At 36.4% G+C, this 72089-nt stretch overlaps 2 protein-coding genes across 2 annotated transcripts; both read right to left on the reverse strand.

Annotated features, from left to right (window-relative positions):
- Positions 1–29188: 29188 nt before the first annotated feature.
- LOC141628228 (protein FAR-RED IMPAIRED RESPONSE 1-like) lies at positions 29189–30310 on the reverse strand. Its single transcript, XM_074441397.1, has 3 exons — positions 29945–30310; positions 29533–29692; positions 29189–29454 (listed from the first exon to the last, which is right to left on the reverse strand). Exons 1-3 carry the CDS (start codon positions 30308–30310, stop codon positions 29189–29191), a joined length of 792 nt encoding a protein of 263 aa, XP_074297498.1.
- LOC141628229 (protein FAR1-RELATED SEQUENCE 5-like) lies at positions 30310–40464 on the reverse strand. Its single transcript, XM_074441398.1, has 3 exons — positions 40342–40464; positions 39735–40257; positions 30310–30788 (listed from the first exon to the last, which is right to left on the reverse strand). The coding sequence occupies exons 1-3, from the start codon at positions 40462–40464 to the stop codon at positions 30310–30312; spliced, it is 1125 nt and encodes a 374-aa protein (XP_074297499.1).
- Between the last annotated feature and the right edge of the window lie 31625 nt (positions 40465–72089).

The following is a 72089-nucleotide window of genomic DNA, read 5'->3' on the forward strand; positions in this document are numbered from 1 at the left end:
TTCCACGGAGGGCGAAACTAGGGCGTGAAGCCACTCCCCACAAGTGACTCCACTTTCCGAGAACGCATCTCGAGAACCAGAGACAAACAATCACAATCACAATCAGAACCTTCACACCACGAATGCGATAAAATACAACAACCACAATACAACCACAACATCCGACACACTAGACCATCTACAGAAACTGAGTAGGCGAACCTACCTTTAAGCAACTGCAACCAATCCATGCCAACACATGCCACAACCAGCAACCAAGCAAAGCCTATAAGCACAGCACGATCATCTATTACTACCAAGCAAACCCTAATTGCAAAGATGAGGATAGTGATGATGATTATGACATACCTATAAGGAGAAACCCAGCAAAAGACCGCTACCCGACTCAAGTGACGCTCTCCTAAGACACAAGGATCTTTAAAAAGGCTTCCATGGAGGTTTTATGGTGAACGGAAGGGAAAGAGGCGACTGATGGATGGAAAGAATGAGGCGGAAATGAATTGCGGATTTAACAAAACGCGATTAAAAACCCTCGCTGAAAACTCGATACTCGATCGAGTACCCAACATACTCGATTGAGTGACCCTCTACTCGATCGAGTAACCTCGCTACTCGATCGAGTAGCCTCTACTCTATCGAGTACCACTCCTAACACGTAACTCAAGATAGTTTTAGCACGCATTTCTAAGACTATTCCCGCTCCCAAGGTCAGTCAACGCTGGTCAAAGGGTCTCTAAAAGGGCGGATATTACACTCTATCTCGCGATGCCAATTGTCAAGAAGATTTGGCTCCCCAGTCCCTTTATACTCTTTTGGGTTGAACCTCGCTATATAAAGACTGATCTTGGAGTGATAAACCTCTTTATCCTTCCCCACTCCCTTTTGGGTGTCCGTAAGAGCATCTTGATGCTCCAACATCTTAACTATATCATCGATGTTCATGCTCTCAGCTCTCGCATACAAAGCGGTTTTATTTGGTGGCATCTTGAAACTATAAGAAAGGGTAGATATAAACATACGTACTATAACCCAAAACACGAAACCAAACTGCCCAGAACCCACTCGATCGAGTTCCTAAACCTACTCGATCGAGTAGCGGCTACTCGATCGAGTTCCCACCATACTCGATCGAGTGCCCCGACTTCAGACCCAAAACAGACCTTCTGATCTCTAACATACTCGACCGAGTAGCATAGCCACTCGATCGAGTGCCCCCTACTCAATCAAGTGCCCCTATGTACTCGATCGAGTACCCAAAAACACGATTCTGGTTATAAAAACGTCAAAATACCCACTCGATCGAGTCAGACCCACTCGATCGAGTACCTCACCTACTCGATCGAGTGCCCCCTACTCGATCGAGTCATGCTGACTCGTACATACTACCCGCATGTTATCTCTCATAGCCCAACATACTATGCAACTTCATAATCCCAACATTATAATATATCTACGCATGCATTTCTACACGATTCTTCATATAATCAACAAAATAATCAACTTCATGTTATTAAATGCCACATAATAAACAACCATCATGCTTCTTTATTCAAACCAACATATGTACACACTCCACCAAATTTTCAATCACAATTTCAATCTTCTACTCCCAACATTCAACAATTCACAACAAGCATCGTTACGTTCACATAAGCTGACAAACACCACATACGACCTTGACACATACCCCCCCCCCCCATGTGACCGGTTCAAAATTGTAGGGCGAGTTCGCGACTTTAGGACGTCTACCAAGCCTTTGCATTAACTCCTACAACCTTCACCCCGGGTTCATTTTAATTGACTCCCTACGTTCATTATATTCATTAGTTACAGGTTTCAGGATCGTCGCTCTGATACCATTTTGTAACACCCCCATACTCCAAGTGCCTTACCAGGACCACTCAGGTATAAAGATGTTACCATCTCGGTTCTCCGAGCAATGATAATCATAAGACAATAACGAAACGACATTTAAATAGTAATAGTTTAGTGAATAAAATACAATCCAAACCAAATACCCAAAATACGGGTTACAAGTTCTCAAAACAACAATCTCATCAACTAAATCAAATGTCTGACAAACTACTCATGCTACAGCGGAAGACTCTATCATCTGAAGGTGACACATCCCAGCTAGCCCATGTATCTCGACTCATACCTGCTCAACAACTGCTCACCATCCCCGAATGGATCACCACAGTTTTTTTAAAAACAATAAACGGGGTCAATACTAATCACACAATTTATATAATCCAACTACACAATAAACAACACAGCTCAATCGGCATAGATGTACTCCGAACTCCATCACCAACTCCACAATACTGACTACACACTAAAGTGTGTAGCCCTGCCAGAGTACCTATCGCAACAGGTTACTCCTCGCCGCCAATGGGGGACAGCAGCCGTTCCCACCTAAGCCCCGCTCATCTTCGTTGAGCGAATAACCCAAATCCATTAATGTGCACATCCCTTCTGTGGCGGGTTCCACAGAAGGCAAATAATGGGCGTGAAGCCACTCCCGCAAGTGACTCCACTCAGCCAGGGACGCTGTAACACCCCCATACTCCAAGTGCCTTACCAGGACCACTCAGGTATAAGGATGACACCATCTCGGTTACCCGAGGCATGATATTCATAAGACAATAACGAAACAACTTTAAATAATATAAGTTTAGTGAAAGGTTACAACTGATACCAAATACCAAAATACGATACATATTCTCAAAACCAACTGTCTACTGAGTTAATTGAAATGTTAGAAAACTAGTAAAGCTACAGCGGAAGACTTCTATCGTCAGACGGTGGCACATCCCAGCTATCCCAGTACTCAACTCATACCTGCTCAATTACTGCTCACCATCCCCGAATGGATCACCGCAGGTTTTACAAAACAACAACCGGGGTCAGTACTAATCACACAACTTATATATATCAACAATACGATAAATGAGATAGCTTACACCGTCACACACACACAATCACACCGGTCCCAAAGCAATCTCAATCACCGACATCCCTTTGGACCCACCAGCCGATGGGGGACCGCGGCCGTTCCCACCTAAGCCCCGCTCATCATACCGAGCGATAACCCTGTCCATTAATGTGCACATCCCCTTCCGTGGCGGGTTCCACGAAGGGCGAAACTAGGGCGTGAAGCCACTCCCACAAGTGACCCCACTCAGCCGAGAACACATCTCGAGAACCAGAGACAAACAATAACAATCACAGCCGTCACAATACAATTACGATATTAAACAATCAATCTCAACACATCAACAATCATCTAATTATGGGACTAATGCGGTAGGAAATCCTACGGAAAGCACTGTGATCAGACGGTATCAATTTGTATCAAAATGCCTCTTCTACAAAACCTCCTCCTATCATACAAACACATAGACACTACCAAATCACAATCTACACAAAAACCCCTAAATCCCCATATTTGGGTTTAACCAACTTTAAGGAAAAACTATAAAAACGGTACATAGATCTTACCCTCGACACAAGGATCTCAACGGTATAACGAAAGGTGACATCCGACCTTCCAAAATCCGGGATTTGCTAACAATGCGATTAAAGTGATGAACGTACTTTGATTTCTCTCTTGACAGTAATTTAGGTTATGAAAAGTGTTTAAGAATGATGACGGAAGTATTATATACCTTAATCGCATAATTAACAAAACCCGAGAAATAACTCCCCGTAAACCGGCTACTCGATCGAGTAGCTAAGGTACTCGATCGAGTGCCCATTTACTCGATCGAGTATCATAGTTACTCGATCGAGTACCCAACAGGTCAGAAACTATTTTAAAACGCAACTCACCTTTACTCGACAGAGTAAGGCCTACTCGATAGAGTACCCAGAGACTTAGAAGTACGGAGTATTACAGTCTTCCCTCCTTAAAAAGAACTTCGTCCTCGAAGTTCAACCCATACATGAAACAACCATGCTAACTCGACCAAGACACAACAACATAACTAAGAACTCAAGAACTCGACCAAACATAAAACATGAACTCTTAACACCCACTCCACCAACTATGTTTACTTCCTTAACATGACTCACGATATCGTATCCACCACATATATATCTCTCACGACACCAACTCCATACATAACCAACTACCATCCTCTAACGCTGCTAGCTCCATAGTATCATCCACTATCAAATCCAAAATCAAGACACTCATAGACATCAAACGGAATGTTACATTCTACCACCCTTAAAAGGAACTTCGTCCTCGAAGTTTACTAACACTCATAAACATCATCATCCAACTGTCAACACTGGTGAAATATTCTCACACTCTTAAACATCGAACTACTATAAGCACGGTCATGACCTTTAACAAAATTACCCACAACACGAATCAACCTTTTATTCGACATCAAGACTCAAACTTCCAAATATATTACCATATGCACACCCATCAAAATCTCTTTTATCGCATCCTACTCCTCTTAAGATAAATGTTACGTCCTCGTAACTCGCTAATACTAAATCCTAGATATATCTTTTCATTATCCTCATCGCCACCGCATGTCAAAGATAACCACCTATAATCTAAACACTCGCCATGCACATATCCAAGGCTCTCTTACTTAAACAACTCTCATACTTCACTTCACTCGTCACACCACCTAACCTATACCACAAAATCCCTAGCTTAACCCAAAACTTCACTTGTTCCCTATTACCGCAACATGACACACCTCTCTATATAAACTATATAAAACGCTTATCGGCAAAAGCATAACTCACGATCCACACTTGTTACGTACACTCACACTAGATCCTCAAGTTCCTTTCTTTCATTACCGCAAGACTCATACATAACTTAACACGACACTTATTATTCAACACCCTACACTCACTGTCTCAACAAAGGATTCTGAACCGCCTGCATATAGCAGATCATTACCACACATGTTCTACGAATAACTTGCCATGACTATGACTACCGATGTCTCATCTTAAAACAAGAGCAAAATTACTATAACAACTTCTCACAACTGTTTCCCATCAACAGAATGTCACTATACCATGACAACAACGAAAACATGTACAACTCTCTTTCATATCATACTCTACCCTCATTCCAAAACTTAACTGGTAAGAAACATCGATAACAAAACAACTGTCTATCTGTACAAACTGAAACTCACAGGAAGCAACATCAAACAAAACAACAATCTATGTATGACTGGTATGTACTTTCAAAACTCGAATCATAATCATCCCGCCTACTCTACCACAACCGGTGACGGCATCACAACACCGCCACCAACATGCCACACACATGGTGCGAAAATACCCGCATCACAACACTAAATATCGTGCCCGGATCACCACCCGAGGCACCATAACCACATCGATAGTCATCACAATCGCATACAACTCCCATAAATCGACTCGAGAAAAACTTCTCAGACAAGAAAAACTTACTCAAATCCACTTTACTAAATCATAACACAACATATTTTATGAATTAAACAGATAATAACCTCGTGAATATCATCCCCTTACCATATCACAGATTGACATGTATCATGAATACATACAAGTATAGCCAGTCATGCCAGATCACTCAAATTATTACCTTTTTGAATATAATTCAATTAGATTAGCGTACTCAACATGCATTACAGAATATTCAAATAACAACTTTATGAGAATCACACCATACCACGTCTTCTGAGGTCAAAACCTCACACAAACATTTATATATCACGGACCAGTAATCATATCCAACCGATCAATCCACGATCACGTAAGTTACCACGATAAAAGTTACCTCTCACCCGAGCTTAACTCGTATACACCTCATAACATATTCTCCCATTTGCATATCCATCACCCTCTGCCAAATGTAGCCACTCCATTAATACTCAACTACTAACAACCGCCTCATATAACCACATCTTATACTCTTTCATAACCATACTTATCAATCTGGTCCCTACAAAATCAACCTCTTTAGATTTCTTTGCTTTTCTAATATACCGTCACCCTTAACCACTAGTCACAAACCATAACACGACCTTTGTCCAGGGCATCAAACCTCTTACACTCATCTCTAAACATCACGATTTATTTCTTATCTGTGGTTAGCATCCCAAATAACGAACATCAAATCCATCAACAACACTACCTCAACATTCTTCCCAATACTATCCTTAATTGTGTCATCATCTAACTCTCTACTCAAAATCTCATATCATGCAGATATTCTACCAACTTCTTACTCCCTTAATTCCTCGAAACTCATGATTAATCATGTTGTCCTGAAACTTCTGTATAATCATTAACTTACTTACTCTTGATAGTATCATACATCTCGACGATTCCTTACTTTTATGTCACATAACTCCGGTCAACATTTTCCTAGTTTTACTCCCCTTATTCTTTTCTTTTACACTCGACAAAATCAATTAACCATTCAACTCCTTATCCCTTCTACCTAACTCTTTAGTGTTCCGGTTACTTTCTTATTGCTCCAACACCCACATCTCATTATTTCATATCGATATCATCTCACTCTTTCTTACCATAAAATATTCTCTTATTACGCCATTAATCACCCTTGCCACTAATCCATCCATAGAATCAACGTTTACTGTTTGACAATTGCATCTCCTTTGTACATCTCTAGAAATCAAAATTCCTTTCATACCGTTAATTGCCCAAGGAAATCCCACAGTGGTTCCACCTCTTAATAAACCAAATCTCCCCAAACTCACTCACTGTCTACAAATCCACCTCGCGACATGTCTCCACAAAGTTCACTATATACCACTCTTCTCAACCCCTTTAAAACGAACTTTCACTATGTATATTCTTAACCCACACGACTCCTAACCATCCCCCTCCATTATTCTTTACACATCTCAAGCTGCCACCATTTGCGTCCCTCTTTTCAATCTTTTCATTCTCACATTCCATAAACTCACATCATCCCTTACCCACATTCATTTACTTTTACATTACTCAACATACAAACATATCGCTCATCTCATCTCATAAAACATGCTCTATGTCTCAATAAACCATACCAATCTTCCTTTTCTTTTTCCACTATCTATCACAACACATATAACTTATGTCCTCCCATCGAACTCCTACTCACCACAGGTGCCACTCACTTCACCATAAGATTGGGTAACTTACGTATCAAGACCAACATACATGTAAAACAATGCATAAAGAAGTAAAATAACATCTTTGAATTAAACATAATATGCAACGAAGTCAAAAGATAAGCATATGACCCAAAACAGGGGTCACTAGATCAAGTATAGGCCACTCGATCGAGTAAGTGACTTACTCGATTGAGTAGGTGAAGATCAGAAGCACGTAAAACAAATTACCAGGGCCACTCGATCGAGTAACTGACGTACTCAATCGAGTCCCCCTCTACTCGATCGAGTGCCAAGGCTACTCGATCGAGTACCTACGCATTTCTCAGCACTGTCCAGTTTTTGTAAATTAGTCATAACTCACTCATTTCTTGGTCGTTTTGGGCGTGTGACCTATCGTTAGAATCTAAAAGAACAAGCTATCACCTCCAATTGGAATCACATTAAAATCATTTATGCAGCTCGAGTTATAACAGTTTAAAGACAACTTTGCTGTAATCAGACGACATAACTATTTGATTTTTACTTCCAAACAACTTGAACAACAACCAAGCAAACAAAACCAATCCAAAACTCATAACACCAGTATTCCTAATCATATGTTACTATTTTCAAAAGCCAAGCAACAACATTCATCATATACATAGATTGTTTAACTCGTCAATCACGATTTACCCACATGCTTTTATTTTATAACTTTACGTACACAATAACATAATATACGACATAAAATCCCCTATTCACATGTTACTAACATTGCAACATTATGCAATCCATTACCCACATAAACATGCTCCACACATGAATTTCATATTCTTATGCAATTACTTACTTAATCTCTTCCAACCAATTCATCCATTACAGCTACACACTTCTTACCACATATACACATGAACAATAGTGGACAAGTACATAAACTTATCATACAACTTTATGCAAACAAAATATACGCATACGACACAACATTCCTATGCACATGTTATTATTATGCCACATTACGAATCATCCATCCTGCAACATCATCATTCATCACATATTATCACATATGAACTACTTCCCTTTTTTTTAAGTTTTAATGTTAACAATAGGGGAGGGGGAAAGGTTAGAGATAGAGAGAGAAAAAGCTGCGAAAATCCCAAAAAATAGAACCCTAGATTTCAGCAATGACGGCTGCAAAATCTCCTTCGAAATCTACACCAGCAAATTCAAAAAATCACAAAAATTCAGAAACTGTTTGTCATAATAAATTTGATCTTCTTTCTCATAATAGTAATGAAGAATTTCCTACTCTAACCAAAACAAACCAAGGACCTACAAGTGCGGATGTTCTTAAGGAGAAAGCCATTCATGAAGTTGTTGGAATTCCTCCATTGAACCTTGAGGTCTTGGTAGAAGATGTTACAGAGGAGGCAGAGGACGAAACAGAAGAGGCGGAATCTAGTACCAATGTCACGGCTTTACCAGTTATTGAAGAGGAGCCTTCTGGAGTCCTTCAATTTACTGCTGAGGAAGTGAAGGTGGAGCTTGATTACTGGAAGAACTTCGTCTACTGTTTTATTCTAGGAGCTAATCCTCCTTGGGATGTTGTTGAAGGCTACATCAGGAGATTATGGATTAACCATAAGGTAGATAAACTTTCTTTTTTGCCTAATGGTGTTTTCATGGTTCGCTTTCTCTCCAAGGCTGCTAAAGATGTTGTCTTAAGGCAAGGTCACTTCCTTTTTGACAATAAACCCCTCATAGTTAAGCCTTGGACCCCTGATGTAGAACTTGTTAAGCACGAAGTTAAATCTGTACCTGTGTGGGTCAAGTTACATAAACTCCCCCTGAAATTCTGGGGTAAAGGGCTTCCTCGTATCTCTGGACTTATTGGGAAGTTTATTAAGTGTGATTTGGCTACAGAGGATAAAACCAGGATTGGGTATGCGAGAGTTATGATTGAGTTAATGATTGGTGACCTCTCCCTGACAAAGTTAAGTTTTTAGATGAACATGTTGACCTTGTTATTATTGATGTTGAGTTTGAATGGAAACCGGTGGTGTGTGTTGGTTGTAAAGGTATTGGGCATACTGCTGCTGAGTGTAGGAGATCTAAGAAGACACAGGCAGTGGTGCCTAATAATCAGAAACCTGCTACCAAAGTTAGGAAACCTAAGACCAAGTCTACTGAGAATATTCAGAAAGCTAAACCTGTTAAGACTCCTGTCCAATCTCCCTCTGCAGTGGTTGTAGCAGCAGCTACCCCTGTTGAGACACAGCTTCAAACCCCTGTAGTTTGGCATTCCTCTGGGACATATTCTATGGGGCCTGCTCCTGCTCCTGCCAAGGCTACTGCAATTGGGAGACTCAGTAGACAAGATATTAGTGAAGGAGGGTATACTGTTCACAGATTTGGGCAACATACTTTCCTGGAAACCTTGAATACTCCTACACCCAGGGTAGGCATTGGGATAAGTGGTAGTGGTCCTCACCTTGTGGTGAGGAATGCAAAACCTAGGGTTTTGGAATGTTAGGGGCCTAAATAGTCCTCCCAAACAGAAGCATGTTAAATGGTTCATGCATATGAACAAAGTAGGCTTGTTTGGGCTCGTTGAGACAAAGGTTAAGGCCTTGTCTCTAAATATTATAAATGGTTTAATAGTTGATGGTTGGAGTATTGCCACTAATAATAGTTGGCACAAAGGTGGTAGAGTTTGGATACTTTGGAATCCAGCTATTTTTGTTATTGATTTCTATGATTTTTCTGCTCAATGCATCAACATGAAAGTTACTGAAGTTGCCTCTTCCACTCAATTTTATGTTTCTATGGTTTATGCATTTAATGATCTGGTGGATAGAAGAAGTTTATGGAATAAACTTATCAAGTTTGCATCTATTATTAATGAACCTTGGATGGTTGCTGGAGATTTTAATTGTGTTTTATCTCACTCTGAGAGACTTGGTGGGTCTAGCACTGATGCAGAGATTGATGAGTTTCAGAGTTGTTTGGATGCTTGTGGTCTAATTGATAGCCCTGCTCAAGGGGCCTACTATACCTGGAATAACAAACAGGATGCAAGCTCTAGATTTTTCAGTAGACTTGACAGAGTACTTATCAATAGTGAGTGGTGTCAGAAGATGCCTTCCATGTATGCTCATTTCCTTCCTGAAGGAACCTTTGATCACACTCCATGTATAGTTAAGAGTTCTGATCAGTCTGATAGTTTCAAGAGACCTTTTAAATATTACAATATGTGGGGTAAAGATAAGAGTTTTATTCCAAAGTTAACTGCCTGGTGGACTGTGCATTATCAGGGTACTAAGATGTTTCAAGTGGTTAGGAAATTGAAGAATTTGAAGGTTCATCTAAGACAGTTCAACAAAGATCATTTTGCTGATATTGAAAATGCAGCTGCTGTAGCCTTAAGAAATCTTGAGGACATTCAGATCAGTCTCATTGATGATCCTAGTAATCAGCAAATGTTGAATATGGAAGCCCATGCTGTGGAGAAGTACAAGAAATTGCAAGCTGACTATATGTCTTTTCTCAGTCAGAAAGCTAAATTAGCATGGAGTAAAGATGGTGATTTCAACTCTTAGTATTTTCATGGAGCCATAAGGAGTCGTGTTATCAGAAATCAGGTCCTTTGTGTGAAAGATTCTAAGGGTCAGGAGCACTCTGCACCCCAGGCTGTTAAAGATGCTTTCTTAACTTACTACAAGGAGCTCTTGGGGACTGTTGTACCCACTGATAAAGTTAATTTTCAGATCATCAAGAGAGGACAGGTGTGTGATGCTAGTCTTCAGGACATTCTTGTTCTTCCTGTGACCAATCAGGAGATTAAAACAGCCATTTTTTCAATCCCTGATCATAAAGCTCCTGGACCTGATGGTTATTCCAGTGCTTTCTTTAAGGACTCTTGGACTATTATTGGTGATGAAGTATGTGCTGCAGTTCAAGATGTCTTCAATTTTGGTAAACTTCTCAAGCAGCTGAATGCTACCACTGTTACTCTGATACCTAAATGCAAGATGCCTACTTATGTTCATCAATTCAGGCCCATTGCCTGTTGCAATGTTCTCTACAAGTGTATTTCAAAAATTTTGTGCAACAGAATATCTCTTGTCTTACCTGAGTTGATTAGCAAGAATCAGGGAGGTTTTATCAAAGGGAGAAGTATACTAGAAAACATAATGGTGTGCCAAGACCTGGTGAGACTATACAATAGACAGTCTTGCTCTGCTAGATGTATGTTTAAAATGGATTTGATGAAAGCCTATGACTCAGTTAGCTGGGATTTTTTAGCTGATATCCTTGAAGCTTTTAATTTCCCAGATTCTATTAGAAGGCTTATCATGGAATGTGTGAGTAGTGCTACTTATACTCTCAGTCTGAATGGGGATACATTTGGTTTCTTTCTGCAAGAGAGGATCGAGGCAAGGTGACCCCAAGTCTCCACTACTCTTCACTCTATGTATGGAATATTTTACAAGAATCATTGACTGTGCTACTGAGAAGCTGCCATTCCACTTTCATCCCCTTTGCAAACCTATGAGGCTTACTCATCTGATGTTTGCAGATGATTTGTTGCTTTTCTGTAAAGGGGATGCACAGTCTATTATGGTCTTGCTGAGGGCTTATGAATCCTTTTCCAGAGCTTCAGGGCTTAAGATGAACCCACAGAAGTCCTGTGCTTACTTCAATGGCGTGCCATCTGGGCTAAAGAAGGAGATCTTGTCTGTTTCTGGTATTAAAGAAGGCTCCTTGCATTTTAAATACCTTGGTGTCCCTATTACAGCAGGTAGACTAAAAACGAGTGATTGTGGGGTTCTCATTGATAAAATAGTTGAGAGGATTAGGTGTCTTGGAGCTAAGAAGCTTTCTTTTGCAGGGAGACTTGTCCTTGTTAAATCAGTGCTCTCTACCATGTATAACTACTGGGCTTCTTTATTTGTGTTGCCTAAGGGAGTCATGAATAGAGTTGATGCCATTTGCAGGAATTTTTTATGGGAAGGGAGTACTGAGCATAATAAAGCTCCTTTACTTGCCTGGCATAAGGTTTGTGTCCCTCAGAAGGAAGGGGGGCTTGGTCTTAGAGTCAGTTCAATTTGGAATGTTGCTACCATTGGCAAACTGGTCTGGTGGCTTTCAGTGAAGCCTGATAAGCTATGGGTCCAGTGGGTGCATCATGTTTATTTAAAAGGACAGTCCTGACAATCCTATAATCCCTCCTCTGATACCAGTTGGCATTGGAGGAAAGTTTGTCATGTTGGTGATACTATCAAGGAAGGGTTTTCTGATGGAATTTAGAGTATAGGTGTTGGTGACTATTCTGTGAAGTCGTGCTATTCTTGGTTGAGAGATAAAAGACCAGTTGTTGACTGGCGTAGATCTGTTTGGAATGCTGTGTCTCCTCCTAAGCATTGCTTCATTGCCTGGCTTATTTCAAGTCAAGCTTTAATGTTGAAGGAGAAGTTATTCAAATTGTGATTTCTACGATGACGATTCTTTATCTCGTGGCCTTGCTCTTTGAAAGTCATGCCCATTTGTTTCAAGATTGCAGATTCAGTCAAGAACTTTATTGTTATCTAGCTGTGAAGTTGGGTGCTAAGCTAGATGCTACTAATCAATTGCAGAGTATTATGATGAAGAGATGGAGCAGATTGAGGAAACAGGTGACCACTGCTATTCTTTTGGCAGCATGGTACCTTATTTGGAATCAACGCAATGAAGCTAATTTTGTTTTTAAGGTCTCAAGGCTGATTTAATTCTTTGAGCATATTTGGCGTATTATTCATACTAGAATTCGTGTTCTAAGTCCTCAGTTTATCTCTGTTAAGGATAAACTTTGGTTGTCTAGAGTGCACTTGATGTAATATTAGCACTAAAATTTGTGATCCTTGAGTAGTTTGTAATGCGGATATTTGATCATTAATGAGAATTCTTACATTTTAGCAAAAAAAGAACTACTTCCTTTTTCTACCACATCATTCAACATTCTCATATACTTTTCCTACAATTCAAAACAACATTGTAAACCAACTATCATGCTTTCAATCAACAGCTTACGAAATCACATCATCACCATCTTTTCTACACATTCCCCATTCTCCACATTCATACATCCACTGATTCATGCCATACATTACCATATATGTACACAATTCACAAGATAAACACATAGCGATCCCGACTCATATCCCATGGTGACCGGTTCAAAATTGTAGGGCGAGTTCGCGACTTTAGGACGTCTCCCAAGTCTTTGCATTAGCTCCTACAACCTTTACCCCGGGTTCATTTTAATTGACTCCCTATATTCATTGGATTTATTGGTTACAGGTTTCAGGATCGTCGCTCTGATACCATTTGTAACACCCCCATACTCCAAGTGCCTTACCAGGACCACTCAGGTATAAGGATGTCACCATCTCGGTTACCCGAGGCATGATATTCATAGGACAATAACGAAACAATTTTAAATAATATAAGTTTAGTGAAAGGTTACAACTGAAACCAAATACCAAAATACGTTACATATTCTCAAAACCAACTGTCTACTGAGTTAACTGAAATGTTATAAAACTAGTAAAGCTACAACGGAAGACTTCTATCGTCAGACGGTGGCACATCCCAGCTATCCCAGTACTCAACTCAAACCTGCTCAATTACTGCTCACCATCCCCGAATAGATCACCGCAGGTTTTAAAAAACAACAACCGGGGTCAGTACTAATCACACAACTTATATATATCAACAATACAATAAACAGGCAACTTACACCGTCACACACACACAATCACACCAGTCCCATCAATCTCAATCACCGACTGTCCACTAGACCAGCCCTGCCAGTGGGGGACCGCAGTCGTTCCCACCTAAGCCCCGCTCATCATACCGAGCGATAATCCTGTCCATTAATGTGCACATCCCCTTCCGTGGCGGGTTCCACGAAGGGCGAAACTAGGGCGTGAAGCCACTCCCGCAAGTGACCCCACTCAACCGAGAACGCATCTCGAGAACCAGAGACAAACAATCACAATCACAGCCATCACAATACAATTACGATATTAAACAATCAATCTCAACACATCAACAATCATCTCATTATGAGACTAATACTGAGTAGGAAATCCTACCTGGAAAGCACAACAGTCAGACGGTATCAACAGCTGTATCAAAAAGCCTCTTCTACAAAACCTCCTCCTATCATACAAACACATAGACACTACCAAATCACAATCTACACAAAAACCTCCGAATCCCCATATTAGGGTTTAACCAACTTTAAGGAAAAACTATAAAAACGGTACATAGATCTTACCCTCGACGCAAGGATCTCAACGGTATAACGAAAGGTAACATCCGACCTTCCAAACTCCGGGATTTGCTAACAATGCGATTAAAGTGATGAACGTACTTTGCTTTCTCTCTTGACAGTAATTTAGGTTTTGAAAAGTGTTTAAGAATGATGACGGAAGTATTGTATACCTTAATCGCATAATTAACAAAACCCGAGAAATAACTCCCCGTAAACCGGCTACTCGATCGAGTAGCTAAGGTACTCGATCGAGTGCCCTCTTACTCGATCAAGTATCATAGTTACTCGATCGAGTACGCAACAGGTTAGAAACTATTTTAAAACGCAACTCACCCTTACTCGACAGTGTAAGGCCTACTCGATAGAGTACCCAGAGACTTATAAGTATGGAGTATTACAGACGCACCCCGAAGAACACAGACAGATACAAACAATCACAACTACTAATCAACAATCAAAACCAACAACCGTCACAAGACTCGTATGATAACAATCAACAATCACAAATCACCACCAACACATTATGGGACTAATAATGAGTAGGTAAACCCTACCTGGAAAGCAACACAGTCAGACTATAACAACCCGGCCCGCGACGTCGTAGCACAATCTCAATAAGATGAGATGTGTACCTTTGGGCCTATTATTTGTCCTTACTTAAGCCCAAAAGCACAAGGCCTTGTTACTAAGTGGTGGGTGGAAGCCCTTATAAACATATCATAAGCCTCTCAATTTTCCGATGTGGGACAACTATCTCACAATATCTTGGGGTGTTATAAACTCCCCCACTTAAATAACACAACGTCCTCGTTGTGCCCGGAGGCTGACCGCAGCCAAGCCCAGAAACCTCCCCCGATAGGTGGGTGACCCGAGTACTCCTGTCTACAGGCTCACCACACGGTCGCAGGGTTGCTCTGATACCACTTTGTAACACCCCCTCATAACAAGGTGCCTTACCAGGACCACCCTACCATGAAACTGTGTTACCATCTCGGTTGCCCGAGGTTAGTACATATCAAAAGCGTCTGAACTGAGCACATTTATTAAAATACCATAAAGAGTTAAAGTTTACATCAACCCAAAATCCAAAACTGAGTCAACAAAACAACTCCAATGTCTGATAACTAATGAAATCAAAGCTAAGACTCGGACGGTGATGCTATGACTGATGATGACAACGCTCCCATGACTGCCCCAAGCTCACCACTAGCAATACCTGTCAAGCTTGCTCACCATCCCCGAATGGATCACCGCAGATTTCACAAACAACAACGGGGTCAGTATTACTCAATCAATATAAGACAAACAAACGAGGTAACCAGCTGATCATCCTCCAACCCCAGTCTCCCGATCTCACACAGTAACCGACTACACACCAAAGTGTGTAGCCCTGCCAGATTAACCATCGCAACCGGTAATCCTCGCCGCCAGTGGGTGACCGCAGCCGATCCCACGTCGTCCAGCTCATCAACGAGCGACTAACAATCCATGTCCCTTAATGTGCACATCTCCTCCCGTGGCGGGTTCCACGGAGGGCGGACTAGGGTGTGAAGCCACTCCCGCAAGTGACTCCACCACAACCACAAACACACAGTATCACCACTATCACCACATCTCCACACCAACACCGCCGCAACATTGCCCATACTCCGATTATCAGCAGATAACAAGTAATGTAAAACAATCATGTCTTAAACAATGAACAGTAAACTGAATAGGGAAAACCCTACCTTAGCAATCAACAGTAGAACAAAACTCGAACAATCAGAAAGGCTCCTCTACGAAGTCTTCTCCTATACAATAATCACATAACACAATTACACATTGCACAATCCCACGTATCTCCCAATTCCATAAACACAATAACCCCAAAAGAATACAAATAACATGGAAATGAAACTTACCAACAGTAGAATAAGAGATTATACGCAAGGACCGCAACAATTGCACACACAACGAGATTAGAGGATGATTAGGGAGTGATTAGGGTAATCATAAAATGATGAGGTCGGAAAATGTTGTTTTAGAAACTGACGCGGGATATAAAATAACCCTAAACATTCCCTAATCAAACCGTCAAAATAACACTTCGCCAGACCGGATACTCGGTCGAGTAAAGTGTATACTCGGTCGAGTATCCTCTACTCGGTCGAGTATTCACTATACTCGGCCGAGTATTCCCCGGCAGAACCAAAACAGACCATATCAACAGCACTACTCGGCCGAGTAGGCTCTACTCGGGCGAGTAGTCACCAAAGAAAATCTGTAGTATTATACAGACGATCTCAACAGTTGTTATCAAAAAGCCTCTTCTACGAATCCTCCTCGTAACATAACATCACATACATCACTAACCACACTAAACCAACACAAATCCCCAATTCCCAAAATTAGGGTTTAACAAGACTTAATTAAATATAACGAATTTGGTACGTAGATCTTACCCTCGACGCAAGGATCACAAAGATGTAAAGAAAGGTGAATTCCGACCTTCCAAGCTCCGGGATTTGTAAATAATGCGATGAATGCGAAGTACGTAGGTTGAAATCTCTTTTGAAAGTAATTAGGTTTGTAAAAGTGTATTATGAAAGTGACGGAAGTGTTTATATATTAAATCGCATTATTAACAAAACCCGACAAATCATCCCCCCGTAAACCGGCTACTCGATCGAGTAACTAACGTACTCGATCGAGTGCCACCTACTCGAACGAGTTAAAAAGTCAAAGTGACACCGGAATGACATCACTATAACGGCAGAATAATAGTAGAATAACATCACAATAACACGTGGTAAAAAAAAAAGGAAAAAAAATCAAAGTCGTAAAAAAAAAGAAATCAAAGTGACACCGGAATAACATCACAATAACAGCATAATAACACGTGGTAAAAAAAGAAAAAAATCAGAGTCGTAAAAAAAATCAAAGTGGCACCGGAATAACATCACAATAACACCAGAATAACAACACAATAACATGCGGTAAAAAAAGAGTAAAAAAATCAAAGTAGTAAAAAAAATCAAAGTAGTAAAAAAATGAAAGTGACACCGGAATAACATCACAATAACAGCAGAATAACAGTAGAATAACAGCACAATAACATGTGGTAAAAAAAATCAAAGTCGTAAAAAAAATCATAGTAACAGCAGAATAACATCACAACAACAGTGGAGTAACAATAACAGCACAATAACAGCACACTAACATGTGGTAAAAAAAAGAGAAAAAAAATGAAAGTCGTAAAAAAAAAAATCAAAGTAAAAAAAAGCACAATAACAACATAATAACACGAGGTAAAAATAAGAGTAAAAAAAATTCAAGTAAAAAAAATCTGGTAGAAAAAGAAAAAGAAAAAAAAGGTAACATAATGAGAACATTAGAAAAAAACATAAGAGAAAAAAATTTCAAAGTTGTAACAAAAAAAAACATAATAACACAAGGTGAAAAAGGGAGATAAAAAAAATTAAAATAAAAAAAAAAGAGTAGCACTAAAAAAAAAAAAAGTAAATAACAATGATTTTATATGACATGTAAGATTAGATCTTGATCATTCATCTCTAATATAATCTAGTGGTTGACATTTCAAAGCGCAAACACACAACTCACCATAAGAAACCAAACTCACAAGATCCTATATATATATATATATATATATATATATATATATATATATATATATATATATATATATATATATATATATATATATATATATATATGGGCGGGTTCAGTACGAATCGCCTTAACGTACGAACCGTAAGCCGGATACACATTATAATATTTTCGGATACACAAGTTTATACTTAGGATACGCATCATATTAATACCAGGACACATGGTTATATCGCTTGGGATACACATGTATCTTGTATTAATACCGTGTGTATCTAGGGTGGTATTTTGTGTATCCACCCTTCTACCATACTACCACAGCCCACCACCACCTACCGCCAACCCTCCCCCCTCCCCACCGCCATCGGCCTTTCGCCCCTTGCCTCCATCACCACTGCCCCCACCCCCATCACCACCACCACCACCAGCATTATCATGCGTATCTGGTAGTAATACTTCACGTATCCGGTAGTAATAGCGTACGTATCCGGCACTACTACAAATGAGCACTTGGGCCACGGCTAAATTCGTGGCGCAAGTACTAAATTTGCGTGGCTAAATCATTTTGCCACGGGAATACCTTCCATGGCGCAAGTGGCCGTGGCAAAGGGATAGCCACGGGAAAAACAAGAACGTGGATATTATTGAATTTTTGGCCACGGATTCTCTCGTGGCTAATAACTCCCGTGGCCAAAGAAATTTCTCGTGGCGAAAAAATAATTCCCGTGGCAAACAATATATATGAAAATTAAATAAATAAAACGTAAAATAATTTTTTTATTTTTCACAATGGGTATTTTATCATATACGGAACCGTGACAATCTAGGTAATTATTTCGCTAGTTAACTTGATTCATTTGAACGTTATTTCGTTTCACGAGTCATGCATTTGTGAGCATCGGAGAGGCTTCTCAGGATGTCACCCATCCCAACACTACTCTCACCTGAGCACGCTTAACCGTAGAGTTATTTTGATGTGCCACCGAAATTAAATGTTTCCTTTGTTGATATAATTAGCACTTTGAATCCTTTTAAGTTTATTTTTTTCGTTCAAAAGTTACCTTTAGTACTATTTAATTACATAAATGTTAAATGTTTTACAATTTTTGCGGGGAAAACATTATTTTAGCCGAAACAATTAAATTTTCGACATTAACCTCCTGATTAATGATTTTGAGATCATTTTTTTTGCCCAAGTCAGTAAACCATTTTCTCCAAAAAGTAAAATTAATTGTGTTTCCCTAACATTTTTTTATTTCTTTTGTTTATTGACATACTTATTTTCATTTCTCATGTACTCATTTTTTCGTATATTTTTCTTCGCAAATTCTATTGTATAACCGTTGTACCTGCGATATGAAAAATGAGACCATTTTTTGGTAAAATAATGACCGCCTTTTATAATTAAAGGTCTTTTTTCCCCAAAGTGATCACTATTAACCAAAAAATAGTCACATTTTTACCCAAAAACCACGAAAAAGATTATTGTACAAAAGAATCGCTTATTTTCCTAAACTGATTTCTCTTTGTTATGATTTCTCGTTTCTTTTCTTACAATTTTCACATTATTTGCACATGTGACTTTAAATTATTATAATTTATATATTTTTCCGTGTGATGCGCTCATTTTCAATGAAAAAAATTTTCCAAATTTTTTTGTTGCAAGTTAAATTTTACGTAAATTTTCACGGTACTCTCGAATTTTGACAGATTACATATGGTACCCTTTTTTAAAGTTTTTACATATACTACCTCTGTATTTACGTTTTTCAGTCTCAGAATACCCTTTGACAAACTTCCGTCATAACGCCGCTACTCATATACCTTGTGACGCCTTTTTTTGTTATCTAATACACTATCAATTCATCATCTAATAATACCTAAATCCTTATTTTGTCTAATAAACTAACATTTAATACCTAAATAATATAACAATAACAACATAACATGCACAATTACTCATCAAATTACTTATAAGAGTAAACACGTTATGACGAAATTTTCCCAAAGAGTATTCTGGGAATGAAAAAGGAAAACACAAAGGCAACATATGTAGAAACTTAAAATAAGGCGTACCATGCGTAATCTGGCAAAGTTCGAGGGTACCATGGGAAATTTCCGTAAATTTTATATCAAATTCAAATTTTTCTATAAATATCCTATAAATAAAGTTGGAAATAAAATTTTGAATGAAATAGTTTAACAATATATTAATTTTGGATTTTCAAAGATAGATGGTAAATAACTTTTTTATTCAATTTGATATGCTATATCTTTAAATGTGATACGATCATTTAAGATTGTTATTCAAGATTATAAAGTTTAATTTAAAAAAGTAAAAGAAATTCACGACTATAATAAATAGAGTATATATTAAAACAATTTTTTTTAAATTATCAATATTTTGAAAAACCTACAAAACATAAATGTGATCTGTAAAAAATCAAAAAATTAGACGATAAACTTTTCTTTGCTTGCATATAAGTTTATAAAATTTTAAAATTTCTTATTAAATTAAATAAAACAATAAAAAATATTAATTAAATTAATCAAAGTGTTTCTAAATTTTTATATTCAAATGTATTTTCATATTATTATATTTGATTAAATTTCATTTAGATTTAAGTCGGAAAAGATACTGCCATACGGTGTTTGTTGTTCGTGGCTAAAAAAATATTTGCCACGGAACAATTCGTGACTAAATAAAATTTCGCCACGGGTGTGACATAGGCCGTGGTTAAAATGATTATTTACCACGGGTGTAGCCTAATTCGTGGCGGAAGTGACTTTTTGCCACGGGAAAAGTTATCCCGTGGCATAAATTTTTTTCCAAAATAATGAATAAGTTTTTCCCGTGGCTAAGCAAAATTTAGCCACGAATTATGAGTTCCCGTGGCATAATTCGTGGCGCAAGTGATGATTTGTTGTAGTGCGGCCTGGTATTTTGTGTATCCACTTCCACCACCGTCATCACAGCCCCCACCACCGCCACCACTGCCGCCCACCGCTTCCACCACCACCACTGCCAACCTTTCACCGCCTACAACCACACTATTACACCCAGACCAACACCAACCGTTCCCATTGTGTTCTTTGCTGATCTTGATTCTTACTGCTATATTATTTAGTGCTCCAACTTCTCGCGGAGAAAGTCCAGAATTGCTATCAGTGCTCGAAAGCGTAACATCAGAACCACTTGAGCCTCTACGTGTACCATGTAAGGTTGTTGGCTGGAGTGAAGACGCTTTTCTCAAAGGTTCGACCTGCACAAGCAGTAATCATACGATCATTTGCTTCGTTTGAATATCAAATACTAATCAATTAAAAATCCAGAAACAAATTTATCACAATATGATTCATATTTACTGATGAACTTGATAATGCAAATAACCCTTGTGAATATTTACATAGAGAATAGGAATTTCCAAAATCTTACTTGAACGGAAGTCTGGACGCCATCTTCAACATCACCGTTGCTAAAATACCGTCTCAAAGTACGATCATCCTGTTTTTGTTTTAGATCTTCAATATCTTCAAGTTCTCTGAAAACCATATAAAACATGACAGTTAACCTCACAACCACCAAAAAAGAAGAAAATAGGTGAAATGTCGCATACAAAGGCAGATACAGTAAAGACAAAAATAGATATTGACCCTCACCTTTGAATACCATTTTCCGTGGTCTAAGGCATGCTATTCTTTTTGGGGATGAATGCCAGTTGCCAGCTATGGTTAAAAGCAATGTAAGTTAAGTTTGTGGTCATTCTTGTTTTTGTATGAATTTTATCTGCCCAAATATTTATAGAGCGCCTATACCTGCTTAAAAGATCTTTTTGCGGGTTTCAATGTGAGGTCGGTTTTGGAAGAAGTTTGTTCCGGAGACAAAGTTTGTTGGGTTCGGAAAAATACCTATTAAACATGCAGTACAGGATGCATCCTTCAATCAGTGCATTTCCAAATACAGTTAACATCACAACCACGAATCCACAGCCTCCGATCCACACCCACACAACCGGCAGCGTTGTTGGCGAACACGATATCTCCAATCACCATCACGGCAACGGCGATGAACTGGTGTTGTCGTCTTCTCACTCTAACGACCACCTACCACCACCATTTAAGCCACAACTCAGCACAAAAATCACCACCACGACTAGATCGACCGCCACACCAAAGCTTACAACCACTAAAACCTCTGCCCTCACCCCCACCAACCTGTCGAACACCATGTCAGACTCACCCTGACCACAAGCAGCGGGGTCGACCATCGTCAACAACTCAACCATCATTGAAATTTCACAAGGATTATAATTATATGATTATTTTTTCAAAATTACTTATATTTCTTAGTAGATCTAGCATTTGGAAAAAGAAAAACAAGATGAAACATAAAAAAATCGCAAAATCTGGTTTGAGTGATGGCATGCGGAAGAGGAAAGACGTCGGCGAGGGTTGTCGGAGCTCCGACGCCGATATCTCAAATGAAGCAGCGGGGGTAGTTGAATGTGTATTGTGTGTTAACTGGTAAGGAGATGGGAGATATCACGAAAGAGAAGAGTAGTATGACGAGATGGGAAGATTGATGGCGAAGATCATGTTGCCGGAGTCGTCGCTGTCACCGGAGATGTCAGTTGGTTGCAGGGAGATGTGTTTGTGTTTTGGGGAGAAATGAGATATGTTGTGTTTTTGAGGGAGGATAAAATGAAGAGCCACTGACTTAATTTCTTTTTTGAAGGGATAATAGGGAGTTCATACGGTTCGCACCGTAATTTGGTTAAACAGGATCCCGATTCTATATATATATATATATATATATATATATATATATATATATATATATATATATAATCGGGATCTGTCTAACCAAATTACTGATGTGGAACCGCATTTAACTACTAATACCCCCTCACTGTGTACGAACCTTTTTTAAACACAACTGTCACTCACAATTTCCTATTACACTCGCGTACTTCTCATTCTTATCCCAGACGGTGACGACTTCTCTCTCATCACCGACCACCGCCCCCCGACGGCGACATCACCGACGACCGCTTGCAACGGCGACGGTGGCGAGTTGATCTCCCATTGCCTTCCGACGGTGACGTTTCTATCCTGCTGTAACCCTAATTTCTTCATTTTTATGTTGTTTATGTTTCAGCTGATTTATATTTTTCGATTTTTTATCTTTATTAAGCTTCACATGTTGATTATTGAAGCTCAAACGTATATAATTACTGTTTTACTTGCTATGGTTATCTGTTGTGTTATGTTGTCATGTGTTTTGAGGGGATGCGATTGATTTTTCTGGTTGGCGTCCTGGTGTGAGTTCTGTTAAGTGGTATGCTCAGTTGTGCTGTGTTTTATTGGTGTATTTTTAAGTCTAGATACACATCTCTTACATACAGGATACGCATGCTCCTTCTATAGGATCCACACAACTGTTTCCTGTATGCAGTAGCAGTAGCTTGTGCATGTCCCTCCATTTTATTTTCATGTTCGCGATTTTTGTGCTGGGTCATAATTCAGAAGAGTCTCACGGTTTGGGCAAAGTCCACAATTAGGATGCCATCTTAGGTCTTTGTTATTCTGGATACACATTTGTCACTTACGGAATACACATGCTTCTTTTACTGGATACACAAATTGCTTCATGTATCCGGTAGGATTAGCCTATGTATCTTCTAATATTAGTATGTGTTGCTGTGTTCATAGCTGTACCTTAGCTCTAGATATAGATCTCTTACTGGCAGTGACTGACAAAGTGACAATATCTCTTTTAAAAATGGATGGAACTATTTTAATGTTTGCAATTTTTTGTGCTGGGTCATAATTCAGAAGAGTCTCACGTTTTTTGGGCTAAGTCTACAATTAGGATGCCATATTAGGTCTTTTCGTATTCTGGATACACATTTGTCACTTACGGAATACACACGATACTCTTACTGGATGCACAATTTGTTATGAATTGCTTGGTCCGAAACAAGATTCCATCTATACAAGACGTCAAGAATCTGGTGAGAGAGGAGTATATTCCGAAATCAAATATGGGTGATGGAGTTGATCCTGGGATTTATCTCATGCGTTTGTTGGAGAAGTACAGAGGCACTAGAAAGGGTTTCCCTTTGGGTCTAAATGATGTAAGTTATGATTTCATATAGTATACATCTAGCTACCTAGATACAATTCAATCAATTTGCTAGTCTATAATGTTTAAGATATATTCCAATTTGTTTCTAGACACATGTAATGCTTAACATATATTCCAATTTGTTTTGTAGCACAACCAAGTTAAGCTTTTTGCTGCAAGAGTTTGCTCTCAGATTTGTTGTTTCGATGGTAATAAATTGAAGGATAAACTCTTATCAAAAGCTGGATCTTTGAGTTTTGATACGAGGTATCCCTCTATTCCTTTGAGTAAATATAATCATAAATTACTTTCTAATGAAGTTGTAATTTTCTTGATAAATTTAATTTTTTGTTTTGTCCCTTATTTTTTCTAGATTTGAAGCAGTTGACCAAGAGTTCCAAATGAGAAGGCAGTCACAACATCAATGTCAACGTCAACTCACAGACACGGAACTTCTTGCTGTTGTAATGAAAAGGGGTAAAGGCATCGAGTAAGTTGTGAAATCGATAACATATTTGCACAATTAAATTTTGTTGATGCACTTTTATGTTCTAATTATATTCATTTACAGTTTAGACGAGACTCTTGTGAATACTGAGTGGATGGCAGTGTGTCGAAAAGGAATGCAAAGTTTGCAAAATCGGCACTGGATAATGGATTTGGTAAGTTTTCCTACACCTTTATTAGTATTATTATTATTATTTATACTAATCTTTTTGTGATATTTAGAACATGATCATTTATATGTAGGTGCTTGATATGTATGGTGTGATGTGCACATATGATAGGACTGATATCCTCTACTTGCCAACAATAGTCCAGGTAGATAATTAAGATTCAGATTCGAAAATGCAGGTTTTCAGATTCAGAAATGCATTTTTATACATGTTGATTCAGATTTGAAATTGCAGTTTTTCAGATGTATTAGTCCTCAATATCTAACCAATTTTATAATTTTCAGTATGTTAAACCCACATTAAGGCCTCAGAAAGGGAATATTTTCTGGTGCCCTCATCTTAAGATGCACTACAAGCCTGAAAATGGAGCAACTATTGAAAAGGTAAATTTGTTGGGAATCTACCGGAAAAGTTGTTTTGGCATTGGGTGGAATGTCATTGTATGACCTTTGCTGCTATGACATTGGTAGGTGTTTTTCACAATTGGCAAAAATGGTAATCATTGGTTAGCTTGTGTGTCGGACCTCAAGAAACAGGAAAACTATATCTTGGACTCATGCAAGCCAAAGTTAGAAAAAGCAGATGATATTGAGGAGTATAATTCTTATGTGGAGGATATTGTATGGCCCCTACTTTTTTTGTTATATTTTTGCATTTTTATTATCAGTTAGGATGAAATTATTTTATTACTATTTTTGATAAGTTGTTGTCATTCAAAGGTGTTCCATGTTGCAAGTCAGTTTGAGGGCCACAAGGGTTACAATCATCTTAAGGGCATCATCTTGTTTACTCTTTGTTGTTATCAATGTACCTCAAAGAAAAAACACGTAAGTTTTCTAAAAAAACCTTTATTTATTAGTCTGAAAATGGTTGCAGTTTTTTTAGTCTAATAATCTTAACTGTATGTGTAGTTATGATTGCGGACTATTTGTTATGAAGTTTCTGGAGGGTGCAATACACGATAGGAAATTATGGGAGGACCCAAACTATTTCAAAGTAAGCTTGCCAAATTAGCTAAATGTCAGTTTTTCATTTCTTTATTTATCGTATTTTACTGTTGTTATCAATGTTTTTTTAATTTGCAGAATATGATTGCTTATGGTCGACAAATTATGTTGAAACTACTCAAGTGGGAGAAAAATACTGCAAAGGTAATTTTTGAATATGTGGAACTGATATATACATATATGTAGGTGAGATAGAATACATTAGTAGGGGTACACAATCTTGAATTCTTTGGATAGACTTCTTTCGGTGTGTAGATACACACCTCTGCCGTGTGGATACACTTATCCGGTCCACGAGGTTGTGAGGTTACAGTTCTTGGCTGTGCGAGATACATCCCAGTGCTGCTTGGATACACACTGCAGTTTGTCGCATACACACTGCAGTATGTTTTGTCTGTATACACACCGGCAGAATGTGCGGTTACGCATTGTTGGCTGTCTAGATACACATATCAGAATGTGCGGTTACACATCTCTGGCTGCATACACACCTTGAGACGTTTACATTTTTTCCTTTACACAAATTTATTGTAAAACGGAATCTTTAAATCACTTTTGTTTAGCTACTAATAGAGTTTGTGTTTAGATCCGTTTTACAACTATATTAGTGTAAAATCATTTTATACAAGACTAACTCCCACTTGCCATTGATTATAATGTCTACTTTCATCAAGTTGGTAATATTAATATAGATATAGAAAGTAGAAGTTTCTGAAACTCCAAATTTAGACACAACCTCGTGGTTATATTCTGTGGATACACACCTGCAACTAGTGTGGATACACATCTCTGGCTGTTTGGATACACACCCGCTGGTTTGTGAATACACAGCCCCGGCTTCGCAGATACACATCCCTACTGTTTTGTAGGCACTTATGTGCCGGAGATGTTAATTTTATTTTACATATAAAATTATTTTAAACTAACTTAACGTTACTTTTTTCATGTTTTATGACCAGGTGAGTTCGTAGATGGGAGTGTGTTTTGAGGATGTGTTGTGCGTAGTGAAATGTATTTGAATTTAATAGTGTTGTGTTCAAACATTCCAGGAACATTTTTGACTCAATTGTTTTTCTTCATCAAATGTATTTTTGTTTCAATCCTTTTTCAATGTATGGCTACTATTAATACTATTCAGTTATTAAATTCCTATTAAGACATCTTGCGGTTATTGCGTCGGTACACATTACTGGTTGTGTAAATACACACATATGACTTTCTGAGTACAGATACACCCCATTTCTTTGTGTGGACACACCTATGGCTGTGTGGATACATACCGCTTCGTGTGGATACGCATTTGTGGTGCCTGGATACACATCCTGGCTTTGTGGATACACATCCCGGCTTTGTGGATACACATATTCTTTTTGCGTTCGCTTTGTTGTTCTTTCATTTAACAACAATCAATTATTTGATCTTCCAACTTCTACATATATAGCACATCATATATTTGATCTATCCCATTCTTCCTAGGCTAAAATAGCAGGACATATATTTATCAACGAAAATGTATTTAGATCCACAAGTATAAGATAAATCTCAAAGATATAAGACCGTCTTATTCTATAGTTTGTGATATAATTTGGGCTAAATAAAAGTAAGTCACAAAAATTCACATTGGTAAATTTAATAGTCAAACTATAATTGTTTGCGAAACAATGATAATTAGAGTGCTTTCATTTTACTAAAACATTATAAAAAGTAAAATGATCATTATCAACTTCAACCCAATCACCATCTTTGAAGTTAATAAAATATAACCAACATTATAAAAACTACAGTACAAATTAATAATCCGGAAAGTAATTGCGGATTTCAGAACGAATATCACTGAAAACATCATTATCACCTTCAACCCAATCCACCGGGTCGTTTTCCCATGCAAGCGGAATTGTCCCGAACTCAAAGGAAGGCCCCTTCGCATACAAATATGCGACCAGTCCCAAATCATCTCTATTAGCAACCCATAAATATGGTCCTGACGGAGGTTTAACGTTTTCAAACCACCACCTCGAAGCTTCATTATTAGAAAAAGCGCGCTCCAGTTTGCGAGCTTGAAGGAAGCATTTGCGCTCATCTCCCGCTCCAAACTCAATCATTGCATGTCCCTTGAACGACCCATTGTCAGTAATAGTCGGGTGGATAGCTTGAACTAAATTTAATCCAGCACCACGAATAATTTCTACTAATCTGTCAAGATCATATGAGAGAGTTTCCTTTCCAAACCCATCTCTTGTGCTTGGCAAATTATAAAGAATACACATCACAGGTTTGACGTACGATATTTCGGAATGGCGTCCGAAACTTTCTACTGAATCAAACGATTCTCCATCAGATTCATAGGATGCATCAGATTCATATGCATCAGATTCATAGGATGCATCAGATGCAACAGATGAATTATTAGAAGACATAATGGTTGAGAGGGAATTCAGTATGGATTAAGTTTGAAGTTTTTTGAAACAAAGAGATTGTAAAACCTATTTATATATAGAATAATCAGATGCAACAAATGAATTATTAGGAGAAGGATGTGTGAAACGACAGATGCAACTTTGTAAATAGGCAGATGCAATGGATAGAGTTGAACGAATGAATGTCTTGGTGTGAAACGTTGTAAATAACCACATTCATGGCACTTGCCACGATGTCTAGAAATGTCTAGAGAATGTGTAAATGTGTGGTAAATAATTAAGGCAGATGAAATGTCTAGAAATGTGTAAATGACGGTTTAATCCAAAAAGAATTGAAACTCATTCTTCGTTTAATTCCAATTGAATGACGGTTTCAGATGGGTCCTGTGAATGACGGTTTCAGACACGAGAAAAACTACACCAATTCACTATTCCCATTGTTTCATCAATTTTTTAAAATAAAGAACTTAATCTTCAATTTGTATTTATATTTTATTTTTAATTATGTGTGTCACACCTCGACTTTTGAGGGTACACAATAAAAGTTAGTATAATAATAGAGAAGCAAAGTGTTTGAACAGTAAATGTGAGACATTAGACAACCAAATAACACTTCACGACTTGGGCAATTCCTACTATCATGATGCGTTAATTAAACATACTTCTTAGAAGTCTTTACTTACTAGAAAGACCACTATTAAAAGTCAAATACAACATACTTCTTAGAAGTCTTTACTTACTAGAAAGACCACTATTTAAAGTCAAATACAACATACTTCTTAGAAGTCTTTACATACTAGAAAGTTTTTAATTAGAATACTTAATACAACTTAAACTTTTTCTAGCTGAAATCAAACTGGACTCACTTTTGAGTGGCTTGACTTGGGCAATTCTTACTATCATGATGAGTCATTTCACCGCAAGCACGACATTCCTCAAGGGCTTTGCATTTTCTTGTACTGCCTTTTCCTTGTTTGAAGTAATCCGTCTTCCTGATCCCTTATTCTTACACTTTTCTGGTGGTAGAACACTAGCTTCAGACGGTATTTTCGAGCCAATAAGCATCTCAATTTCAGCTTTTTTGTTTTTTGACTTCCCACGCTTAACTGAAATCATCAATTTCTCGTTGAAAGCGCGAAGAAGTTCAAGCAGCTCATCACCAAGTTCCACATTATCTTCAACAAGTTTAAATCAAGTAAATACTTCCGACCACAATTCACTTATCTTACTTTGGTGGTTTTCTATTGACATACAATCAGCTAAGAGGGTTGTCCCAACAACATTAAAAATGGGATGACAAGTTGCATATTTGCCCCATCTGTCTAATAGATACTCTGTAGGGATATCATCAAACCCTCTATCTTTTAACACCCACATAACATGCTTACAAAGTAACCCAATCCTTTCAAACATCTTACATGAACAAGAAAATTTATTACCACTTAAATCAACTGTGTATACCTTGTCTTTCTCGCGGTCCATTATTGAAATATGCTCATTGTTGTCTTCAGTTGTCCTCGGTGAAAGACCACAAGTAAAACACGCACCTTGGAGTTCTTCTTAAAATTGATAAAAAACAGTGGTGGTGTAAAATTCAGAGGTTTTTTTTTCTAGAAGGAGAGGTGTTGATAATTTTGGAGAAGAGTTCTTATCATCGGCAGTCACCTTAGCATATTTCCAACGCTGCGCATCCATAGCCGATTGGAAACGCATCCAAAACTCAACAAGAGTGAGGTGCGGGTTTGTGAAATTTCCAAAGAAGCTATTTTTAGATTCTGACCTTGATGTTGTGCGCATAATCCCACCAAGATATATGTCTCTGAAGTAGGCAGGAATCCAACTTGAACGAATGTCAAACATTGACTTCAGCCACTCATGATCAGAAAGCTCATACGAAGAAAGGATTGATTTCCATCTCAATTCGAATTCTTGTGTATCAATCTCTCCATCCCAAACAATAGAATTTATTTCCTTCAAAAAGTTTGTGTTTTGGCAAATTGTCGGCCCGACTTTGTCTGGCAACTTTTTCATTATATGCCACATGCATAATCGGTGTTGTGTTTTGTCACCAAACACATCGTTCTGACTTGATTGATGCCTTTGCATTGGTCGGTTATAATTGTAGTAGGATAGCAATCACCCATAGCCTTCACAAAATTCTCAAATAACCAGGTAAATGATTCTCCATCTTCCTTTCTTAACAAACCACCCGCAAAAGTGACGCATCTTTTATGGTTGTCCACACCAGTGAACGGACAAAACACCATTTTATACTCATTGAAGTTATAAGTAGCATCAAAAGAGACGGCTTCCCCAAAAAGGGCATAGTTTTTAATTGAGATTGGAACTGCCCAAAAAACCTTACTTAGTCTTTTTTCATCATCCACCTCAAAGTCGAAATAAAATGATGGAGACATAGCCTTTTTTTGCATGAAAGTTTCCAATAACATCTCAGCATCATATTCCTTGATATATTTCTTAACATCCCTTGAAAAGTTTTTGAAATCTTCTAAAGAAGCCCCAACATTTTGTAGGTTAATATCCGTATACTACCCTTCGAATTAAGGATTATAACGTAAAATTTATATGTCGTTTATAGTCATAAAACGAAAACAACAAGGAAACGACAAAGATATAGAAATAACCTTCGGTCCTAGTGCAAAAGGCAATGAGAGATCAAGTTAGACCTCCTCCTAAACGATGCACCCAAGATAGTCCGAGATATGCCCTTGTGCTAGATCAAATCCTCTAATTGCCTTTGCAATATTGAGAGGATAGTTTTTGTGAATTGTGTTGGATGTGAGATCCGAGTTCTGAGAGGCACAATTTCCCAAAACCCTAATTTTGATTAGCAAATGAGATTAGGTTAGACAAGAGGAGGAAACTCCCCTTTTGTCTTTGTGATTCTCGGCCAAACCGAGTGAGTAAGAGGAAATGGGCTTTTCATTTCCTCTTTACTTAAACTCGTGGTCCGGTCCAAAGCTTGCTAAGTGTATACGACGCGGTCTGATTATAAACTGTTATCGGTTATCGGAAATTAAGGCATCAACTAATAATACGGGTTAGTTGAATTATTAATACATGTCCGACAAAACAGTATTGTATAATTATATTCAATATACATTTTAATTAAATATAAAACGCTTATATTTAATTTTACGAATTAACTGGTTAGTTCGCCTTTAGCACATGATATTTAATCCGTATTAAATATAATATCTCAACATCCCATTTTGACTAATTATTAGTCAAATAACTCAGACTAACTGGTTAGTCAAATTTGGCATCTACATGACTGTATTTTCATACCGTCACATCACTCAAACGTATCCTATAGGTGTGACTTTTAGGGACCAGTTGATCACCGCCATCTGTATGACAATAACGTCAAACTTATCTAGCAAGCCAACCGTTATTGATAAACGTGGATCAACTGATTATGATACAAAGTATACCCTTTGATCCTTTTAGAGGTTTATAAGTCCTTGCACTAACTGTTAAGGACACCAACCCCAACAAGCTCCCACTTGTCCGTACAAGTGTATGTGCAATGACGTTATCCGCACTAACTGGAGGACACAAGCTCCAACAAACTCCCACTTGTCCGTACAAGTGTATGTGCGATAACCGATTCTCATATTCATTTAAAATTTCTCCCACTCAATGTAAAACAATTTGCAGATCTGGATCCACAAAGGTCGTATTTTACAATCGATCTGGATCAAGAGTGGTTTCCCCGACTAGAGAGTAACTTAACTGATAAAACGAATCAGATCCGAGCATGGCCATGCATTTCGATTCTGACTCCTCGAGTGGCCCTGAGAAATATCGAGTACCTGATAAAGGCTGAATATTTCCTTCAACTCGAACTCCTTCCGATCTAAGCACAGCATGAAATGACCCAGAAACAATCTACTTGGCCCCCTGTTACGGATGACCGTGAGAAAGAAACCAAAGTCACCCAAAATCTGCCTTAGTCTCTAGAGACAGTCGATAGTCAAAAGAATCGACTCTTAGGATCACCATGGAGGTCCTATCCACGACCGGGCATCGAATGTTATAAAACATTTAGGACTCCACGTCGATGTCACAATTGTGTCCTACGAAATATCCGTATAAATCGCCTCTGTGATTGGTCAGTCAACCTGTTGACTTATGGCTAGTCGAACCCACCATCAACCAACGTCACAAAATAATTGCCAGAGTTATCAGCTCATGAGGGCAATTAAGGACTGAAAAAAAAATATAATGTTCTTGCAGTTCACTTTGTGGTGTTCAAAATTTGTCGTACAAATCCACATGAAAAACAAAATATATATATAAAATATCAAAACGATGATGTTGTATAGAGTACAAAAGCGAATGAATCTAATCCATAAAAGAGTACTACAACTTAGGAACACGTTTAATTCCCATGGAATTAACGTGCCCTTCATGCTTATCTTGTCGTAATGCTTTAGTGAGAGGATCTGCTATGTTATCATCTGTAGCAATCTTTTCTATCACTACTATCTTTTGCTCCACGTAATCCCGGATTAGATGAGCTTTCCGTTGTACATGTCTAGACTTGTTGCTAGATTTTGGCTCCTTAGCTTGGAAGATGGCACCACTATTATCGCAATAGATGGTGATCGGGTCATTCGAACTAGGCACTACAGATAGCCCATGTAAGAATTGACGCATCCATATCGCTTCCTTTGTAGCTTCAGACGCGGCATAGTACTCGGACTCGTCGTAGAATCTCTTTGTAACAGATTTGTTTCGAACTCTTCCGGTGATGCAGCGCCATTAAGAGTAAAAACGAATCAGATCGAGATTTCGAGTCATCACGATCCGTTTGGAAGCTAGCATCTGCGTAACGATTCGCATAGCTTTTGAGAGCCTCCATAAGTCAATGCCCAATCTTTAGTCCTCCGTAGGTACTTAAGAATGTTCTTGACACCCATCCAATGTGATTCACCCGGATCTTTGTTGGAATCGACTTGTCATACTCAATGCATATGCCACGCCCGGACGTGTGCATATCATGGCATACATGATTGATCCTATAGCCGAAGCATAAGGAATCCGGGTCATGCGCTCTTTCTCTTCCGGTGTCTCCGGTGCCTGAGACTTGCTCAAATGCACCCCTGGAGCCATAGGAAGGAACCCTTTCTTGGAGTTAGTCATGCTGAATCTCTCTAGGACTTTGTCTATGTAAGACTCTGACGAGAGATAGCATCCGTCGTGATCTATCTCGATAGATACGGATGCCTAGAATTCTTTGTGCCTCTCCCAGATCTTTCATCTGGAAATGGTTTTTCAACCATACTTTCACCGAAGTTAAGAGAGGTATGTCATTCCCAATCAGGAGTATGTCGTCAACATACAATATTAGGAAGACAATCTTGCTCCCACTCGACTTGATATATAAACATGGTTCCTCGACTGATCGAGTGAATCCATTTTCTTTTATCACTTGGTCGAAGCGATGATTCCAACTCCTTGATGCTTGCTTAAGTCCATAAATGGAACGCTTAAGCTTGCACACTTTCTTAGGATGTTCTGGATCGATGAAACCTTCGGGTTGTACCATGTACAACTCTTCCTCCAAAAAACCGTTTAAGAAGGCGGTTTTCACGTCCATTTGCCAAATTTCATAGTCATGAAAAGCGGCAATCGCTAAGATAATCCGAATGGAACGCAGCATGACTACGGGTGCAAAAATCTCATCGTAGTGCAAACCTGGCACTTGGGTGAAACCTTTAGCAACAAGTCGTGCTTTATAGATATCTTGTTGACCTTCCACAGAATGCTTTATCTTGTAAAGCCATTTGCATTGAAGGGGACGAACCTTAGCAGGTAAGTCAACAAGATCCCATACGTTGTTCTCATGCATAGAGTCCATCTCGGATTACATGGCCTCAAGCCATAGCTTTGAGTCAGAACTAGTCATGGCACCTTTATAGGTTGCGGGTTCACTACTCGTTAAGAGTAGAACGTCATCTATATCATGTTCCTCGACCATACCAATGTATCTGTCTGGAGGAATAGAGACTCTTCCCGACCTCCTAGGTTCCTCAGGAATATTCACCGCAGCTGGGATTGAAGGAATAGGTTCCTCCAATGGTTGCTCGGTGTTTGGTTCTGGAATCTCCGACAGGTCGAAGGTTCTATCACTCTTTGCATTCTCGAGAAATTCCTTCTCTAAGAATGTCGCACTAGCCGCAACAAAAACACGTTGTTCGGTTGGCGAATAGAAGTAATGACCACGTGATCCTTTAGGATAACCTATAAAGTATGTCTTGACCGATCGCGGGCCGAGCTTATCTTCGTGTCTCCACTTGACATAAGCCTCGCAGCCCCAAACCCGTATAAAGGACAAGTTAGGGACCGTTCCTTTCCATAGTTCATATGGAGTCTTGTCAATGACTTTAGACGGACTTCGGTTAAGTATTAGAGCGGTGACAAAGAGCATAACCCCATAATGAATCGGGTAAAACCGTGTGACTCATCATGGATCGAACCATATCAAGTAGTGTTCGATTTCTCCGTTCGGACACACCATTGGTGAGGTGTTCCGGTGGAGTTAAGCGTAGGGCGATCCCACGTCTTTAAGGTGTTGATCAAACTCGTGAGAAAGATACTCGCCACCACGATCTGAACGTAGTGTTTTTATCTTTCTACCAAGTAGGTTCTGTACCCTATTTTGGTATTCTTTGAATTTCTTAAAAGATTCACTTTTGTGCTTCATTAAATAGACATAGCCATATCTACTTAAATCATCCGTGAAAGTGATGAAATACCTATAGCCTTCTCGTGCGGTGATTGACATAGGACCACATACATCCGTGTGTATGAGCCCTAATAGGTCGGCAGCGCGCATTCCAACACCTTTGAAGGAAATACGAGTCATCTTACCGATGAGACATGATTCACACGTGCCAAATGATTGAAAATCAAAGGCCGAGATAGCTCCATTTTTAATGAGCTGTTTTACGCGTTTCTCATTAATGTGTCCCATGCGGCAGTGCCATAGATATGTTTGATCTTTATCACCTACCTTTAACTTTTTATTCATTACGTGTAATATTTTGTCGTCGATCTAAAACATAAATTCCGTTCAAGGAGACTGCCTTGCCATAAATCATATTGTGTAAAGAGAAAATGCAAGCATTATTTTCTATTACAAATGAAAAACCAAGTTTGTCAAGTGCAGAAACTGAAATAATGTTCTTCGAAAGACTAGGAACATAATAGCAATCATATAATGATAACTCAAATCCGCTAGGAAGCTGGATCACATATGTCCCCTTTGAGATGGCAACCACTCTTGCTCCATTCCCAACACGCAGGTCAACCTCACCCTTTACGAGAGGCTCGAGATTTCGGAGGCCCTGCACATGATTACACAGATGAGAACCACAACCAGTATCTAGTACCCAAGTTCCGTAACTTGCATGGTTAATCTCAATCATATGAATAAAAGTAGAAGAAGAAGACATACCAACAGGTTTAACGCGACCCGCTTTTATGTCCTCATGATAAACGGGACATGTCCGCCTCCAATGCCTGATCTTGTGGCGGTGATGGCATTCCATGTTTTCGGTTTTGCTCTTTGTCGCGCCTGATGAGTTGCTCGACTCACCAGGCCCACTCTTACCTGGACCCGACTTCTTAAACTTCGGTTTACCTCTTGCTAGGTTTGCACGAGCTTTGCCCTTACCTTTCCCTTTATTTGACACAACGAGAACATCTTGTTTCATGCTCCCACTGAACTTCATGTCCTTCTCGGTGCATACGAGGAGGAGTGCGGTTCATGGGGAGTTTTCTTCAAATCATTCATATAGTAATTCGCTCTAAATTGCGAATAACCATCGTGGAGTGAGTGAAGAATGCGGTCGATAACAATGTTCTCGCTGATGTTACAATTAAAGGTCTCCAGCTTCTCGACATTCTCAATCATGCTGAGAATGTGTGGGCTAACCGGTTGGCCCTTCTGGAGTCTCGCATCAAAGAAGCGAGTGGTATGCTCATAGGTCACGATTCTCGGTGCTTTCGAGAATTCCTTAGTGAGCGTGGTGAAAATCTTGTTTGCACCATGGGCTATGAAGCGTTTCTGCAAATTGGATTCCATTGCAAAAATGAGTACGTTTTTAATCGCACCCGCTTCCATACAGAAATCATTAAACTTGGTGATTTCAGCAGCTCTAGCCGTGGGACCTGGGTTTGCCGGGAGGGGCTCTAATAGATATTTGAGCTTCCCGTCAGCAGCGGCAGCATTCCGTAATGCCGCCTCCCAGTCTCCGAAGTTGGATCCATCATTCTTCAGTCGAGTAGACTGATTCATCTGATTCATGAAGATCCGAAGCCAGGACTCACGGTCCAATGTGGCACTTGGCATTGGGTTTTCAGTAGAACCAGCCATTTGTTGTTTAGCAGTTTAAAATCGTGATCTACACTGAAAAAGAAAGGAAAAACAAAACGAAATAAGCAACTCATCGAGGTGATTTAAGTCTATTTTAAAATTCATTTTAAACATTTAGACTCTAGCACTTGCATAATTGATCTCCCTCAAGAATGATACAAGTGATCCCAAGACTCAATTTCTGTAAATTGATAAGCCAACTGTTTAGCTAATTCTTCCGGAAGAACTCTTGGTCGATAGATTTCCGTAAATCCTATCTATAGTCCACCATAGTCACAGGATCGTACGAGTGACCATAGTGTTGAGATAAAATAGGTCAATCGGTTCCAATTTACCCGACGTAGAAGGGGTCATAGTATGCCTACCGACGAAGAAGGGAGTCATTGGAGTTTGACCTATAAAGACCGTTCTCAATTTTGGTTTATACGAGGAAGATCCCATCAGCTTAATTATAATTCATTTTAAGTGAACGAATAACTAGCGTTTGCGTGAATGAATTAATTTAGGTGATGGCTTAAAATCGTGTGACATGCGAATGTCAAAGAAAACTAACTCGTGACCTCTATATGTGTCAGTTTTCATGCAATTATTAGGTGGTTTGGTTTTTAGGCGGAATATGATGCATACTATCGTTGCAATAAAATAAATAAATGAATGCAATACGTAAATAAAATTTCCTAGTGTGGCCTATCCTAGTAAAAAGAACAAAATACAACTTTGGAATCCACCGTTGGACCCGAAAAGCTTGTCTTGATGTTCCATCTTTATCCAAGTAGCGGGAGTGAGCATCCGGTCTCCATCTTTAGTCTTCTCAAGAATTACAATTTAAAAATTACAAATATAAACCTATTTACATTCTAAATAAAAACCGTAATTAAAAGAAATAAAATGGAGATTCGAGATCTCAAAATACAACCAAGACCGTGTTCCATCATTACGGTAACACGTTCTACTAAGGCCACACTAAGTTACAACCGTTTGCAAAATAATTAAATGCGTAATTAAAAGGCATTCAAAACATTCAAAATATAAACAAGAACGATAAAATAAAATGCATCAACTAAAAATTAAATTTATTCGTGACATAATTCCGTAATTATGTTAAATTTTTATCCAAACCACCAAAGATAATTAAAATTACATGACAAAACCGCTTTAGTCAAGTTAATTTTAATCCGAGATAATCCGTTACAATAAATCATGTTAAAGTAACTTTATTTTACGTGGGTGAACCGTTTCACTAACAAGCGAGAGCATAAACGCGTTTTATGCATTAAAAGGCGAAAAAAAAAACAAATTTTTTTTTTTTTTTTTTTTTTTCTGTACTGTACGTGAACAGTACCAGGGGCCAAAAAAAAAAATTTTTTTTTTTAAATAGGCAGAAATGCCGAGAGCCTCTAAAGGCAAAAAAAAATTTTACACGGCTCAATTTTTGAGCAATGAAAGATCAAAACAAAACGGTTTGATTAAAACACAATTGCAATTTACTCTAATCCGGATTAAAATAAAAATGCAATTGACATGTTCTTCATATTTTGTTGTAATTATCGATTAAAACAACAAATCGCTAAGAACAACACGAAAACAAGAGATCGAACGATCTAACAAAAATGTGTGGCACGCAAATCAATGCAAAAACAGAAAAAACAGGCCGTGATACATGAAGCACGGTTTTCCAGAATTTTCGAGATAAAAAAATTTTGCCACACGAAATTTGATGCAATCATTTTGACGGATCTTCTTTATATCGCAATGAATATCGATTACAATGCAATATGCAAAGATTAAAATGAAAAACAAGACAAAATCACAACCGTGTAAACTAGACACGGATCCCAACACAAAGGAAAAAAACGCAGCAAATTTTTTTTTTTTTTTTTTTTTTTTAAAAATGCCGAGACAAAAATATAGGCAGCCGAGACCCTTTTTGAACAAAAATTCATCGTTTCAACAATCGTTTGATGAAAAACACATATAAAAAAATACGTGGCCTCGCTCTGATACCACTTGAAGGTTAATATCCGTATACTACCCTTTAATTGTAGGATTATAACGCAAATTTTATATGTAGTTTATAGTCATAAAACGAAAACAACAAGGAAACGACAAAGATATAGAAATAACCTTCGGTCCTAGTGCAAAAGGCAATGAGAGATCAAGTTAGACCTCCTCCTAAACGATGCACCCAAGATAGTCCGAGATATGCCCTTGTGCTAGATCAAATCCTCTAATTGCCTTTGCAATATTGAGAGGATAGTTTTTGTGAATTGTGTTGGATGTGAGATCCGAGTTCTGAGAGGCACAATTTCCCAAAACCCTAATTTTGATTAGCAAATGAGATTAGGTTAGACAAGAGGAGGAAACTCCCCTTTTGTCTTTGTGATTCTCGGCCAAACCGAGTGAGTAAGAGGAAATGGGCTTTTCATTTCCTCTTTACTTAAACTCGTGGTCCGGTCCAAAGCTTGCTAAGTGTATACGATGACGGTCCGATTATAAATGTTATCGGTTATCGGAAATTAAGGCATCAACTAATAATACGGGTTAGTTGAATTATTAATACATGTCCGACAAAACAGTATTGTATAATTATATTCAATATACATTTTAATTAAATATAAAACGCTTATATTTAATTTTCTGAATTAATGGTTAGTTCGCCTTTAGCACATGATATTTAATCCGTATTAAATATAATATCTCAACATCCCATTTTGACTAATTATTAGTCAAATAACTCAGACTAACTGGTTAGTCAAATTTGGCATCTACATGACTGTATTTTCATACCGTCACATCACTCAAACGTATCCTATAGGTGTGACTTTTAGGGACCAGTTGATCACCGCCATCTGTATGACAATAACGTCAAACTTATCTAGCAAGCCAACCGTTATTGATAAACGTGGATCAACTGATTATGATACAAAGTATACCCTTTGATCCTTTTAGAGGTTTATAAGTCCTTGCACTAACTGTTAAGGACACCAACCCCAACAAGCTCCCACTTGTCCGTACAAGTGTATGTGCAATGACGTTATCCGCACTAACTGGAGGACACAAGCTCCAACACATTTTTGTACCCTTTTACATATTCCTTAAACATTCTAAAGGAATCCACTGGACCATGATTTACCCTTGAATTATCCATGATCATTTTCTTGTGAAAGAGATTCAAATTCCTAGATGGTTTCATATGAACCATTGTAGCTGGGGTAACCATTGCGTGTGTGTGTACCTCAACAAAATCATAAATTTGGTATTCACCGGTGTAAATTCTCTTAAAACTAACCTTAGCTTCACATCCTGTTCTCGTAACAGTCCTCTTTCTTTTAGTCCCCTTGTTCCTACTTTTGCCTTCTTTATTACACACACAGCGCTTGTGTGTAATAATCCCATTAACCAATTTTGTTGAATCTAACCTTGGAATAAACCCACAAACTTTTGCGTATTTGTTGTAAAAATCTATTCCATCTTCCAAATTTGAAAACATCATACCGTTGATTGGTTTTAGATCTTCCGGACAGACTTGGGAATCCAAAAATTGTGTTTTGAGAACCAACTTGTGGGGTTTCTACAAGACAATTTAATCAAAAGGTTGTTATTTTTAAGGCAAGTACATTATATTAGTTAAATCAAACCTTGTAAATGAACAAACCACAATTTTTTTACCTGGTGCATTAGTCAATGGAATCATAGGAGGTATATCATTGTTCATTAGAGCATCAACATTAGAAGCAACTATATGTCGCACAGAAATGACACACGAGAGGAAACGCATTATGTTCCAGTACCAAAATCAAGCAAAAATATAGTCCATAGGTATACATTACTATGATATTAGATACATGCTTTCGCTACATTTTTTGCACTGTTGCATCTGTCAAGGGAAGTACAACCAAGATATCCGAGGCATGGACATTAGTAGCGGGTATACTATCCGCACAGTACACATCTCATTCAAATTAGATACAATAATTCATATGTGACTATACATCAACAATTTGTGCAGAGAGAAAGAAGTTTTCGATTTTCAAACTGCTAAACATTCATCCAAAAAATTTCAAATGCTATACTAGCTTAATTTTTGAAAGAGCGCTCTACGGTGCACAAAATCATAATCGATCACAGTATTTATCACATACCGAGCACTGATTTTCCCACCCAAGCCACATTAGGTACACTATTTTAGCTAGCCGGATACACTTTGTTTTAGCTAGGCGAGATACATTTTTTTTTTTTTCAAAATAGCTGGAATGATGTATCTAACATGACCAGAGATGTATCTTTGGCTAAGAATTTTATTCTCGTTAGAGATATATCTTGTGACCCTCATTAAACCACCCAAAAAAAATACAAAAAAAATCAGAAAAATTATCCACTGACTAGAAAAATTATACGAGGTACACATCTTTGTGATCCTAGATACACTACTTGATTTAGTAGATACATGGTATCCGACATTCATAATAAGAAAAAAAAAGATAATGTGTACCTATAACTTCTTCTGTCATTGATTCATCCTCTTTTCCGTTATCACCTACAACACCTAAAGCAATTTCAGAAATGGATCCCAAATTTAATTGAAAAAATAGTTCCCAAAAATGTATTTACAACAATAATTCATACCTGAATGAGTAGAAGATGATGAAATTATAACCATCCTAAAAATAGTATCAAAACACAAACTAAATTACCATCAAAATCTCAAAATACGATTAAAATTGATAAACCCTAATTTTAAGAATTTCAATTTGTTCAAACCCTAATTTACGATTTAAATTTTGTAAACCCTAATCTGAGTAAAACCTTACCTCTTAGATTCGCATGGGACAGGAACAATAATGGCGGAAAGTAGGATGATTTGCAGCAATGGAGATCGCGTTTCTTCGATCAATTTTTTTTTTTGTTGTTGGGATGAGTTTTTAGGTGAGGGTGAGTTTTAAAAACCGCGGTTGAACTTTCCTTTTTAGATGGTTCGTACGGTTCGTACGATAAGCTAGTTCGTACCTGAACCCGCCCCTATATATATATACATATATATACTAAAAGTCTAAAACCCAATTGACATTAACCTTCCTTTTTTATTGGCCTTTTGATCCCTAATTTACGTGCATAGATATTTATTCAATTTTGCTTAATATGTTTGTTTTAATTGCGTATTATGTTTAACTTTATTATAAAAAAAAAACTGGAGAATAACAATTTTGTTCAAGACGGATTGTCGAACTTAGCTAATCATTGGTTTCTTTTGCTTATTGCTTACTACTCTGTCTATGCTTAATACGTTTGTTTTAATTGCTGATTATGTTTAACTTTCAACTTTACAGGAAGCAGATTATCAAAAACTTGAAAAATAGCAATGTTGTTCAAGAAGGAATTTCGAACTTAGCTAATCACTGGTTTGTTTCAAACAACAATGATTTCACAACAGGAATGCCGAACAAATTGTAGACACCGAAATTTTATATTTTGGTAGATATTTATTAGATGGTATATTTATTATTTAGAGATAATTATCATTAAAGATTGTGATAATATCTTAGGATAATAGAGAATATTTCCGTCTTTCTCTATAAGCTAACCAGAACTATAAATACAGTTGTTGGTTTAGGGTTTGGGGAGAGCAGATGGATTAAGTCAAATAAACGACCCCGTCTTCCTACTACCAAATTGTAGGTAGGATGGAATAAGTCACAAAAAGACCCCATCTTTTCTCCCTACGAGATTAAGTCGATAAGACCCTCGTAGAAACTATCAAACCCTAGCCTTAGAGATGGAATCAAGAGAGTTACGGAAATTGTAACCCTTAATCTTTCAATAATAAAACTCTTGTTTTCCGCATAATTTTTGTGCCTCTATTGTTTATTGCAGGTTCAATTTTTTATGGTTTACAAATTGGCACGCCCGGTGGGACGATTTTCGCTCTTCATCTCCATCTTCAAGGATCAAATTTAGTAAAAGAGGTTCGAGACCAAGTTGCAACCGACATCAAAGTCTCTACAACCAGTCTCGAGGGGGCATCTGTAGACACCGAAATTTTATATTTTGGTAGATATTTATTAGATGGTATATTTATTATTTAGAGATAATTATCATTAAAGATTGTGATAATATCTTAGGATAATAGAGAATATTTCCGTCTTGCCCTATAAGCTAACCAGAACTATAAATACAGTTGTTAGTTTAGGGTTTGGGGAGAGCAGATGGATTAAGTCAAATAAACGACCCCGTCTTCCTACTACCAAATTGTAGGTAGGATGGAATAAGTCACAAAAAGACCCCATCTTTTCTCCCTACGAGATTAAGTCGATAAGACCCTCGTAGAAACTATCAAACCCTAGCCTTAGAGATGGAATCAAGAGAGTTACGGAAATTGTAACCCTTAATCTTTCAATAATAAAACTCTTGTTTTCCGCATAATTTTTGTGCCTCTATTGTTTATTGCAGGTTCAATTTTTTATGGTTTACACATATTTTAAGGAGCAAAATTGTATTCATCATAGCATTACTCATCAATAGTTTGAGTCGAACTTTTTTCTATTTCCTATTTTTCATTCAATTCTTGGCATTTTAAAGATGTAGTCTCCTATATTCTATATGACCTATAATGAAATTTATCGAACATTGTTTCAGTTTGCTATAGTCTGATGAAGTCCTAATATTTAGATAATGACTATGACTCAACAAATTCTACATTGTAATTTGTCTCGATGGTTCCAAGAACAAGTGTGCGGACGCCCGCGCAATGACACTCACTGCCGCGGACGTAAAGGAATACCCGAATGCCTACAAGTTAACCGTGGAAGATGAGAATGTGTTGGTGATAAGCGGGGAGTGAAAAAGAGAATAAAAGTAGAAAGATGGTGGGGTTAAGTATTTGAAGATGGAGAGGAGGATTGGGAAGTTTATGAGCAAGTTTGTATTACCAGAGAATGCGAATATGGAAGCTATTATTGTTGTTTGTCAAGATGGTATCTGTGTGTTATTGTTGAGAAGCTTCCTCCTCGTGAACCTAAGAAACCTAAGACTATTGAGGTTAAAGTTGCTTGAATCATGGAGTAATCTTCAACTAATTATGCTAATCTTATGTCATGTACTCTGTTTTTTCTCTTTGTTAGCTTTATGTTTTAATCAGGTTGTTTTAGTGTTTTTTAGGTTGGTAATTTGTTTAATGAGGTGAATGGTATGAGAGGAAGTATTTTGTAATAATGTTACAGTGATGTAATCATGTTTGATATGAAGGTGTTGTTTTTGATAATTTTAGTTTTTGGTTGATCTCCTAAAGTCGAAGTAGTTAGTTTAAGGTCGAGTTTGGAGGTAATTTTACGTGCGGAATTAAACGTCACTGCCATTACCTCCGATCTAGGCATCAATCAATATCAATATCAATTCATCAATATCTATCTAACTATCTATATTATTAAAGAAAGTTTTTTTCGAGGGATTATAATGAGTCCAGCTTTTACAAAATACTAGAAAATAATTTAATATATATTTGACATGTATTTGTAGAGAGAGATTTTGATTAGAACTATAGTAGTTACCAACTTCTAACGTGGTAGTATTTGAGTTGGAGTTGTATACTAAACTCTCTATAAAAGAAAATTTATACCTCTATTCTCAGCACGTATTATAATTGTTACCAAATTTATTAATTTTGTTACTACTGTTGGTAGATTTTTTTTTCCATGGTGATTTCTTATGTCGTTATTATGCGGTAGCATTAATGTTTAAAACATCGCTTTTGTTGTGTAATTATTAGATATAAATTGGTTGTTTCAGCATTTCGTAGGATACAATTTGTTGAGTAATACTAATCTTTTTAACAAATGATTTTTTGTGTTCACATATGCAAATCATATTTTTCAAAGGCTATTACAAGGAGAAGGCTTTAATCATCTCAATAAGAACATTGACGCACGTTAAAATTCGTATCCGTAGTAAATACTGGTACGTAATAACCAACAAGTAATAATTTCAACGGAGTAATAATAATCAACTGACATTAAAATTGTGGGTGCAATTTGTAGTTCTATGATAGGTAGGTCTCGCTAACTTCATGCTGATTTCGATGAGTTATGTACTTATGTTTATATATATATATATATATATATATATATATATATATATATATATATATATATATATATATATAGAGTTAGGATCTTGAGAGTCTAGCTTCTTAGGGTGAGTCCGTCCTACCAATCTGAGCCGTTAGATCTGAATCCATCAATGGCTAAGATTTAATGCGCGTTATTAAGGGTAGATTTGTAATTTTCTACTGCACATAAAAGCTCTTTCTTTTTTTTTCTCGTCTTCCAGTCGTCGTTCATTCGCCATTCACATTATTTCAACTTTTTCCCTCTACTTTCTCTCTCTCCTATTAAACCCTAACTTGCATCTCTCATATCAAAAGAATCGAACAATTTCGTCGCTCGAATCAATGGCAGACTGCTCAAACTTTCAATTTGTCCGTCAGATTCATTCTCAAATAACTAATCTTCGTTGATTTGAAAGTTATGGTAAGTTTTCTCATAATTCCGTTGTAAATATTTTATTTATCATTCGTTTCAATTAGCAATTGTTCGAACCTAACTCGATCGTGTTTTTGAGTTCGTGAGTATTGTGTGCGAGTTTTTTCATTGCGAAGGCAAATTTATCGATCATTGAAATAATTGATGATGTTTACTGTTATTTTTAGATTAGGATTTTCGTTTGGAATCGCACATTCTAATTTGTGAACTGATTTCGTCAACACAATCGCTCGCAGTTTTGTGTGAAATTAGAAGGAAGCGAAACTTCTAGCTACTCTTCGATATGAATTGAATCAGGTAATCGATTGCTATGCTACTTAAATTTATCATATAATCTAGTAAGATTAGTATAATTTTTGAAATTTTATGTTGCTTTGAATTCAATATAATCGATTTGCCAAATTTCTGCAATTTTAGGTTTAACCTGATTAGCTGTGCGAAATTGAAGTAAACCTAAGAACGAGAATGAAAGATTTGCGATATTCGGTATAATTCAGCTATTTACACTTGCAGCAAAGATTCTTGGCTCTATATTTTCAAGAATTAGGTGAATTAGGTATACTACACTAATATGAAATTGAGAAGGTGTTTGGTGCTTGCAATTATAATTCGTTTCTTATGTTGATTATTCCTACTGATTAATGTTTTTCCCTAATTAGCGAAGTATGTAACTAGTGGTCAAGTTTTCGACTTTATTTAATGGTGTTGAATGTTTATGATAATGTCTGTTTCAATAACAATGTATCCATGTTACTGTAATGGTCAACTTATGTTATAACAATGTTGTGTTTGTGTCACGATAACAATGTATCTATGTTACGGTAATGGTCTATTAATGTTATAGCAATGTTGTGTCTATGTTACGATAATATGGCACTAGTCGTTGTTATTCAATTTCAATATGTTTACTTACGCCAAATTTGTCATAGTTTTCCTAACAACACATTGATGATACCCTGATGATGGTTGGCAACTAAAATTTGTCATTATGTCGTTTTCTTATTTCTTGAGCTTTCTTGATCTATTTTTCATGTTTCACTTTCACTATGTCGTTTTCTTAATTGCGACTGTAAAATTGTTTAAAATTGATTTTCACTTGTGACAATAACGGTTTAATTATGTTACAATAATGATGTAACCGAGTATTCTGATTAACGCTTAAACTTTGTTAGTGATAATGAGAATGATAGCCAACAGTTATTAATTAAATTGTTAGTCTGTATCGTTATTTTACTGACTTTATTAGAGTAGACAGTAAAATCTTTGTTATTCGGAATAGTTTTCGATTTTCATTGCTAATAATTCTGCATCTCTAGTGATATTGCGACGTTTACGGAGCTAGGATCGCTGTTTATTGAAAAAAAATTAGGTGGGACATTTAGGTTTTGTAATTGTGCATTTGAGCTTGTATTTATGTCGATGTATTGTTCATATCTTCCCATCCTTTTCATAATCTGTGCTTTAATTTGATTCTAATCAGGATATTTGTGCTAATGTCGGATAAAATAGACATATAAATCGATGACGCATGCGGCGACGAAGCTTCAATGATGATTCGACTATTCTGATGGTACAATCTTTCAATATTAATTGGCGTTTGAATAACCTCATTTAGTGTTTAATTTTTATATCATCTCTTTATCTTGTGATTCAAATTCTAAATCGGCAAATCTTCTTTCAGTTCATTTATATGTGTGTTACAGTAATGGTATGGTTGTGTTCCTCTATTGGTACATGTGTGTTACAGTAATGGTATGGTTGTGTTACTCTATTGGTCCAAACATGTTATTCCATTATAATGGTATTCCATATATGTGTATTATTATAATGGTGTGCTTATGTTATTCTAATGATATATGTATGTTATTATAATGATATTAGTGTGAGTGCACTATAAAGAACTCGTCATTTCCGTAAAAAGAAGGATATGTTAAAGTATTGAGTTTAAATTAGAGTGTTGAACAAACAGATGAATTCAGGGTGTTATAAGTAACATTTAGTGTACGACTGACAGTTTGACATCATGGCATGACCATTGATGTTAGTCGAACCAAAATCATTTCGGGATTTAGCACATTGTTATTGTTTGTAATGTTAGTTTGTAATGTTAGTTTGCTAACTAAAGTTTACTTGTTAAGATGTCTTAAACAGATGAATGCAGATAGATCCTATAAAAGGGCATAATTTTGTGTAGAATATGAATTTTGTACAAAGATTGATGAAAAAAGGTTTTGCAAGTAACACTTGGGCTCCATTTATGATTTGTTTTCTACTATTTCATACTGAGTATGTTTTAAATGATTATGCAAACAACTTTTTGCCCTCAGTTGATCCACTCTTTACACAAGAAATGATAATCATTTTAAAGGCACGTAATGTAGTAGCATCAAGGAACGTAATATATTAAAGGCTATTAGCTCAAATGGCAGAGCAATGTGCAAATTTTGCACAAAGGTATGGGTTCGAATCCCATATAGCCTAGATATTGTAACAATCTAGCGACTAGAACTTTAGCAAATTGTTGACATAAACTAAGTGTAACCTTTGTTTGTAACACAAGCTATTCTTTATTGTAACATTAGTATGTCCTTAGAGTAACACAATTTACTCCTTAAAACAACAATAGTTTAGAGTAATACAAGCTAGTCTTTAATGTAACATTAGTATGTCCTTAGAGTAACACAAGTTACTTTTTCATGTAACAGTAGTTTGTCCATAGAGTAACACAAGTTAGTCTTTAATGTAACACTAGTTTGTTCTTAAAAAAACACAAGTTAGTCTTTAATGTAACACTAGTATTCAATAGCCAACATGGGAGTTGAACCCACATCTTGTGCATTGCACAATACTCTACCATTTGAGCTAATTGGCTTTCAAAAACAATTAAAAATAAATACTCACTTACCCCCTATTAGGAGCACAAAGAGGTTGTAACTCCTTTCTACTAAATTTATTTAATATTTTCATGATGGTTTGAATACTTAATAGCACTTCCCTAATTAACATATTTCAGTGAAGAATAATATATCACATAGCATAATTGGAAGCATAGTATTGAACAATGACGGGTGACCGAGGTATCAATTATGATTGGGGTCTGCGATGAGGTAACACAGTTTGTCACTGCTTGCTTTTTGATCATGTCAGTCGTATCAGCCTAGAGTTGTTATCAGTTCTTCTAACATCACGGATTGAGTAAACAGAACATTATCCTACAAACAATTGTGTTAAAGACAATACTTAATAAATTATGGGTCAGTAAGAGAATGTATTACAATAGTCCCTAATAAGTGTTACAGTAATAGTTAACTAGTGTTACAATGTCAAAAAAATGGATAGAATAGCAACTAATGTGTATTATAGCAGTAATAATAACTAGCTATTACTAAAATGAAACCCGAGTTCAAGCGACTCGCCTATCAAGGGCCTTCGACACTAATTTATTCCTCCGCACACACTGATATTACTCGCAGAATGACCAACTAGGTACTCGATTGAGTAACCTTACCTATAATTTATAGAGGCACCATAAGTTACTCGACTGACCAAATTAACTACTAACATAAGTTGCTTCATTGTCTAACAACAGTTACTTAGTGGAGTAATGCTTGACATTTTTTTATATAGTCGCATGAGTTTTATAAAGAGTAACATTAGTTATTCTATATTGAGACACTAATAACTCTATGAAATAACACTAGTTAATTAATATAGCTACATCGACACTATAATTACAAGGTTTATTCTAATAACACTAGTAATCCTAAATACCAATACTAGTTAGGCTTCCATTGTCGTTGAAAAATATGGAGTTTCAACAGAGTAAAACCAACTAACACAAATATTATCAAAATTACTTTTAAGAGCACATTGTACCTGGTTTTAAATCAAAATGAAGTTATTAATGCAAACCTTAAACTTATTCTTAAAATAAGGAAATCAATCACCGTCACAATGAATGATACTACATATTTTTTGTACTACAAAAATCAAGGTTCCTAAATTCATAGATTTAAGAAACAAATAAATCCTCAACTTTACATAAAGATTCATATGAAATAATCAATAAAATATCAGTTGATAAACAAAATCTGCATTCTATAGATTAATTTCTTACCGATTTGTTGATCTTCGGCCCAAATCTGCAGTTTTACGCCTCAATTCATGATTTTATTGATATTTCAATTGCATCGCTAACTTGCTCCTATAATCTTGGGATTGAAATTGAAATTTTTGATGTTATTTTAATAAACTATTGAACTCCTTCCTTACCGATTTATCTATACAATTTTGAAAAATTTCTAGGGTTTTCTTCAATGATTTGGGGATGTTAAGGGAGAAGAGATAGGCGTAGGCGTTGGAGTTGAGAGAGAAGCAGGAATGAAGAAAGAATGGGGCGATATCGGGGGATACTGTTTTGACAAATTGAGCGACGTGGCGCAATCTAGCGCGTCTATGCTATTAGATCCTACGGTCTAGAATGGTAGGACGGACTCATTTAAAACCCTGGACTCACCGGATCCCCGCTGTATATATATATATATATATATATATATATATATATAGGGTCGGGGTCAGGTGCGAACTAAAGTACGGTGCGAACCGTACGAACTAACATAAAATAGTCAGATTAATTAAATAAGCAAAGTCAAAGTTACACCTTAACCTATACTGACTTATACCTCATCAATCTCAATCACATATCTCCCTATATCTCCATGTCAACCACACCGAATACTCTCGACGGAGACCAGGCCACCGGAGCTCCGGCTACACATCATCACCACCATCTCCTTATCACGGCCGGCGACGCGGATTTGGTCAAACCCTATTTGAAATCTCTCTATCCCATCCACCAACATTAGTTGCTGACCGCCGTTCCGAAGCTCCGTTGGTCACTTCAATTCCGCGGCGATCTGCTCCGACAAAATTTAGTCATCCTATTCACCGTCAATGATCTTAGCCCCATCGTTGGTGTATTAATGTAGATTTATTTGGCAATTAGATCTCGAAGGTCTGGTCCGTAAATGATGGAGTTCATAACAAATGGTGAGACGATCTGGTCCATAAATGATCTTATGAGGACGAAGTCAAAAACGAGGTATTAAACTTGGAATTCGTCATCATGTAACTATAGAGTTGCCTGAACTTGGTCTTCGTCAAGATGCATCTACAAAGTTTGTTGCGTTTACGGAGAGTCACATATTGCTCGACAAAAACACTGGTGTTTATTCTGATGAAGAACTACAAAGGTACACCTAAGAAATGTATCTACAAAGTTGGTAACACTTGAAAGCATGTAGGGTATTATGTGTATCTAACAAGTTCAAGACGTGTATCTATACAGTATTAAAATGTATTCGGAGATAAAAAAATATATCTAATTATTTAAATGAGTGTATCTAGTAAGTTAAATGTGTGTATCTAGTAACTTAAAGAAGTGTATTTAACAAGGGAAAAGTGTGTATCTAGTAACTTAAAAAAATGTATCTAGCTAGTTAAAGGTATGGATCTAGTAATGTAAAAAAGTGTATCTAGCTAAGAAATGTATCTAGTAATTTAACGGAGTGTATCTATCAACTTAAAGGTATGTATCTAATAATATAAAGAAGTGTATCTAGCTAGGTAAAAATGTATGTATCTATTACTTTAAAGGAGTGTATCTAGTAACTTAAAGGTATGTATCTATCAATTTAAAAGAATGTATCTAGATAGTTAAAAGTATGTATCTAGTAATTTAAATATGTGTATCTAGTAACTTAAAAGAATGTATCTTCTAAATTAAAGGAGTGTATCTAGCTGCTAGTAACTTAATATCGGAACCATTTCCGAGAGGGAATGAGTTCAAACGAGGGGGATGACTGATGAGTATCCTTAAGTTTAAATAAAAGAAAAAAATTTGAAGAAAATGGTTTGACCATAACTTTTAAGACACTTAACAGTTTTAATTATAGTGGAATGGATCACTCATTCTCTGCACAAATTTATGGTAGTGAACATAGGTTGAGATCGCATTTTGTCTATTTCAGTGCAAGTTTTGAAGGTTATGATAACCGTCTGTGAAAACCAATTTTAGGATCATGACTAAAACCGATATTTGTGTCCCGTGATTTGGCAGAAGTGTGCAGCCAATAGTTGATTTACTTCATCTAGCATAAGATTTTTAAGTCATATTCTGCATAAATTTGGCAGTTTCATTCCTGATCAGTTATGTGAACTTCTCTTGTAGATCGTTTGGTACCCGCTAATTGGACAACTCTATTTTGTAGCAAACCATCCCAGGATTGATCGCTCAAATCCTCAAGCAGCAATTAAATCAATGAAAGAGGTATGCACGCACAAAAGTTCGACAAAAATGACAGTCTCATCTCATCTTTCAAATTTCAACCACGTAGCAGCATTAACCCGTCTTTTTTTCGTGTTTAAGGTGTCTCGTGCAGTTCACAAGAATAACTTGTCGTTAATCATTTTTCCTGAGGGTACAAGGTCCAAAAATGGTAGGCTTCTTCCATTTAAGAAGGTAAGTCATTTCCCTCTAAGCATTTATCATTTAAGATCGAAGCTTGTTGAGATCAATCGATGTGTCGTAATTGATTTTTCGATCAATTTCCTAAGCCTTTCTTGGAACTTTTTTTTTCTGTGCAGGGTTTCGTGCATTTAGCCTTACAGACGCGGCTTCCTTTAGTCCCAATTGCATTGAAGATCACTCCCAGTCAAGCTGTCAGTTTGTTTGTTTGTGACTGCTCAAGTCTCTACTCAAAAACTGGGTGTTTGCCGATAGGGAATTGTTAGTTAAATCAGCTAGATAGGGTTCTGTTGTCTTTCTCGATTTTGCCCCTAGATGATCAGACATTGACTAAGCGATGACAACCAGGAGGTGGGCTTGGAAGCAGCCATCCTAAGCACTCGCATCCTATGAAACTTCTCTTTCAGCGCTTCTTTCCCATGCCGATGAAACTTCTCTTTCTGCTATAATAAAATTGTTCACAACACTCAGATGTACATCAGGGCCATGACGCAGCCGAACCTACGAACTACCCGTTCGACTCAAAACATAACTGCACAACCACGCTCACAGGACCCCAAAACAGAGGTCTGTTACCCCCAAAAAGACTCTTATAAACTCCTTAACGACTCACCATGAAGCTATCCCAAAATGACACCAAGACGACTCAAAACGAGGCCAAAACAATGGCGTAAACACCCTGACATTAAACTCATATTTTGACAAACGAAAATAACCATTAAAAGCCTTGTGATAATGTTAATGACTCCCCAAACTTTCAGTATGACTGAATTTATATTAAGAGCACACTACACCGTTGGACTACTAACGACACCACACCACCACTAAAACCGACATCCCAGGCCGGCGAAATCACCAGCCACTCAAACTCTCTGACGGTGCCGCACCTTGATCACTACCACCACCACTGTCTTAACACCTACTAACACCAACATTTCCCACTAATAGCAATCCATCACCTTCCCAGTCATTCAACCCCAAACTCGCCAACACCTCACCCAGATCCACCACCAGTGTACTCGTGTAAGTCGCATCTTTGATTAATCAGCTGAAGCTTCAGTGTCCCTTTGCCAGTCTTGTTGTACTCAGGACTCGAGTAATTTGCATATTGAAACTACAAGGTTACATACGAAACATTATCAATTAGAGTTCAGAATTTCAGATATTTGTTTCAGCTTTCATGATTACAGTTAGTTTAGATTATACAGTAAAGAAGCTTACGCGTGTTTGCTCAGTCACTAACCTTAATCGGAGCGATCTGAGTAGAGGTGGGAATGCTCTTGCACTTTGGTGCACGGGTTGCAAAGAAGACGCAAACCATAACTCATCAAAGATGCGATTTCTTAGTCCATCACAAACTTACCACGAGTTTCGAACATTACGAAATTAGCAAGCGAAAATACTCCAATCCAATCACCAATAGTTGGTTGACTATGCTCAAAATCTAAGGTCACCCATTCCGAGTTTGCACCCTTCACCTCAGTAAGAGTAAACAACATCAGAAAACTAAAAAATGACAGCATTGCCTAATAATAGCGGTATCATTACTAAAAGAATAGAGCTCGCCGACGTGTGTGACTCGTCACTCTTATCATTTTCCTCGCTCTACCCTTAATCAACCACCAGTACCATAGCAATCAGAGCCTTAACAACCTTCGATCTACTCCTTTTTATAAAAAATTCTCTCTTCAATAGATCTACGAAAAAAGGAGTAGATTTTCTAAAAAAATAACCGCATTAATGACAATGTCGGAATCTTTCAAGTAAAATTGAGTTGATTATCGACGAAAACTAACCGACGGTGGTGAGGTAGGACGAAATGAAGAGGAGAAAAAAAGAGTAAAAAGCAGTGAGAGTACGACGAGTCTACGGTGGTCGGGTGGTACGCCGACGAGGTTGATGCCGGAGCTCCGGCGGTGATATTGTGGTGGTGGTGGTCTGGTTGATAAGGATGAAGTGGAAGTAAAGTAAGATTGGGGTTTTGAGTTTCGAGGGATAACAGGTCACATGTGAGCAGTTTATTGATTTAATCCCAGCCTTTAATCAATCTTATCTAAGGGGTGAGAATGAGTTCGTAAGTTCGCACCGAACTATTGGTTCATACAGGATCCTATTTCTATATATATATATATATATATATATATATATATATATATATATATATATATATATATATATATATATATATATATATATATATATATATATATATATATATAGTCAAGTTCAAATGAGTCCACCTAAAATATTAAGTCCCTAAGTCCTAATCTAGACCATTAGATCTTATAAAATTGATGGTTGTGATTAAAAGAAAAAACACATCCACCCACTAGTAATTAATGATCTATTGACTTTTATCTCTCCTAGTTTTTATTCCCAATTAATCCATTAATTACATTCTCTTTTTCATAAATTGGTTATTCTCATTTCAAATGTCAAATTAACGTTTATAATCTGAAATTTCCATACCCGCGTAAATTAAGAGCGACTTTAAAAAAAGCTCCGTAAATCTTCATCCGGACTCCGATTAAGGCGAAATAAAAGCCTAATTTTATTATTTTTTCGATCCTGTTACAATGGTAATATTTTTAAATACTATTGAGTTTTTGAAATATTCAGTACTACTTCGTGAATTGGGAGTTACATCATATACTTGAAATTACGCCTTATCTACTCGACATTAATTAATTAATTAATTAATTTACTCATATACTTGAAGTTACACTATAATAATTTGAAGTTACGATATCAATTTGAAGTTACACATTTATTAAGTTAAAGTTACACGACATTAGCTTGAAATTTCCTTCAAAGTAAAATTAATTTAAAGTTACACAATATCGATTTTAAAATTACACCTTTATTGAATTAAAGTTACACGGTATTAGCTTGAAGTTACCTTCAAAATAATATTAATTTAAAGTTTCATAATATCAATTTAAAGTTACACCTTTATTGAATTAAAGTTACACGGTATTAGCTTGAAGTTACCTTCAAAATAATTTAATTTGAAGTTTCACAATATCGATTTAAAATTACACCTTTATTGAATTAAAGTTACACGGTATTAGCTTGAAGTTACCTTCAAAATAATATTAATTTGAAGTTTCATATTATCGATTTAAAGTTACACCTTTATTGAATTAAAGTTACACAATGTAAGTTTGAAGTTACCTTCAAAATAATATTAATTTGAAGTTTCACAATATCAATTTAAAGTAACACTTTTATTGAATTGACGTTACATGGTATTAGTTTGAAGTTACCTTCAAAATAATATTAATTTGAAGTTTCACAATATCGGTTTAAAGTTACACCTTTATTGGATTAAAGTTACACGGGATTAGCTTGAAGTTACCATCAAAATAATATTAATTTGAAGTTTCACAATATCAATTTAAAGTTACACCTTTATTGGATTAAAGTTATACGGTATTAGCTTGAAGTTACCTTCAACATAATATTAATTTGAAGTTTCACAATATCGATTTAAAGTTACACCTTTATTATATTAAAGTTACACGGTATTAACTTGAAGTTACCGTCAAAATAATACTTGTATTAGTTTCAATTTCACAATCCTACTTATTAAAGGAACAACCACAGAGCCTACGTGTCGCTCTGTGGTTAAAAGTCAACAAGTCAAAACTAACATTTTCTTTCCTCAAATTTAGGCACACGTTCTAATGAATAATTAATTGCACATTTACATTATACACTATAAACTTCAACAATTCCAAAATACATCAGCATTAATAATGACTTATCCATATGACTTATATTAAATATAAAAATTCAAATAATTATAAATATATAAATCTCAAATAATTATATTTTGTTACTATTAGATATAATCTTATAATAAATCTATATAAATATACAATCTTATAATAAATTTATTATTTACATGAGTTAAAATTTAAAAATTACATGACTAAAATAATCGTACGGATCATATTATACTCTGAAAAAAATAAGAAAAAACCTTATATATATATATATATATATATATATATATATATATATATGAAAAATAATCAAATGTTTAAATAAAAAAATTACATTTTAATTGTGAAACACTAATTTAGTGATCAATTTCTGCCAAACACTATAAATCATTTTTCAAAAATTACAATATCACTAATTAATAGAAATGAAATAATAAACATTACTAAATTCATTAGTATACAAATATATTATTGTAAAAATAAATAAATAGCTTAAACGGAAAAAAATCGAAAGATGTAAATTAAGAGAAAAAAAATTTCAAATCAGAATAATGTATTTTAAAAATCACAGAAAAAAAAATTAAGAAGTATATACATCTCACTCTTTGATGCTTATCGACTAGATCAATAATCTTCAATCTCAAACAATGAATATTTTTTTTAAAAAAAATAAAAATAAATTGACACATGAGAATTTGATTTCATTAGTTGAACTTGGTGAAGATGGGGTGAGGAAGGTGATGAAGGAGAAGTGAGGGAAAGGATGAATAGAGTGAAAATAAGTAGGGTTTGAAGAAAAAGTTTTGTATTTTGTGAGGGTCAAATGTGAAAAGGTGAGGCGTGAGAGAAATAGGGTAAACAAGTGAGAAAATTTGGGTAATAGGGTGAACAAGATTTTAATAAGTTTTCTATGGGTAAATTATAAATGAATGGATTCTTATCTAACCCACGAGAAGACTATTAGGATTATATAAATTTGATCCAAAATATGAGTGTTTACCATGCCATATGAATCTAATCTGTTAAAATTTGACAATAAGTATTTTTAAAGACTGATATATTCGTTTTAAGATTAACACGGGTCAAATAATCTACCACTAGCATAAATAAGACAAGCCTTCTGCTAATATCTAAGCATTTAAATGAGATTTTGTGAAAATTTAATACCACCCGTAAATCTAACTCGATCCGACAAGTTTTTTTTTTTTTTTTTTTTTTTTTTTTGTTAGCGGTCTCTAACTAAATTATTGAAAGACCATTTTGTTATTGAGATTACGACTCATAAAATTTTACATGTCACAGAGTCAACCCAAACCGAAATGACTTAATAATTTAAGATCTGACACATTCCAATCCGCTCAATCAAATTAGATATCTCAAACGTGTAGGGCAGAACATGTCATATAAGTTGGGTTAGAGTATAATTGATTTTGTAATTGTGTTGGTTTTTCTAAAAGCACAAAGACTAACAATTCTTTAGTTATTATTTCAAATATAGTATAAAAATATTCATATTTTATTAATATTTGTGTCTTAAATATGTAAAAAAATGAATGTTAAAATTACTTGCAATGATGAAATTATAGAAAAAAATATTAAAAAATAACAAAAATAAATTAGAAAAATAATTGAAGATTAGTGAAAAGTAATTTGAAATTAGAAAAACAGTAAAATATTGTAAAAAAAAAATTGCATGAAATGGAAAGTATAGAAAATAAAAATCAATAGATGAAAATACTAAACCTCGATCTTTTTTTTTTTTTTTTTTATCATGAATAATTACTTTCGATTGACTGCAAATGTCCATATGAGATGCGAATTAAATTTTAAGGGTAAATTTGAAGTGATAGTTTTGTTAGACGCCGGGAATTAAGACGATTAGGCAAGACATGGAGGCGCTTGATCGAATTAGTAAAGTGAAAATTAGGGTGACGGTGTGATATGTGATCTTTTTGTTAGCTTTTGCAAGTAGAGAGGAAATTGGGGAAGAGTTAAATGGTGAGGAATGAGGATAGATAGAGTTTGTAGGGTTCAATTAATGGAGTGAAACGAGGGTCAATTAGTAGGGTTTAATTAGTGGACTAAACCAAGCCCATTTTTTGCCTATTCGTCTTTCACTAAAACTTATGAGAGACGGTCTCTCACTAAGTTATTGAGAGACCAATCTTTCATACCCTTTTATTTGTATTTCGTACCCTTTTTATTGTTGATCGTGACATAGTAATTCCGTACCTATTTACATAGTAAATGTACCCATTTAATCATTAATGATGTTTTGTACCTATTTTATTGCCTTTAGTACCACATTTTTTTAAAATGATACAATGGTCTCTCAATAAAACTTATTAAAAGACCGTCTCTCAGGAGTCCTACTCTTCGTCTTTTAAGGCGAATATATTCGTTTAAGATTAAAATGGATAAATTTAAGACGGAAGAATTTGGGCTTATTTAAATTTACCCAGATATTAGTTTTGTCTCATGTAACGTAGTTTACCCGTCTTAAATTTAAGGCGGAAGAATTTGTGCTTATTTGGATAAGTATCATGTATGTATATGTTTTAATTGGATTAATATTTTTTTGGGTACACTTTAATTGGACTAATATAGTGAGTTCGACTTTTAGTTCTCCTATGTTTGTAGACGGTAGTGTTTGTGAAATAGGCTACTACGACTCCGTGTTTCTTATGAGCCAAACAAGTTAGTAGTGTTTGTTTACGTTAAAATTAGTAATGTGTCGAGCACGAATTCAAGCTCATTGGTGCCGTAAAATAAAATCCCAATGGTGCAACAAGGATCGAAAATCCTACTCAACGAATTACGATTAAGTTAATATTTGTCATGGTGCAGTATATACACCAATGATTAGACCTGACAAACAGATCAGGTCGTGTCGTATTCGTGTTCGTGTCATCTTTAAACGGCTCACCCTACCCCAACCCTAACCTGACCCAATTACATAAACGGATCATTTGTCTCAACCCTAACCAAACCCAATTAATTTTTCTATAACCCAACCCGACCCGTTTAACCCATTTATCTTTTAGCGAGTCATTTTTAAACCATTTAACCTGTTTAACCCAGTAAATTAATAGAATAAACTAAGCTTTATAAGCTTATTATCCCAAAAATGAAGAATACAAATACTTATTTTTAAGTTGTTTGGGTGGATTATTGATTCAACCCAAATATATCACGACACTTTTAATTAATAAGTGGATTATTTGTGTCAGGTTCGTGTTAAAAGAGCTCAATCCTAACTCGACCCATTTAAGTTTCGTGTCGTGTCAACCCAATTAGTTATATGGGTCACAACGTCTTGACCTTAACCCGCTAACTTCGTGTCGGGTTCGTGTCAGGTTTTCGGGTCGTGTCAATAATTGCCACCTCTACAAGTGGCTATGATATATAGTCTCTATCACATTTGTTTTGTCGTAACAAATCAATAAAGTCGGTCTATCAAAAAGCTTTACATGAAACCTATCAAATCATTTTAAATGAGCACGCGTCAAAAGTTTCATTTAACCCAATTAACTTATTAATAATTAATAATATGTACTATTATCCTAAATGAAAAGGAAGTCAATAATTTCATTCTAAACATGAAAAATGGGTCAAAATTTTCGTTTTAAAGAGCACGGGTTTGACTAAATGAAAAAATGGGCTCAACAATTTGCAAATGATCGACACTATTTATACCCATGTAGTTTCACGGCTTTTTGTTGATTTTCATCCGAATAATTTTATTTCATCGTATATAAGTTGAGGATTTTTAAGCGCTTTGAGTAATAAAGCAAAGTTGAGACGTAAATTTAGCTATTAAGAGGACATATTGTACTACAACAATTACTCAACAAATAGACTCTAATGTATTTATGTATCGTTTATGCTAATTACAAATGAAATTATAAGCCAGACTTAAAATCTTATATCATCTTATAACTCAATTTAAATTATCAATAAAACTTGATCTCGAATATTTGTATTTTTTTTATCATAACAAGTTTTAAAAATCATAAATAGCATAGTGTATAAAGAAGTTTTCGAGAAGTTATACTACAATTTACTTATATTGTTGTTTTTTTTCCCTTCGAATTTGTCTACTTTTGCTATGCTTTTAAATTTTCGAGAAGTTATTGTTGTATTTTTATTATTGCCATATTTTAGATACTCTCGATAGATACAACTTAATTATTGCCATATTTCAGATACTCCCGATAGATACTTTAGTTAGCAACCATTATAAACACACCTTGCTGCAACCAACTAAACAACAAACCCGTGCAATTTGCACGGGTTTAAAACTAGTATCGATTTAAAATTACACCTTTATTAAATTAAAATTAAACGGTATTAACTTGAAGTCGCCTTCAAATAATTCTCGCACTCCTTTATGCAAATATAATCTAGCTTTTACACCATTATTATTCGTAAAAGATAAGAACAAGAATCTACTCCTTTATTCAAAATAGGATACAATTAAAAATATAACTGATCTCCTACAAAATTTAACCCAGGCAAATTCCACTTTGCCATTAACGACACAAACTACTGCTGAAAACTCCAAAACAGAAAAGGTAAGCATAATCCTGTCTTGACTCCTCTTGGATCTTCGATATCAGTAGTGTTCCCATACTAGAACCGGTGCCTCCACCTAGAGAATAAAATACTTAAAATTCTGCATTCATTTACAAACAAATTAATAGAGTTAGAGGAAATTTGTACAAATAACACAAAGGAAGCATGTGCAATTGAAAAGCTCAAAGCTTCGTATAAATACGAAATCATAAGCAACATTAGTGTTAATAGAACTTTATGCACATGCGTAGGATGGACATTTTAAATTAAGTATGTGAATGTTACGACAAGATATAAAATTGCCCCTGATCAATTTCTTACTAGATTGAAATAATTTCAAAAGTATATCCAGTAATATAAACTCTAATGTTATTAGATGTTTAAAAAAATTAAAGGAAAAGAAATAAATAAAAAGGAAAGGAAAAACCTTGAAGACAGTCACAATTTCCGGACTTTTTTCGGACAAAATCTAGAACAGAGACAATGCAAACTCTAATGTTACTCACCTGCTCTCCGTCGTCAAACCACCATCAGCGAATTTGGCCACATCTCCGTCATTACCCGGAATCACCACTCCCCTGCTCCTCCGTTATTACCATGGTTGGGCTCGTTCGTTTTCGGTTCCGAGAAGATGAGCAAGAGATTTGATTAAGTGTGTGAATTAGAATCTTAAGATCTCACTATTTTGATAACCTGGTGATTTGAATAGTCGGAAATTTTTGCAGCAAAAAGTGCATTCGTCGGATGTTGATGAGTTCATTGGTGGTCGTGGTCGTGGGGTCAACATTACGCCGTGTTGGTGCCCGGTAAATAGATATTGTGGTCACTGTAAGAGAGGGAAAAAAGGGAGTAAAAGAGGAAGAGAAGGGAAGAACGGTCGTTGTATATGAAAAATGAGGATTTCTATTTTTTTTTTTGTAAATTTGACAATTAACAGGAAATGAATGAGATGAATAGAGGAATATAGGAGATTGGGAAATGAACCATATTGAAAATTGGGCAAAAGTTAATGCAAAGTGGGTGGGTGAATATGTTTTTTTTTAATCTCAACCATCCAATATATCTCATCTAAAGGTTAAGATGATCATGTAAGTCCACCTTTTTTGGTTGAGTCCATAAGTCCTAATCTAAGCCTTTAGATGAGAAAAATAAAGGGCTGAGATTAGATCTAAGAAACTAAATGAATGGCTCTGATTTTACCAAAATATGTGGATTAGAATAAACCTATAAAAACCAAAAACCCTATCTTTTTTCCTCATTTTCTGCCTCTCACTTTCTCACTCATCATCTCTCTCCCTCTAAAAACACTCACCTCTCTACAAACCCTAAATTTCTCTTCTCCCCAACAACCACAATCATCTCCTCTCCGGCCTCCTCCCTGCCACGACCTCACCGCCTCCCTTCCTCCTCTCATCTTTCCGCCGCCACCACAACATCACTGCCACGACCCCACCGCACCACCGCTGCCGCACCATCACTGCCACCCCACCACCTGTCACACCCGCCCCTCCTCTTTCTATTTCCCTTTCTCTCTTTTTTTCGAAAATTTCAGATCTACCAATAAAAATCTGAGATTTTTCATTTTGTTTCGAAAATTATACATTTTTCATTTTGTTTCGAAAATTATACATTTCAGATCTGTTATGTTTTGAAATTATCTGACGTTTATTTGATACAGTGAACTTGAATATTTTCGCCTTTTTGGAACTCTTGCTGGTAACTTCCAACTCTTCATCGGAGTCAACTTCAATCGGAGTTGCGGCATCTGCCGTAGAAGTTTCCATTCCAACTGCCAAAAAAACGCAAATCATCAAAGAATGAATTGACACAATTCAAAAACAAATCAGTATAATACTAAATATAAAAGGTAATCAAAGAAATATAAGAAACACAATTACAAAATAAAAAGGAATACTAAAAAAACACATGCAAACAAATTACACAAAAAGATGTTAATCAAAATGCACTTACAGTACAATAAAATTATAACAAACAAGATAATAGAGCCATTAAATATAGAAATGAGTTATTAAGATTGAACTTAGTACCTATAACAAGAGAGAATAGAACAAAGAGGCGAGAAATGAGCTTCATCTTGTTTTTGGATTGAACTTTTAGTAGAGAAAGGAGTGGAATTGAATCAATTGATGTTGAAGGTACGGAGAAGTCAAAGGGATTTAGTCTTCTTTTATACTGAGTGTTAAATGAATGGTAATCAATAGGGTTAGGTTAAAATACGTCTTTCTACGGCTGCGGTGAAATTTTTTATTTTTGGTAATTTTTTTTGTTGGACTAGGCCCAAAAATGTTTATGACTTCCTTTGATTTTAAACGGGTTGAGCAGATTAATGGATGTATCATAACCAGAATATAACCCATTTAAATTAATGGGTTATTCGTGTCGGGTTCGTGTCACAAGACCCCAACCCTAACCCGACCCATATAAATTCGAGTCGTGTTCGTGTCGACCCAATTACGTAAACGGGTCGAAACACCTTGACCCTAACCCGCTAATTTCGTGTCGGGTTCGTGTCGTGTTTTCGGGTCGTGTCACTTATTGCCGCCTCTAGTCGTAGCCAATAATCTCACTTGAAAAGTTCCGACGGTAATTTATTATTTTAATTATCTTTTTAATTACTCAACAAAAATAATAGCCAATGAAATCACTCCAAAGCAATAGCCAATGAAATCGCTTTAGAAGTTCCTCTTTTAAGTATATATACTAGAAGTCCTTTTATACCCGTAGAAGTCCTTGTATTCCTCAATTTTAATGTATATTAATTAGTTGGCTAAATAATTTGATAGACTAATATCTTGCAATTGTAGCTTAGATAAGCAAAAATCTCACATGGACTCTACAACTTTACTTCTAAGTTCTAACCCTGAATCTTTGACAATTGCATACTCTCGTTTTCTGCGTTCATCCCTTTAACGATCTTTACGTCCTGAAAAAAATTACTCATTAAAATCAGATCATGTAGAAAACATAAATATATATACAATAAACAATGTGAATAGTTACTCTCTTTATCCGACTTTCTATAATCGCTCAAAAAGTTAATCTACCTTTTGTATGTGTCTCAATCAAACGGAAGGATGCTTACATCTCGAATAAATATCTGCAATTTTGGTAGAGACTATATAGCATACTTATAATTTGATACTGAATTCACAAGGCCTTTGATTTCGGAATCAAAATAAATGCAAGTATAAATTAAAGTACAAGGTATTTTTCATATTTGAATACATAAGACCGAACATTAGTCAATTTCTTATGTCGAACGCTTACCCGGGATTAGTGATGGACTTGGCGAATGAGTCATTCGACAATTTCGACTTTCTTCCAATCAAAATGGCACCTACATTAAAAACATAAACTATTAGAAATGAGCCTCAAAAATTTAAGATCATAACAAATTAAATTAAACAACCATAGTCCGTAGAGTTAATAATAACTCAATAAAAACATGAAAATATTTTAGGGGAAAGATGAGAGTGGTTTTATTTATAGATTGTGTTTTAGAGGACAAAATAATACGTTAGTATCACTCACAAAGCTCTGTTTGGCAAAACTAACTGAAAAGGTATTTAAAAACCGAAAAGGTATTTAAAACCGAAAAAAGCTAATCGAAACACGAAAAAGGTAACTGATAAGATAGCTGAAAATTAAGACTCGATAAGGGAGCTGATTATATAAAAAAATGTTTGGCAAACTAACTGAAAAGGTAACTGATTTTGATGAAATGACGTAAAAGGATATGATAATTATTTAATTGTATAAATTTAAGTGGTAAAAAGGAAAAATCAAACCAAATCAGGTACCTGAAATCTCAAATGCTACTCTAGGTAGCATTTCATTTCAGGTAGCTTATTTGGTTAAATAAGCTATTTGCCAAACGCTTACAAAAAAATAAGGTACCTAAAATTTGATCAAATAAGCTACTTTGACCAAATCAGGTATCTGAAATGTCTTACAAAACAGAGCCAAAGTGAAAGACGATGTATTGGATAAGTTTTTGACTTCTATGACTTTATCTCTAATTAGAAATAATGTCGTACATATTGATATTGATTGATTAGATTAGATTCTCTTTAATTATCTTTTTTATAATATTATTTATGTTGCAAGCTTAATGTATATCTTTTATTTATACACATAATTTATTGAATATGATATTAATTATCTTTTAATTTATATACATAATTTATTAAACAAAAGCAACGGCCAATGAAATTGCTTCAAAATAATAGCCAATGAAATAGCTTCAAAAGTTCATCTTTTAAATATTGATATTGATACTAGATTTAATGCCGGTGCGATGCACGGGCCTATATGTAATCTTCTATAGAGTGTGCTTTTATATAATGACCCTTTTATATTACAAACAATTTTTGTATCAATCAACCCTAACTCTAATAGTATGGAATAAACACGTGAATATAAGTTAACCGTAAATCAATAAATCTGGAGTTCATCGTGGTGTTTTCTGGTTTTCTTTGTATTAATAAAAGCTCTCAGTATCTTTTGTAAGTTTTTATAGTCTAAATTAACATCTTTAACTTATGAAGTTGCCACTTCGATCAAACCATGTAAACATCAATTACTGTTATGTTCACTCTTGTATATAACAGTTGTAACTAAAAAATGTTTGTAGTTTAATTTGTACTCCCTTCCATCCACTCTTTTCTTCCTCTTTGAAGTGGGCATGGGGATTAAGGGTGGGGAGTATAATATTGATAAAGATATGAATAAGGTTTTGGTAATTAGAGAGAGGTATAAATAATCAGGATTAAATATTAATAAAGGGGATGAGTGGGGTTTGGTTATTGGAGAGAAGTTGGAATAATTAGAATTAAATATTAATAAATGATATGGTGGGGTTTCATGAGTGGAGAGAGGTAAGAGTATAATATTAATAAAAACTTTCTCAAAAAGGAAAGGGGAAGAAAAGCTGAATAATCCGTTTTAGGAAATAGGGAAGAAAAGAGTGAATGGGAGGGAGTATGATCAAAACTATATGTGCTATTTCGTTTGTGTGGTGTTTAACTCATGATGAGACTAATAATGTCATGATGAATCATCATCAACTAATTACAAATCTATCAAATGCAGTATTTTATTATTTTTTATCTAATTTAGAGGATGGGGGATTGTTTTTTCTGGTACAAAGGGAAGGAGACATTGTTAGGAGTTCCTAATGTATTATGTTTTCATTTTAAACTGCTTTATAATAGTTTTTAAGTTATATTCTGTCCGTCTCGATTACTTGTTTACATATTTCACTTTGTGGTTTCTCTGTATATTAGAAATAAAGTCTGGTTAAATCAACAATTACTATACGCAAAACTCAAATTTCCACGCGGTGGATAGGCAAAGTATCTAAACTCAAATTTTCACGTAAATTATTGCTCATACAACACTTATTTTCAGTTTCATTTGATATGATAAATTATTTTATCTATTTGTTTTAATAGGATGTATAATAATTGTTGCACTACTAATATGTACTCCGTATATGATAATGCTGTTACAAGGAGACTTCAAATATGAAACTTATCCATAGTTTGAAAAAGTTGGAGACCGTGTTATTGCTCGAAAGTAGTTCAAAAAAATTAAACTCCAACAAGAATAACTAATCAATCAGATTAAATTTTGATATCATTTTTCTTTTAAACTGAAAATTTCTACCATGACTAAAAATAAATAAGAGATTGGTGCTTTTAAAAAGTATCTCGTATTGTCCCTTTCAAGGACAACAGGTAAATAGTATTCCCTTCAATTCGATCCGATCAATAGTTAACACTTTTTTATTTAAGATTTATAGTCAATTGTTTACACACAAGTATTTTTGTATACATAGATAATAACTTCCTTATGGCTCCTGACTTGTAAGAGTTCTAACTTTGCACAATTTTAGAAATATGGTCGAGTGAGATGATTTTGAGTTTAGGTCATTTCTGGATAAGTTGTTCTCAAAATTTTGGGCTTAACGGTCAGAATACAATAATAAACATACGGGTCGAGTTGAAAAGGGTTGGGTCAATTCAGTCTCATGTCAAATTCGAGTCCGGTTAATTTTGTTAGGTCCACTTATAACGGATCTCAGGAACTCTATCTACTTCCATGGTAAGATTTCTAAAAAGGTTAGATTTATCTATCTCTTCATTCTATTTTCTTGATTGTATTATTACTAATTAATAAGGGGACGTTGTACGTTGAGTCTGTGTTCAATTTTACTAACTAAGATCAAACACGTACTATCTTCAACGTTTAGCAATAGAGTTTACCTTAAAGACTTTACTTAAATCTTTTAATGACTCCTTAAATTCTAATAGAAGTATAAACACACATTGATTCTATTTTTTTTATTAGAATTCTACGTGTAAGAGAATGGTGACAGGTGCATGAGAAATTGAGTTTCGAATCCAATGGAGTTCCTGCACTAATATTACATCACCCTTACAATATCATCTGTTAAATTGATTGATTGTTTATTCTATAAATTTTTCTAGTCTAATAAGTATGAAGTAGGAGCTCGTAAGATTTTATATGACACCGATATTATTTTCTCACATAAGTAAGTAGTTTAAGAAAGTTGGACTCTCTATATCCACATTCAATTAGCAAATCGTAAAATTGGACTCTCTTTACGTATTTCATTGCTAATTGTACTTTCATAAATACACGGCAAAGAAAACAGATGTTTAACAATTAGGCTTAAAAAAAATTGCATATAAAATAAGTACAAAGATGTTTTATAAAGGTTAATCATAAAAAACAACCCATAAAAATAAAAATATAATTAGCAGATTGAAATAGATGTAATTCATGAATATAGGAAAACCAACCATAATAGCTTTCTAGAATGTGAGCATCGAGTCAAAACCTCCTGCAATCAAATATACAAAATTTTATGAGATTAATAATAAAAGAAGTAGAATCATAATAGTATACATGGAGCAATTAGATTAAAAAATAAAAAAATCCATATTAACAAAATAAAACAAAAATAGTAGACAATTATAATGCTCAAGACAAACTAATATAAATTATCAAACAAAAACGTGAGCATCAAAATTTATGGGTGGTAGAGGATTATGAAAGACTATTTATACTTGGAAGAAAGAAAAAAAGTAGCATCGTGGTTAAAAACTAATATATTTTATTTTCTTTCTTAATTTATTTATATTTTGTGATTAGGTATTTCGTTAAAGTTGGACTCTCTATAATCGCTCGAAAAAAGCATCCTTTAATAATATAGATAGATATTGATTGATTGATATTGATATATATATATTTGAGGTGTGATTGGATTTTTATTTATCAACGACATATATCTTCCTATTGAGATGAGTTATTCTCTATTTTCCCTTATTTAGTTTTCGATATATCTCTATGATCACAAAAACTCCGAAAAGACGGTCTCTCAATCTATTCTATTTTATTGTTTGTTCATTAAATGCAATTTGTATATTATTTCAATTCATTCTATTGATATTGATTCTACTATCTCTCTCTGTGTTTTTTTGTCACAGGTGAAGTTGTGATGAGAACTTTTCTTTTTAGTACATGTTAATTTATAGTACTACAAATTATTTACTTCATATGAGAATACTACTCATCTGTTGTCTTCAACATTAAGCTACGTATTACAAAGATGCATGGAATCAATCAATCAAAGCAAGAGTTGAATTGTGTTTGCCATATCGTTAATAAGTACGATTCTTCAGTGCAATTTGTTACTCGATTTATTCTACCCAACATGAATATAATGTTTTATTTCTATTTCTTCTTATTTTATGTAATAGTGTTCTTTATTTAGGAGGAGTTTATTTTGTTTAATTTCAATAAATTTGTATTCTGTTAATATCGATGTTTTTGGCAAATATTGTATTTATCAGCTATCATTATCAATGCATTTGCATTTTACTCTAAAAGAAAAAAATAGAAGAACAAAGATGCTTTCATGGCAAATAAGTGTGTGATATTTTTAAGCACATTACCTCCTAACACCTTTGGATAGAAATTTGAAAGAAATCAAAATTGCTACGTGAATCTCGTCAAACAAAAAAAATTTGCTACGTGAATGTTTATTGATTTTGTTTTTACATCACACAAATTTTATTTGAAACGGGTATATTCGCCTTAACTTTTAGACGTCTTAAGTATCACACGTAAGACAAAAATCAAACGCACTTAGAAAACAAAGATATTTGATTTTTTAACATGAAAATATGCACGTATATAAAAAAACGTGGAAGATGACATAAAACATGTAACTACAATTTTGCTAAGTTGGATTATTTAAGATTGATTGATACTTCCTCCGTCTACACTTGGCGATAGTTCACTAGCTACAAAGAATCTTGTATTTCCTTACTTGGGCATTTACTCTCGATTATAGTGCAAATTTGGTGGGATTCCGACTCCCCCGCGGTTGTTCGCACACCGGGTTTTCCGCGTCACCAAAAATCCTCCGTGTCATTCTTTTCGTTCATCTTTATTTCCTTCTTCATTTCGTTGCATATTTATTCATTATATTCGTCATAACCAAATATTAATCGGCCATAGAGTAATCACTATCACTCATAAATTAAATCGATAATTAGGTAAATTTTTACCAAAACAGTTTGGCGCCCACCGTGGGGCATAATGATCATTTTCTATAGCCAAATCTCACAAGACTGAACCAGCCATCACGATGTCTGGAACCAGCCAAAATCCTTCCAGCAGCCAGAGCATGTCAGCCCTGTCTTCTGGAGCAGGACTTACTTCTGCATCCGCAGGATCAGTTAGTGCACCCCCAGCGTCCAACCAGACGATCCCCGTCAGCATGTCAACCAGAGCTATGCCCCAGCTCCTGAAGCCATCGCAGACTCCAAAGGCAGCAGGTGCATCCGGTCAGTCCAAATCCAATAGGGAAAGCAGCCCCAACAGAGGTGAAGCTGTATCCAGAAGCCAAACCCAGGAAGGCTCAAGCGCAGAAGTTCACCGAAGCAGAGGATCTCCAGCGCTTGATCCGATGCAGGTGATGATTCAGGGGATGGACACTCTGCGTCGGGCCGTTGAGGATCTAAGGAAGGACAACCAGAACCTGATTGCTCAAATCGTGACAGCAGTCCAGACCAAGCCAACATCAGCACCAGAGGCTCCTACCAGAACCAGCGGTGGAGGGTCGAATCGATCAATTCCATCAGAACTAGTCACCAAACTGGAACTTACAGGAGTAGCACCCAGCGAACCAATTGAGCCCAGAGGATTGGGATGACTATCATTTGATAATCCACCCAGTTTGCAGCAAACAACAGGTAACGCTTTGTTTAGCACCCCATCAGGATCTGACCTTCCACCTTTCTCAGGTACCCCCGCGCACCAGACATCAGGATGGCAATCTGGACCTGTCACTAATGCAGCAATTCCATCCTGCAACCAGTACACCAGTGGAACCTGGATCGGAGGATTATAGCAGACACCAGGATGGCAGCCTGGATCCATAATCAGTGCAACACCAGTAACCAGTCATCCAGCACCAGGCCAATTTTCTGGAGCGCCTTCGCTAGGAGGTACACCGGCTGGTTCTTTTCCGCCTGTTTCTAACCCTCTTGCAGGAGCAGGTAATCCGCTGGAGCAGCAATACCAGGAGCTGAGGGAGTTGATGTACAGGATACCAGGCGTAGCCCGTTCATTGGAGAAAGCAGCCAGGGACAGCTACGCAGACTCACCTTTCGTGGATGACATAGCCCTAATCGGTGTCCCTAAAGGATGTGTGCCTCCATCCATGACGCTCTATGACGGAACCACAGTCCCACTCAACCATATCAATCACTACAAGCAGAAAATGATAGTGATAACCGCAACTGGGTCTCTAAAAGAAACTTGTATGTGCAAGGGATTTGGATCAACCCTGTCAGGAGCAGCCCTGCAGTGGTTCGTTGGCCTACCGAACAAGAGCATATCCAGCTTCGTCGACCTAGTCAATGCCTTCAACCAGCAGTTCGCTAGCACCAGAAAGCCGGAGAAGCAGACCAGTGACCTCTACCGAATAGTGCAAGGGTTCGAGGAGTCCACCCTTGATTACCTGAACAGGTTCAACAAAGAGAAGGTGGCTATCCCAAGATGTGATATAGCAACCGCTATACAAGCCTTCCGCCGAGGACTGCACCAGGATTCAGATCTTTACAAGGATCTGACGAAGCACCCTTGCACCACCTTTGAGGAAGTACAGATAAAGGCAATTGCTGTTATGAGATTGGAGGAAGACTCTGCACCAATTAGAGGCATCTATGATTCAGACCCAGTATCCAGGAAAGCTCCAGTAGAAAATAAGAGTGAAAGACCCAAACCCTACAGGAGGAGCGTGAATAGAGTTTCTGGAAATTCTGAAGGAAAGAGCGAAGCAGATCTGCCTCCGAAAATAAGTGAGTATGGTTTTACTACCAATCTTGCAGGACTATTTAAAGCCTAGAAGGAGCTGGGACGCAGAGTCAGATGGCCAAAACTTCCAAAAGGAAACCCCAGCAGCAGAAAGGACACAGGCAAGAAGTGCGAGTTCCACGACAGCAACAACCACGACACCGATGAATGCCACTCCCTCAGAAAGGAAGTCAAATTCCATTATGATCAAGGAAACCTGGATCACCTCTTACCCAGAAACATATCCAGAGTAAACTCAGTAGATCAGGTTCTGCCATCTCCTCCTCCTCAATGCACTAGAACTGCGAATGTTATTACAGGTGGATCGGAGCTGTGTGGGCTGACATATTCAGCAACAAAGAGGCACGCAACCAGAACTAAAGGAGACAGACCAGAAAGCTCTTGCAGGATTAACTGCCAGAATCTGTCGTCAGTCACCTTTGACGAAACAGATGCAGGATCTGCTCCAGAACAGCACCACGATGCTTTAATCATCACGCTTCCTATAGGAAATTGCGAGGTGAGAAAGATCTTGGTGGACACCGGAAGCTCCGTCAATTTGATCATGCTAGAGACACTCAAAGGCATGGGATTCACTGAGAAGGATCTAGCAAAAAAGGCGGTTCCTTTGGTTGGTTTCAGTGGCGAAACAAAGCACTCCTTAGGAGAAATCGTCATCCCGACCTATGCCGGAGGAGTAAACAAGCAGGTAAGATATCTGGTTATTGATGAACCCTCTACTTACAATGTGATCCTTGGCAGGCCCTGGATCCACGAGATAAAAGCAATTCCCTCAACGTACCAACAATGCCTGAAGTTTCCAACGCCTTGGGGGAGTGCAAGAGATACGTGGGGACCAGGAAGAAGCTAAGGATTGCTATAAGGTGGCTCTGAAGTCAACAACCGGCTCGCCCGCATAGCAATTACAGAGCCAGCGCATCCAGGACGAGTACATTGAGCCTCAACAGGCAGAGCTGGACGAAGTCATCCTGGACGCACTGCATCCAGAACAAACTGTGCTCATTAGATCTGAATGTACAGGTAACATTCGTGAAGAACTTGTTCGATTATTGAGAACTAACATAGACTGCTTTGTTTGGTCACATGATGATATGATAGGGATAGACCCAAGTGTGATAACTTACAAGCTAAGTGTGGATCCAAGCTATAAACCAGTGCAGTAGAAAAGAAGAAAATTTGCTTCTGAAAGAAACAAGGTCATAAATAAAGAAGTAGATAACCTGTTTTCTGCAGGAAAAATTCGAGAAGTAAAGTATCCAGAATGGATGTCTAATGTGGTGGTGGTTCCGAAGAAGAATGGCAAGTGGAGGGTCTGCGTCGATTTCACGGATTTAAATAAAGCTTGCCCAAAGTGTAACACCCCGGCCAAAACCTGGTCAGGAGCGGTTACTTATGATAGCTCACCAGGCTGTGTACATGGCCCACAGATCAACACGGGTCCTTTATAGCGCATTTTATCCTCACTCATACGCATCCCGGGTACCTTCCTAGGAGGTCACCTATCCTAAGACTACTCCTAGCCAAGCACGCTTAACTTTGGAGTTCTTTCGCATGGATGACCATAAAAGAAAGTGCACTTTGTTGATATGATTAGTACTTCCAATCC

This window comes from Silene latifolia, chromosome Y (assembly GCF_048544455.1).
Source record: "Silene latifolia isolate original U9 population chromosome Y, ASM4854445v1, whole genome shotgun sequence".
Classification (NCBI taxonomy): Eukaryota; Viridiplantae; Streptophyta; class Magnoliopsida; order Caryophyllales; family Caryophyllaceae; genus Silene; species Silene latifolia.

Bases quoted from the DNA above. Each gene is read 5' to 3' on its own strand.
- LOC141628229 (XM_074441398.1), bottom strand. From the start codon at position 40,464: ATGCGTTTCCTCTCGTGTGTCATTTCTGTGCGACATATAGTTGCTTCT. The intron at 40,258-40,341 runs GTTTGTTCATTT...ATTGTCTTGTAG, and splicing joins CACCAGGTAAAAAAATTGTG to AAACCCCACAAGTTGGTTCT. The intron at 30,789-39,734 runs GTTAGTGCGGAT...GGGCTTCTTTAG, and splicing joins GTTGGAGCTTGTGTCCTCCA to AAGATTTCAAAAACTTTTCA.
- LOC141628228 (XM_074441397.1), bottom strand. From the start codon at position 30,310: ATGAAAAAGTTGCCAGACAAAGTCGGGCCGACAATTTGCCAAAACACA. The intron at 29,693-29,944 runs GTGACTGCCGAT...TGTTCATGTAAG, and splicing joins AGCGTTGGAAATATGCTAAG to ATGTTTGAAAGGATTGGGTT. The intron at 29,455-29,532 runs GTATGTCAATAG...AACTTGTTGAAG, and splicing joins GACAACCCTCTTAGCTGATT to ATAATGTGGAACTTGGTGAT.